The sequence below is a fragment of the Natator depressus genome, chromosome 23 (genome assembly GCF_965152275.1).
Source record: "Natator depressus isolate rNatDep1 chromosome 23, rNatDep2.hap1, whole genome shotgun sequence".
Lineage (NCBI taxonomy): Eukaryota > Metazoa > Chordata > Testudines > Cheloniidae > Natator > Natator depressus.
This window is the reverse complement of record NC_134256.1, coordinates 11,200,670-11,272,758: the sequence shown is the minus strand read 5'-3', so window position 1 is coordinate 11,272,758 and position 72,089 is coordinate 11,200,670. Positions and strand designations below refer to the sequence as shown.

General features: G+C 45.0%; 1 protein-coding gene across 2 annotated transcripts; it reads left to right on the top strand.

Annotated features, from left to right (window-relative positions):
* Window positions 1-20,902: 20,902 nt before the first annotated feature.
* On the top strand, window positions 20,903-51,103 carry LOC141976325 (butyrophilin-like protein 9). 2 transcript variants are annotated; one of them, XM_074937259.1, is made up of 11 exons: window positions 20,903-21,005; window positions 30,953-31,061; window positions 34,410-34,757; window positions 35,989-36,264; window positions 37,782-37,883; window positions 39,298-39,354; window positions 42,085-42,111; window positions 44,465-44,491; window positions 47,307-47,327; window positions 48,942-48,968; window positions 49,653-51,103. In XM_074937259.1, the coding sequence occupies exons 2-11, from the start codon at window positions 30,992-30,994 to the stop codon at window positions 50,774-50,776; spliced, it is 2,079 nt and encodes a 692-aa protein (XP_074793360.1). In that variant the 5' UTR covers window positions 20,903-21,005; window positions 30,953-30,991; the 3' UTR covers window positions 50,777-51,103. The 2 variants fall into 2 exon arrangements, with proteins under 2 accessions (XP_074793360.1, XP_074793361.1); XM_074937260.1 differs by lacking the exon at window positions 20,903-21,005 and having other exon boundaries at window positions 30,902-31,061.
* The last annotated feature ends 20,986 nt before the right edge of the window (window positions 51,104-72,089 follow it).

Genomic DNA, 72,089 nt, shown 5'->3' with positions numbered 1-72,089 from the left:
CTGACATCAAGGGGAATTTCCCCCAAGTCAGGACTGCAGCGTTTGACCTGTAAACTTGTGCCAAGGCAAGCTGGTAACTACCCATTTCACACATTTTATGTCGTTGCAAAGGGGCTCGCAGCCAGCCTAGACACACACTTATTTTCTTTGTCTCGACGTTGCCTTTTGTTATATTGGTACAGAAGAGATAACAGTGAACAACTGCAAACCTGGCCCCCTAGAATCTGTCCTGTACCAAATTCCCTGCCTTCCCAGATGAATTCCATTGGATAGCATTGAGTTCCTGTGTAATCAAAAACAAACAAAAAAAAACCTCCCTCTTACTACCAAATGTGTGCATGTTTTAGGCTTTGTCTACATTAGCACTTTTGTCAGCAAAACTTTTGTCTGTGAGGGTGTGAAAAAACACCCCCTGACTGACACAAGTTTCACCGACAAAAGCACTGGTGTGGACAGCGCTACGTCGGCAGGAAACCCTCTCCCCCCGACATAGCTACCACTGCTCATTGAGGGAGGTTTCATTATGCCGGCTGGAGAGCTCTCTCCCGCGGCATAGAGCGGTGACACAGGAGACCTTACAGCGGCGCAGCTGCAGAGGTACAGCCATGCTGCTCTGAGGTCCATAGTGTAGACATAGCCTTGGGCTCTAGGGTTGTAAGTAGTAGGTAACTGCTGAACTATTTGTAGTGTTCAGATAGTGTCTCTTTCTTTGCTTTTAGAAAACAGAAAAAGGGATGCTGCAAAAGGTAATACAGGGGACAGATTGATGTAAATTTCTGGCAAGTGGTTATATTCCTTGTAACAAATGTAACATATTTGAGTGTAAGTCAATAGTAAATATTTTCATATATAATCAATATTATTTTCTTCATGCCTATTACATCGGGGATTGGGATGGGGAGGTTAACAGGGGAAAGTATTGAGAGCCAGAGGTGGGAGAAATTGATTGGATGAGGAGCTGGGGAGGGCAAAACTGGGACTACCTGGGCAAGGAGACTGGGACAGGGAACCAGTGGGGGCAAGGGAAACAGATCTGATGAGGAGGTGGACTGGGGTGGAGAAGTGCAATTGTGGGTGGATCTAGAGGTTCCGACCCTGCTCGTGACTCAAGTGGGTGTGTATGTGATGCCACACGATGGAATTTCTGGTTTTGGTTTTGTTTGATTTTTCAGAAAATAATAGGAAATTACACACACAAAACCTGCATTAAAAGAACAATAATTTTGTAAAATCAAGCACACAAAATTAGGAACTGAGAGATTTAAATTTGCCTGGTTAAACATAATTTGGCCTTCTTGTGCATAAGCATCAGTATACAGTCTTTAAAAGATCCTATTATTTTCCATGGGACTCTTGCCTCATTTGTTGCCGAGTGCTCAGTGATTCAGGGTTGTGTAGTGAGTAATGCTGTTGTCTGCAGGTCCCAGTCCTCATCTGCTGCAAAAGTTGGAGGGAGATGAGTGAACGAGACAGGGGATGACCGAAAGAGAAAGGATTACAGATTACTGAATACTGCCTAGGATAATTGTATTCTATCCCTGCCTCTGCCACAGAGTTCCTGTGTGATGCTGGGCATACCCACTTTGCACCTGCCCTGCAGGCTGCACCTCTCACCCAAGATACCTAGCTCTTTGCTTCCCTCTTAGGCCTTATGACAGCTCATAGAGAGGAGTAACTCAGGTGCACATTGTGAAAAGGTCTCAGTACATGTTGGGTGCATGCTGGGTGCTGAGCCGCAGGGAACCATGTAGCAGCCCCCTCACTAATTAAGGGTTAAGTTCTGCTGAGCGCCTGTCCTGCTCCTCACCCAACACTGCACTTGGGCTGGACCTGACCTTGGGAATTTTCTAGGGTAAATGCAAACTGTTGACACAGAACAAGTGTTTGTTACTGTAAATGTAGCAGTTCAGGGAAACTTCACCTGTATTCCCCCTCATGGTCCAGCAAAGGACCCACTCTAGGCTCCTAGCTCCCCAGCCATCACCTCTTCCGCAGAGACCCATGTCTCTCTCTCTCTCTCATGACTGGAGTATTTCCAGGCTGCACAGCTCCCTGCCTACATTCTGAATTCCCCAGCAAGTCAGACTGCCTCAGCAGACCTGATTTGCCTTCTGCTCAGAGACTATAAATAGTGTAATTGCCATAGTTAAATTACCACCCAGCTCTTTCTAACCAAGAACATTCATTCATGGGGCATTACAGAGAAAACATTAAAACAATAAAAGAACCTACATGCATGCTAATAAGCTTAACAGACATCACCCCAACTCCAACAAGGTTTCTGGTAGGGGAGCAGTCCTACAAACCCCACCCGGTGGGTTTTTCTGTGGTCACACATTTATAACAGCAGTGAGCTGTGGACAAACCCCCATGAATTTGAGACTTTCCTTTATCCAGTCTTGTGTCTTTGATCTGTGGAGCCCGTGAATGGGTAATCAGCCAGACAATGGGCTTCTCAAGGAGTAGCTTCAAAAAGATGGGTCTGGAGGTGGGTAATTTGCATTCCCCTCCCCCTAGGAAACCCACTCAACTCAAAGTTCAGTCTTGTCTGGCCCAGTGTTTTAAAAGAGTCCTTTGGAGTTCACAACACTCACCAGGCCTTCCATGAGTTCTGTCTCCCCTTTAAAGAAGTTCCAGACCATCCTCCAATAATACATACACATTTGCATTTTTAATACACTGACCTCCTAAAATACTGAAGTTTAGCAGAACTCAGGGCAGGTCGACACTTGGAAATTAAGCTGGTATAACTATGTCGCTCCCCAGTGTGAAAAATCCACACCTGAGTGACTCCATTAAACAGACCTAAACCCTTGTGTAGACAGCGCTATGTCGCCATAGCTACCTCCTCTTGGGGAAGTGGAGTACCTACGCCGATGGGAGAAGTCCTCCTGTCGGCATAGGTAGCATCTTCACTGAAGCGCTCCAGCGCTTTAAGTGTAGACCTGCCCTCAGTGTGGTTTCTGCAGGAAATTACTCTATCTGCCACTGTCCTCAGCAGGTATAAAACAAGGGAGTACTACTGTGTGACTATAGCAGCCCCAGTTCACATCAGCTGAGATGCTGCTCCATATATAATTTCAAAAACATATTTCCTGGAACAATATGAAAGTGCTGCAATGAATATTTGATATGGATTTTCAGTGCTCATTAAATATTCTCACCTTCTCTATGTTGTGTTTTATTTTAAGGGAGACGCGACAGCGGAGAGAAAGGTAGAGATCATGACACTATATTTCAACAGTTTGTTATTTCAAGTAGACATGTAAAAAGCTAAGAAACTGACAGGTTCTACTTTTCTCGTAGCATCGTGCAGAGTCCATGATGCTTTCCTTACATTTCAACAAAGCCAATTCAAAACGTTCCATTTCTCAGCAGTTTAAAACAGGCTGATGTTGTTCATAGTGCGGAACATTTTTAATAGAGACATTGTGTGATGGACACATTCCCCTCTCATTCATGATCACACCGACTCCGCCTCCCCTCCCATTGACGATCGCACAAACCCTGCTTCCCTCCGCTCCCCATAAAGAACTGCATAACAGCTCTGGGGTAGGTTCCACAACTGCTTACGTGGAAGAGTATTTTTGGGAAAGTATTATTCTTAATGCTTTTTCTTTTTATTCTTGTTTTTTGGCTTGTTTTTTCTTTGTTTGTTTGTTTGTTTGGGGGGGGCGGGACCCACTATGTGCTTCTGTTCGTCATTTAATTTCTACTGCCATCTATTCCTCTCTTGGCAGATTTTTTTATATAAGTATCAAAATATCGATCAAAATATTTTTTACAGTGTAGAGAACATTTAATGTATCACTATTTTTTGAAATGGTGCTTTTTTAACTCACATATAGATTGGTTTTAGGAATTCAAACTTCTGATACAGTTTTTAAAATGAATTAATGCCCATCATCTTGCTATGTAAGTGCCAGTATTACCCACAATGAGCCAAACTTAACTCTGCCTCCAGCTGTCCCCAACAGCTGGAAGACAGAATTCACCCAATTGAAAAACTTGATGGCCAAGAATTTTGAAAAAAATGAATGGATTCTTCTTCCATAGCACCCTAAAGCCAGCCAAGCATAGGCTCTGGCAGACCCCTGGGGCTGAAGACCCTCCGCTGATAGTCTTCTGACTAGAGATGGTCAGAATTTTTCCCTCATAATGATTTTGTGATGAAAAATGACATTTTCTCCCAAATCTAGGTTAATAGCCCCAGCTTTAGAGTCCACTGTGATCCATAGAACCCTCACTTGGCTGCCCCCTAATCCTGTTGACACCTAAACTCATGCAGCTCCTGAATTTTCAAAAGTTCTCTCAGCACTGACGTTTCTGCCAAGGGGCATGTGCATAACTGCCTCACCCTAGGTGTTCAGATGCTTGTCTCCCACCGGAGCCCCAGCGCCAGACATTTTTTCAAAGAAGAACTTAAGGACAGAGAGATAAGGCCTACAGTAATTATACATTAGCAGTTACTTCTCAAAGGTTCATACAAAAGGAAGAGCAGTGATGCTAGCTGGACTCATAATAACGACTCATTTGGATTTGTAATAGAGAGATGCTGCTTTTTTTCTTTGTCTGCAGGTAATCCACTCCACTGCTTATCCGACTCTGCAAGTGTCTCAGGAAAGAAAAATCCTGAAAGAGAGGAGAATTTTTAAGATGCTTCCTGTTTTCCTGCCTCATAGAAATGTTCTCGTACCTGTATATGGCATGGAGAGAATAGGGAGATTGCAATGTCCTTAGCTTATTGATTCCTGTTGTTTCCAGCTTTCCTGTTTGCCAAGGTGAAGCCCCTCATCTCAGATTAGATGAGGAGAGGGAACATTTCTGACCTGATCAATTTTCTTCGGGATGGTCTACACTGAAAAGTTACATTTGGATTGCTATCTCTCCCAGGGGTGTGAAATATCCACACCCCTGAGTGACGTAGTTAAGCCGACCTGGTGTAGACAGCGTTAGGTCAATGGAAGAATTCTTCTGTTAGCCTAGCTACTGCTTCTCAAGGAGGTGGATTAACCACAGTGACAGGAGTACCTCAGCAGCTGTGCCGCTGTAGCATTTTAAGTATAAACATAGCCTTAGACACTGCCTGCTGGCCTTAGACACTGCCTGCTGGCTGTTTGTGGATATTTCTGTTTATTCACATCTGTTTCCCCATTGACTCTTGCCTCTGAAAACTCCTCCCCCGATATGTTCACCTAAATAACACATACATTACCATGATGCTTCTGCCTGTTTCTTTTTTTAAAATACCTCTAAAAAACCTTATCAAAGTCTTTTTATTGGCCTGCCTGATCATAGAATCATAGAATCATAGAATATCAGGGTTGGAAGGGACCTCAGGAGGTCATCTAGTCCAACCCCCTGCTCAAAGCAGGACCAATCCCCAATTAAATCATCCCAGACAGGGCTTTGTCAAGCCTGACCTTAAAAACTTCTAAGGAAGGAGATTCTACCACCTCCCTAGGTAACGCATTCCAGTGTTTCACCACCCTCCTAGTGAAAAAGTTTTTCCTAATATCCAACCGAAATCTCCCCCACTGCAACTTGAGACCATTACTCCTTGTTCTGTCATCTTCTACCACTGAGAATAGTCTAGAACCATCCTCTTTGGAACCACCTCTCAGGTAGTTGAAAGCAGCTATCAAATCCCCCCTCATTCTTCTCTTCCGCAGACTAAACAATCCCAGTTCCCTCAGCCTCTCCTCATAAGTCATGTGTTCCAGACCCCTAATCATTTTTGTTGCCCTTCGCTGGACTCTCTCCAGTTTATCCACGTCCTTCTTGTAGTGTGGGGCCCAAAACTGGACACAGTACTCCAGATGAGGCCTCACCAATGTCGAATAGAGGGGAACGATCACGTCCCTCGATCTGCTCGCTATGCCCCTACTTATACATCCCAAAATGCCATTGGTCTTCTTGGCAACAAGGGCACACTGCTGACTCATATCCAGCTTCTCGTCCACTGTAACCCCTAGGTCCTTTTCCGCAGAACTGCTGCCTAGCCATTCAGTCCCTAGTCTGTAGCTGTGCATTGGGTTCTTCCGTCCTAAGTGCAGGACCCTGCATTTATCCTTATTGAACCTCATCAGGTTTCTTTTGGCCCAATCCTCCAATTTGTCCAGGTCCCTCTGTATCCTATCTCTGCCCTCCAACGTATCTACCACTCCTCCCAGTTTAGTATCATCTGCAAATTTGCTAAGAGTGCAATCCACACCATCCTCCAGATCATTTATGAAGATATTGAACAAAACCGGCCCCAGGACCGACCCCTGGGGCACTCCACTTGACACCGGCTGCCAACTGGACATGGAGCCATTGATCACTACCCGTTGAGCCCGACAATCTAGCCAACTTTCTACCCACCTTATAGTCCATTCATCCAGCCCATACTTCTTTAACTTGCTGACAAGAATACTGTGGGAGACAGTGTCAAAAGCTTTGCTAAAGTCAAGAAACAATACATCCACTGCTTTCCCTTCATCCACAGAATCAGTAATCTCATCATAGAAGGCGATTAGATTAGTCAGGCATGACCTTCCCTTGGTGAATCCATGCTGACTGTTCCTGATCACTTTACTCTCGTCTAAGTGCTTCAGGATTGATTCCTTGAGGACCTGCTCCATGATTTTTCCGGGGACTGAGGTGAGGCTGACCGGCCTGTAGTTCCCAGGATCCTCCTTCTTCCCTTTTTTAAAGATTGACATTACATTAGCCTTTTTCCAGTCATCTGGGACTTCCCCCGTTCGCCACGAGTTTTCAAAGATAATGGCCAATGGCTCTGCAATCACATCCGCCAATTCCTTTAGCACTCTCGGATGCAACTCGTCCGGCCCCATGGACTTGTGCACGTCCAGCTTTTCTAAATAGTCCCTAACCACCTCTTTCTCCACAGAGGGCTGGCCATCTACTCCCCATGTTGCGATGCCCAGCGCAGCAGTCTGGGAGCTGTCCTTGTTAGTGAAGACAGAGGCAAAAAAAGCATTGAGCACATTAGCTTTTTCCACATCCTCTGTCACTAGGTTGCCTCCCTCATTCAGTAAGGGGCCCACACTTTCCTTGGCTTTCTTCTTGTTGCCAACATACCTGAAGAAACCCTTCTTGTTACTCTTGACATCTCTTGCTAGCTGCAGCTCCAGGTGCGATTTGGCCCTCCTGATTTCATTCCTACATGCCCGAGCAATATTTTTATACTCTTCCCTGGTCATATGTCCAACCTTCCACTTCTTGTAAGCTTCTTTTTTATGTTTAAGATCCGCTAGGATTTCACCATTAAGGCAAGCTGGTCGCCTGCCATATTTACTATTCTTTCGACTCATCGGGATGGTTTGTCCCTGTAACCTCAACAGGGATTCCTTGAAATACAGCCAGCTCTCCTGGACTCCTTTCCCCTTCATGTTAGTCCCCCAGGGGATCTTACCCATCTGCTCCCTGAGGGAGTCAAAGTCTGCTTTCCTGAAGTCCAGGGTCCGTATCCTGCTGCTTACCTTTCTTCCCTGTGTCAGGATCCTGAACTCGACCATCTCATGGTCACTGCCTCCCAGATTCCCATCCACTTTTGCTTCCCCCACTACTTCTTCCCTGTTTGTGAGCAGGAGGTCAAGAAAAACTCCCCCCCAGTTGGCTCGTCTAGCACTTGCACCAGGAAATTGTCCCCTACGCTTTCCAAAAACTTCCTGGATTGTCTATGCACCGCTGTATTGCTCTCCCAGCAAATAGGAAAATTGAAGTCACCCATGAGAACCAGGGCGTGCGATCTAGTAACTTCTGCGAGTTGCCGGAAGAAAGCCTCATCCACCTCATCCCCCTGATCCGGTGGTCTATAGCAGACTCCCACCACTACATCACTCTTGTTGCTCACACTTCTAAACTTAATCCAGAGACACTCAGGTTTTTCTGCAGTTTCGTACCGGAGCTCTGAGCAGTCATACTGCTCCCTTACATACAGTGCTACTCCCCCACCTTTTCTGCCCTGCCTGTCCTTCCTGAACAGTTTATAACCATCCATGACAGTACTCCAGTCATGTGAGTTATCCCACCAAGTCTCTGTTATTCCAATCACGTCATAATTCCCTGACATCACCAGGACCTCCAGTTCTCCCTGCTTGTTTCCAAGGCTTTGTGCATTCGTATATAAGCACTTAAGAGAACCTGCTGATCACCCCTCGTTCTCAGTATGAGGCAGGAGCCCTCCCCTCACAGACGTTCCTGCCTGTGCTTCCTCCCGGTACCCCGTTTTCCCACTTACCTCAGGGCTTTGGTCTCCTTCCCCCAAATGTGCCCCAGCGTAGCCTCCTCCACTGAAGCGGTGTTGTCAGTTCCTTCACCACTTGGAGTTGGCTAGATCTTCACTCACAGCTAAATGGCTCTGAGGTCACCTTAATGGGACAGTTTTTTAGGGTGACCATATGTCCCGTTTTGGTTGGGACAGTCCCCTTTTTGAGCTCTGTCCTCGCCGTCCCTACTCTTTTGAGAATGAGTTTTTTCCCATTTGCTTTTGCTAACTAATCAGTTGGCAAGAGCAAACGAACAAATGCCCAGTTTACAAAATAAGCTGGGTGTGCCCCCCTAGCAGGGTGCGGAGGAGCATTGGGGGGGCAGCAATGCCAGGTACTGGGAAGCACGGCTTGGGGGGTCAGATTCAGCCCCGGGTGGCGTACAGCTCGGGTGGGGGGAGGGGTCAGCCCCAGCCATGGGCAGCACGGGGCTTGGGCTCTCAGCCCCAGTCCCAGCTGTGAGCAGCACAGGGCAAGGAGCTGGGGGGGGTCAGCCCTGGGCAGTGGTGGCTCTGGTAAGCCTGCAGGTGTGGGGAGGCGGCTCAGGGGAGCCCCTGGTTGTCCCGTTTTTACTTTAGCAAATATGGTAACCCTACAGTTTTGCCAATTTCCGGCCATCCCTGGCCTCCCGTGGTCTTTCTTGTCTTCTGTGGCTGTGGATGGTCCATCAGGAAGATGCTTCCAAAGAGCCAATATCCTTCACACCAGTTTAAGTCCATTGATGTCAGGGGAGTTAATTCTCATTTACACCACTGTGTATGAAAGGGGAATCAGGAGGACTGTATTGTTGCTCCTTTGGCCCACACAGGTTAGCCAATATTAAAAGCTGTGGGATCTGCTGCAGAGCAAGGCCTGCAGTCATGGCATTGATGTGTCAGGAAGAGAAGAAAGAGGGCGATAAAGCCAGTAGTAACTGAGGGAACAGGGAAGCAGGGGCATTGTCCTGGCAGCGTCACACATGGGGAAGTCCAGGTAGCCAGGGACATGTGTGGATCACAAGCAGCTGCAGGGAGGCAGAGTCCAATGCTTGCTTGTTTTGTTCTGGCCCTGCCAAGAGTTGGGGTCAAGAGGCTTTGCTGGTATTTGGATTTGTGGGACTTTGTCATTACGTTTTATGGCATACAAGCAGGGAAGTTAGATAAGAAACATACAAACTCCTGCTGGAAGGTTGCAACATAACACAACTTTATTTCTTACAATCCAGAATCTTAACATGCAGTAACCAAACACAGAGAGAGATAAAGCAGGCTGCTCCCTAAGGCAGAGAGACCCAGCTCACCCCACCTGCTCTAGGATGGCTTTTCCCAGAATGACTCTGATTACATACTGGCCAACAGAGCCACATAGCTTCCATGCAGGACCAAGATCCACCCGCTTCCTCCTCAGCTCTGAAAGTCATAGCTCGCAATTTCAACACAGTCCTCAATACATAGGCTTGTCAGAATTCAAATTTTATTTTTTTATAGTTTTGACAGATAATATCGATGTTCCTTTTGAAGCATTTTTTAAAATTGATTTAAATTTTCACAGTTGCAGGCAAATATTTAATGATAGTAGATGGTGAGATTCAAAAAGGTACAGTTTTGTAAACACTACAACACAAATTGTTAACATCACTTGTCAAAACCTACCAAGTAAATATCCTTAAATCAAACTCTAATAAAATTTCAAGCAGCATTTTTCTTACTTTGCCAATCTGTCAGTTGGGATTATGATCAATGAAATCTATATTGTCATTGCCTGTGCATGGTGAAACTGATGTTTACTGACAGTTACTGGTGAAAATCTGATCCTACATTTCAAAAACTGGGTTTTAATAACCTTTTCAGTAAGAATTTGCATTAAAATTGTATAAAACAGATCACAAGAAATATAATAAAAAACCCCAAAATGGTCTATTTTGCGCCTTGCAAAATGGAAACTTGGAAATGTCAAATTGTTTAACTTTCTATACATATAGTGCTCCTCTTCCCTTGAAGTACATGAAGGTTTACTTAAAATATGTCCATGCTCACTATGAGAGTCAATTTGCTTTAGAGATGTAGCCAATAATTCTCCCCTCTGTTGTTCAGCACTGTTGTTAGCAAAGGGCGGAATTATTGGCTATGTCCCTGTCATAAATATAAAGGGAAGGGTAAACACCCTTAAAATCCCTCCTGGCCAGAGGAAAAACCCTTTCACCTGTAAAGGGTTAAGAAGCTAGGATAACCTCGCTGGCACCTGACCAAAATGACCAATGAAGAGACAAGATACTTTCAAATCTGGAAGGGGGGAGAAACAAAGGCTTCTCTCTGTCTGTGTGATGCTTTTGCCGGGAACAGAAAAGGAATGGAGTCTTAGAACTTAGTAAGTAATCTAGCTAGACATGTGTTAGATTCTGTTTTGGTTAAATGGCTGATAAAATAAATTGTGCTGAATGGAATGTATATCCCTGTTTTTGTGTCTTTTTGTAACTTAAGGTTTTGCCTAGAGGGATTCTCTGTGTTTTGAATCCGATTACCCTGTAAGGTATTCACCATCCTGATTTTACAGAGGTGATTCTTTTACTTTTTTCTTCAATTAAAATTCTCCTTTTAAGAACCTGATTGCTTTTTCCTTGTTCTTAAGATCCAAGGGTTTGGGTCTGTGTTCACCTATGCAAATTGGTGAGGATTTTTATCAAGCCTTCCCCAGGAAAGGGGGTGTAGGGTTTGGGAGGATTTTGGGGGGAAAGACATTTCAAAGCGGGCTCTTTCCCTGTTATATATTTGTTAGATGCTTGGTGGTGGCAGCAATAAAGTCCAAGGGCAAAAGGTAAAATAGTTTGTACCTTGGGGAAGTTTTAAACGAAACTGGTAAAAATAAGCTTAGGGGGTTTTCATGAAGGTCCCCACATCTGTACCCTAGAGTTCAGAGTGGGGAAGGAACCTTGACAGTCCCTATTGAAGCTTGTCTCTCAGTGTGGGCATGGGAATTATTTTAAGTAAGAACTCATGTGTTTCAAGGGAAGGGGAGCACTATTTGGAAGAAATATATACTGTTTAAGTGTTCTACCCACACTCACTACATTTGCTATTGGGGCAAAAGTAGGGATGCGGCCCCACTTCCACATGAACCAGCAGAGCAGGGCTAGTTCTGGGAGAGCCGCCAGGGCTGGAGATGGGTGAGGGAGCCAGGTGCAAGCTGTGCCACTGCAATGGGTGTCACACCTTCTATTCTGGGGTGCTCGCCTCGAGACTTGCTGGAGACAGTCGCCAGACTGGGGTGTCTCCACACCTTTTTCCCAGGACCCCCTATGCTTGTAAGAGAGAGGATAGCAGCCATGCTGAGAGTATGGGCAATAGGCCATAGTCTGTTCCATAAACCAGGGAGTATTTAGTTACACAGGGGCACTGTCTTCTGAAAATCTTGATGGCACAAACAAAATCAATGTCTGAGCTGTAAAAAATTCAACTGAAATCACTAAATTGTATAGACTGTAAGATGTTTGGGGCGCGGACAGTCTCTTACCGTGTGTTTGCACAGTGCCCAGCACAATGGGGTGCTGACCTGCTTGGGATTATTAAGTACTTAATAATGATAAATAATAACAGTTAATAGCACAAGAAATGTCATATATGAATTACCATGTCACATTATCTGTCTCTCTGTCATGTATTGTAACTCCACACTATCATTGTGAAACCACAATCGGCTGGCAAAGAATAAGCTGTGTCTGCTTTTTCTTGCAAGAGTTAATAATAAAATCAATAATTATAAAATCAATAATAATAATCAATCATAATAATAATAATCATTCATAATAATAATAATCAATAATAATAATAAAATCAAAATCATAAAGACTTCAAGAATAATTAATAATAATCTTCAATAATATCAATAATAATAATATCAATAATAATAATAATCAATCATAATAATAATAATCAATAACAATAATAAATATCAATAAATATCAATAATAATAATATCAATAATAATAATCAATCATAATAATAATAATCAATAATAATAATAAATATCAATAAATATCAATAATAATAATATCAATAATAATAATCAATCATAATAATAATAATCAATCATAATAATAAAATCAAAATCATAAAGACTTCAAGAGATGGACAATCCACCAGTTCCCTGGGCAGTTTGTTCCAATAATCCCTCTCCCTGTAATTATTATTTTTTTCCCTAATTTCTAATTAGAATTTGTCTGGCTTCTGCTTCTACACATTAGTTCTTGCTGGGATAGAAATGGTTACAAACAAACAAACTTATAAATATGCTTCTAAGACTAAAACCGAACTGAACAAACAAGAATATTTTGTTCAAGAATGTTTTGTTATTTCTCACTACAGACCTTCTTCCAGCACGGCTGGCTAGTCCTCAGCCAGGGTCCAACACAGAACCAATTGCACTTGGTATCTTTGACTCCTCCAGGGAAGGATAACCATGGGGTTCTCTCCCCTTCTTTTTATAGTCCAGTAAACCTTTACAATGTAGTCTTTGAAAAGTAGCCCAGAAAAAGTTTCTCTCGCCTGCTGGGGTGTAGATGCCATTCTGTCTACTCCCCCACTTGATAGTTTGATAGCTTTATTCACGTTATTTGCATCTTGAAAGTCTCTGTCTGGTAACCCAGCTGGTCAGAAGCACAAATACCCATTCCTTTGTCTATGGCAGACTGGGTTGATGCATTGCTTGCCAAACACATTTCAAGAACGCAATTCCAGCCCATATTCATATGTATGTACCCCATACACACACTGTGCAATGATTCTTGGGATCAGCATGTAACCAGTTTGTATATGGCACCTTCCATCACACCTTTTAGACACAGATTATGACAACAGTGAGTTGGGGTTCGCTAAGCTGGTCAGGCCAGCTGAGGTGCCCTGCTAGATACTGGGGAGCCCCTTGCTCTCTGTCATTGACTTGTTTTAGCATCACAGTGATTTCATTGCCTAGAGCCAGATTCTGCCCAGTCATTACACAGATGTGCAGTGGAAGGGAGGAAATACTGGGCTGAATTAGAACCAGTTTGGATTCCAGCCCTGTCTCCCTAGCTTGCTTTCCCTCCCTCCCTGGAAGTGAGGTGCAATACAAAGACATGGGGAGTGGCTGGCATGGCCCTGTCTCAAACCTCACATTGAGAACTGGCCAGTGGAGTTGTCTGGCTGCCCTGGGGTTTCTGAGATGGACCTAGCAGCCTGGGTGCATCTTGGGGCTGTGAGCTTCCTGGGGGCATGGTATAATAGGCTGAGGGAGGTTAAACTTCCCCTAAACCAAGCCCTGGCCCCACTCATGCTCCGCACTCTCCCCATGCTGGTGTCCAAGCCAGCGGGAGCTCAGCTCTGCTGCCAGCCTGAGGTCAGCGGGCTGGCGCTGGGGGCGGGTGTTGGGCTGGCGGCCGGTGCTGGGGTGGCCCAGTGGCTCAGTGCTGGTGCCAGCCAGGGGCGCTGGGCGGTTCGGCCAGGGCTTCTCTTGCCGTGTGAGTGTGGGGGGGTGGGCACTCAGGGCTGAGGCGGACGGGGAGGTAGGGGGCAGGGCTGCATGGGTAGTCTCCCCTAGGGGGCACTCACATGCCGCCCATGCCTGGGGTCATGGGTAACTCTGGCTCATCACTTATGGTGTGTCTATACAACAAGAGCTACAGCGGCAAAGCTGTAGTGTAGACACTTGCTACAATGACGGAGGGGTTCTTCCATCGTAGCAGATCCACCTCTCTGAGAGGTGACAGCTAGGTCCATGGAAGAGTTCTTCCATCAACCTAGCAGTGTCTACACTGGGGCTTATGGTTGCTTAACTACATTGCACAGGGGTGTGAATTTTTCACACCGCTGAGTAACGAAGTTAGGTCAATCTACATTTTTGGTGTAGACCAGAACTTACTTAGGGCTGGGCTCACAAGGCGCAGCTTTGCCTTACCGGAGCATGTGAGAAATAGTGCTGGGCCTGTTTCCCCAGCATGGCACCGTATATTGGTGCATCGGTAAGACTCGGGTCTCACTGTGAGTGTTTTCTTTGCAAGCACAGCCATTATGATCATCTAGTCTCAACACCTGCCTTACACAAGCCCGAGGGTTTCACCCACTGATTCCTGCACTGAGCCCAAGAACTTGTAGCTGAACTAGAACCAATCTGTCTGAAAGAAGTCCAGTCCTGCTTTAAAGACTCCGGAGGAGGGAGAATTTACCATATCCTCGGGGAAGTTGTTCCAATGGTTAATTACTCTCGTTTTTTAAAATTTGCACTTTATTTCCAGGTTGAATTTTGCTAACTTCAATTTCTCATAATTGGATCTTGTTCTGCCTTTATCTGCAAGGTGAAAGGGCCCCCATACAAATATCTTCTCCATGTGTAGGTATTTACAGACTACAATCAAGATGAGCCTATTTCTTTCCTGTTTGCTTTGACCAGCAGTGAAATAGTTAACAATGATGACATTTAAATGACTGTCACTAGGTTTCAGAGATAACAACGCACTGAGGTGAATGGGGACAGTTTGCCCCCATCAAATCTCATTTCAAGCTGTCCACATACATCACTCGCATCACTGCATCTGTTACACTCAGCTCACAATTTGAATTGTGTTGTCAGCTGGTGTGCATATGTGTTCTCTCTATATGCTATCCCAGTCCTGCACAGAGAGTTGGTTCAGCAAACCTCAACAGTGCTACCCAGAAAGACCACAGGCTTGGCTCGGTGGCAAAAAGGCTCGGCCAGCTTTACTATCTAAAAAGCACTTTATCAGCGTTCCATACACTGCATGGGCATCCTGCATGTATGCTCGTGAATGTACCAGCACATTCAGTGTAAAGTCATCCCCTAAGCCAGTACAAAGAATCGAAATTTCTGGGGTGAAACAAACAACTTACATGCCTCATGACATCTCTTTGTTATCTCCCCTTGTACCTTGTTCATGATGTTTCGGACAAAACATCCCTATTCGTTATTCTGTCAAACCATCGTATCTTGTGCAAGGTTGGGGTGTATCTGTGCTAGCCTCCTGAAACATATTTATGTTAATATCTAGTGACTAGCACTTCTTACGAGTGCCTGTGTTTTAGCAATGCTAATAGTAGCTTTGCCAAGTTCATATAGCGGACAGTGAACTTGTCAGCAAGCGACTGCTCTATGATAGGGCCTGGTCTTTGCTCATAGCATGGCCTGGCGTTGCTGACTGTGGTTCAAGCCGCAGGTCTTGCACCAGGCCCCAGGCTCTCTCTCTATTACATTCCCCTACTTTTTGTCTTTTTTTATGGGGAGGAGATTTACCCATTATCCCAGAACAGCATCATGCATGGACTGAACATGACCCAGTGGGCTAACCACTGTTCTATGGCCACCTTGTGTTATCCACACATTCATGCCCCAGCTGTCCTTTGGTCTGCACATTCCCTCGTACAACCTGTGCACAGTTTCCTTCCATCAATAGTTTTAGTCCCATATACTGGGCCTGGCAATGTTAGGTCTGGGACTTTAGTTGAGAGGTGTAGTCTTAGAATTGCTCTGAAATACTGGGATAGGCATTATGAGTGTGTCCCACAGTGCTATGCATATGAGGAGTATAACAGAAATTTGGAGTAGTGACATCACAAATGAGGTCTTCATATATAAATTTCTTGTAATTAGTTACCACACAGCACTGTCCATCCATGTTATAAGTTATCCTTTCTGCTGATTGTTACCATCTGGTAAGTTTCACTGGGCAGGAGACAGGAGCGGCTAGCTTCGCTATTCCATTGGATTGGCCTGAATCATTGTGGACACACAATAAGTTGCAGAGTCAACAACAGTTCTGGCAGAACGAGCCATGGTGTGATGCTCTTTCGGTTTGCATTGCTCCATAATACCCCAGTAGTTGATGTAGATCCAGTCGTTTTTTGTAGATGTGTCTTCCAGGTGATCTACTGAATGGACAGGAACAAATTTATCAACTATTTCTACGTCAAAATTCAATATTGGTAACCAGACGCTGAACAAGACTGTTTTGAACAACATGTGCCTTAGTTAGGGTGCAGTGTTACTGACCCCAAAATTATGACTAGTACTAACGGGGAATTCGTCTATACAATATTCATATATATTTCATATATATACTTTGTGTAATGACCCATCCACTCCCAGTCTCTATTCAAGCCTAAGTTAATTGTATCCAATTTGCAAATTAATTCCAATTCAGCAGTCTCTCCTTGGAGTCTGTTTTCGAAGTTTTTTTGTTGAAGAACAGTCACTTTTAGATCAGAAATCGAGTGACCAGAGAGGCTGAAGTGTTCTCCAACTGGTTTTTGAATGTTATAATTCTTGACGTCTGATTTGTGTCCATTTATTCTTTTATGTAGAGACTGTCCAGTTTGTCTCTACATAAAAGAATAAATGGACACAAATCAGACTGGGAGTGGATGGGTCATTACACAAAGTAAAACTATTTCCCCAGGTTTATCCCCCCTCCCCCACGTGCCACTGTTCCTCAGATGTTCTTGTCAACTGCTGGAAATGGCCCACCTTGATTATCACTACAAAAGGTTCCCCCCGACCCCACCCCGGCTGTTAATAGCTCACCTTAAGTGATCACTCTGGTTACAGTGTGTATGATAACACCCATTGTTTCATGTTCTCTATGTATATAAATCTCCCCACTGTATTTTCCACTGAATGCATCCGATGAAGTGAGCTGTAGCTCACAAATGCTTATGCTCAAATAAATTTGTTAGTCTCTAAGGTGCCACAAGTCCTCCTTTTCTTCTAATGAGTTGGTTATTGTAGTTATTATGTAACTCTCATAAGTGGTACAACTAATTTATTTACCAGTTTGTTTTCTTCTTGCCTTCATATTGTTTGCTGCAATTACTTTGTTAATTTTGACTTGTATTTGGTTAAACACTTTAGCAATGTCATGCACTTTGTAAATGGTGTACTGGTTCTTCAGTAGCCAGACCCCTAATACCGTGAATTACAGGTTCAGAGACAGTTTTCACCACCTGGTGGTCAAAATATTTAATGTTTTGTTACATTTATATACATATATTTTCCATATTACCCTGTTCCAAATAGGTCTCCAGATTCAGATAATCTTGCAATATACCCAGAAATTTCATCTAGAGTTTGGAGTCTCCTATTTTGAGAGATACCAGACTACGGAATAGTCTTTTGCCCAGCCCTTGAGTCTTGTGCACATTCCTGATAAAATGCTAGTGTATTAAATAACAAAGATGTGTACAGCAATAGGAAAGTTGCTTTTACACAGTAGCCAAATTCATTAATATTTCAGTGACAAAGACGTCAAACCACAGGCACATGAATTTACTTTGCTCAATAATTTACAGTTTAAGTAACAGTTAGACCCTGGCACAGCTAATGGTTTCTATAATGTCTTTGTAGATGATTGAATACTCAGTGGTCTATGTATGGTAGACTGAGGTGTAAATGACCAGGGTGTTATATATAAAGCACTTCATTTTTCTTTTCCGGATGCCCAGGGGTTCCTTCACTGTGTGTTGATATCTATTGGTGTCTTTGGTCTGTGGGATGCACCCCCTATGCAGCTGAAGTTAGTTAACATAATTGAATTGTTTGTTTTATATTTCTCTTGTTTTAAAGTAACCCAAATTTAATACACAGGTTAACTTAATTTTTTTACAATGTAATAGGGACCAAGTTTTCTATAACACAAGCTATGCTTTTGTTCTGATTTTCCCAATTCTTTAGCACATATATACCTGCTTCAAATGCTTTTGCAGTTTTTGCTCCCTTAACATGTGCATTACTTATTTTTTTATACTAAATATAGTGACTTACTGCGAAAATAGATGTCCACAGTCTTCTCTGACAAGGTATATTTCTTTCCCCTGCTGAGCACTCTGTTTTAGCAAAAGAGGTAGTAATAAAAATGTTACCCAAGCTTTTTAGAGTTAATTTGTTAACTATTTGGAAGTACCAACTTTAATAACTACGACTTCCCTTTAACCTAACATAAAGTCTATGCAAACTCTTTGAGGGTATTAAACTTTCATGACACTTGGTTGTGTTTGGGAGACAAAGGTGGAAACCTGTTGAAATTGTTTAGCATTAACATTTTTCAGCATAACCATAGTACATATTGTTATATTTTTAACATTTTTGCTATAACATACTTATTACTATATTTTAATATTTTATAAAGGGGAAAACAAGTTTATAAAAACCCAAACAAGAAATTGACATTTTGTTAATATTACTTTTTCATTAATGTTGAGGATCCCCTTACATTTTTTTCCTTTGAATAAAAAAACTTTGATTAATAAAAGAGAATTATTTTTGTTTGCAATTGCATTATTCGTTGGGGCAAAAATATATGTACACATATTTATAACTTCGGCTTTTGCAAAAAAATTGGTTATTAATAATATTATGATTACACCTCAACCATAACATTGAAATAGTGTTACCACTTATATTTTTAAAAAAAGGATAAAATTGACTTTTCTTGCAACAAAATTTAAGAAAAAGGTAGTCACGTGAAACACACAATATATGACACAAGACAACATACAGGACATACAGGACAAACTTTCAATTAAAGATGAATGGTACCAGAATTGTATACAAGATAAGGCATTAAGAGCTAAGTTATTAAAGTTAGAAAACAGGCAGGTAAACAAAAGAGTTAAATATTTAAATAAGTGAGTTATTACCTTTTTATTTAAAACTTTTTATAAGAATTGATACAAATTCATCTTAAGTTATCTGCCCACTTTGTTGTATTAATTTAGTTAACTTAAGGCAGTTTCCATCACTTTATATTACTTTTATTTTAAAAATGCCACTATATGAAAATAAAAAATACCCATGTTTCATATATTAATTAATGGCTAGATGAGAAGAAGACTTAATATCTCTATTGCTTGTCAACTATATCTTCAAGAAAGTTAGGAGTATTTCTAGCTGTTCCAAGTCCATAATTAATTACCTGGACTTATTTAAACTAAAGCTTTTACCTGGCTTTCTCTTTGCTTGTTTGCTGTTGCTTTGTCTTTTTCTGCGATGGAGATTTGTGTAACAAGTATAACTTTTAACTTTTGAAACAAAGAGAGGGCAGAAGTGAAGAGAGGTGTGTGTAGGGAGAAAGCAACATAGAAAGGGAGGGAGACCTGAGTCAAGAGATTAATTAACTCTGTCAGGCCATCTGAAGCTATAGGCAGCAGCAGCCAGTTAGCAAATTGAGAGAGGATATAAAGGAAAACTTAAGCAGTATGTAAAAACGTTTGAAAAAGATTTCATTATTAGCTCTGAGTTAGGCGTGGGGCTTCATGGGTTAAAGCAGGAGATTGGGAACCCACACCTGTGGTATTTATCCTGGCTCTGAGAGGAGAGTGGAAGTTGTTACCTGCTCTTGCAAAACATGAATTTGTTCCCCCAGTGTCCCTTGCTTTTGTCTGCATGCCAAATGGATTGCGGGAGTGCCCTTTACTGCTGCAGTTAACCATTTCTGAGCAACTCCATGAGTTAATGCATCAATTCTGGGTGTTAACCTGCTCATTCTTCGCTTTTGACATTGAAATTCTTTTTTATCCACTCCCCTGCAATCAAGTCACACCTCCTGCCTGCTAATATGCTCTAACTGCTCCATTTTCTCCTTAATCTGATTTACCAATCTAGTGAAAAGATTGTTTGCTACTTCTCCCTCCTGTGCACTTATTTCTCCCATTCTGCCAGGCACCAGCCTAGGTCTCGGTTTAGGTTTTACCAGAACCTGGCTCCCATCATACAGTGATGGTGGCAGTATGGCACCCCCTGCCAATGGATTGCTTGGTGGCTCTTGGTCTGGGTCATTCCCAATGTCCCCATTCCAGCAACCATTCCAATCATTCCATGTTCCATCTTTTAATTTTGATCAGGCCACATTTTTCCATTTCGGTCCTCATTCTTCAGGCACCGTACAATTACCCGAAGTCTGCTGTTGCCAGACAAGATTTATAGTGGGGGATGGCACTTCTCTTTTTTGTGGCTCCTCATTTTCTATTCTGTCCCTGTGCTTTCCAGTGCTCTATTTCTTCTTCTAATTGTTTTGTGTCTTCTATGAATTGCCCTGCCAATTTCATGGCATACTGTCTAAGCCAACTCACTGCCATATCCATTCATTTCAATATTCTACCCTTATTGCCCTCTGCTATTGCTTTCCATATTCCAGTCCATGTTTCCCCACTATACTTTTTGAACTTATATGGACCTTCTTTGCTGGCTATCCAGAGTGTCCAGACCTCATCAAACTCTGTGGAGATTCTTAGGGAGGGGAGGAGGAGATTATCTCCCTCTAATTTATTGATCTGTTTTTGATAGAGATGGGGTGAATTTCAATTCTCTTCAGTATTGCCCAGTCTGGTATTTCCACATCTGTATGTAACCTCCAGTATCGAGGATGTTTTAATGTGGTTTGTGAAATATGTGTTTGCTAGAGACACAAAATTCATCCCCATCTAAGCACTGATATAGCTTTAGGGTTCTGGGCCACCTTTCCTGGAAAAGACACATACACTTCAGGTAGAACAACAGGAGAGTTAATATTTAACCTACTCTTTTTGCTTTCACTTTCCTTGGTCAGAGTTCAGTCCCTTTGTTCAGTGTATTCAAAGTGTGCAATCTATTCCTCGCAGGCACGTTGTCAAATCCCATTTTAAAGCCTTGGTTTTATTAACACTGGAGCCCCCGCATCTGGCACTGAGGGATGGAGAACCTTCCAGACTGTGGTGCAGTTTAATTTTCTGAAAAAAGGTAAGAGCCTCTGTTTTAATTCCAAATCCTCCGCTTGTATTGATGGGTGGGGCTGCATTAACGTAAGGGGAGTTCTGACCATTCACACTCATTGGCTTGGGGAGCACATTGAGGAAAACGGTGGCTGGAATCTATAGCTGAGTTCGTAGTGGGAAGAATGGAAGATAAATTATGATTCTTTGAACAAATGTGTCACCTCTTCTTCTTGACATTTTCCTTTTTTACTTGGTTGGTTGATCTGTCTGAGGGTTTACTAGCAGATAGAACAGGAGGCTAGAGTATAGGATGCAGAGGCAGTGGTGGATTACCACATGGGCCCTGGACAATTTGGGGGCCCCGCAAGAGCACCAGAACTCTGGCCCCGCCCTCTGGTCCTCCTCCCCGCCACTCCCTATGTCCTGTTCCTCCTCTTCCCCATGAGGGCCTGTCCCTTGGCCCTGCCAGAAGATGGAGCCTGTGGTAGGGTGAGCCTATTCCCCTTGCCCCCATGCAGAGCTGGCAGAGCTGCTTGCCTGAGCCCCTCTCCCTTACCCCTCACATGACGCAGAGTGGGCTCAAGCCCCACCCCCCTCCCCGCACTGAGCAGAGTTGGCCCGAGGGTCCCCCTCCCCCATGTGACATGGAGCTGGCTAGGGTTGCCAATTTTGGCTGGATGTATTCCTGGAGATTTTATCATGTGACATAATCTTTAATTAATGTTTAATCTTTAATTCCTGGAGACTCCAGGCCAATCCTGGAGGGTGGGCAACAAAAGAGCTGGCCAGAGCCCCATGCCCTTCCTCCCACCTGGAGTCGGCCCAAGCTCCCCCCCAGTGCAGAGATGGCCCCCGCCATGCCCCTGAATGTTTCTTTGTGTCTCCCAGGGGGGCATGCCCCACAGTTTGGGGACCACTGCCGTAGGCTGTGGTAAGAGTCACCCAGAGAACCTGCATAGCTGTGGGGAGACCCTGACCCTCCACCTGCCCTGGGTGGGAGTTTGGGAGGCCCAAGAGAAGCTCCTGGCATATGTCCCTGCCGCCAGGGCGCACTTCTCAGAGCAGGTGGGGGGTCCAGGGCTCCTCACAGTGGCCCGGGCTCTCTGGGCAGCTCTTACCACAGCCCAGCTTCCGGCCAGGCCAGGTGGCAAGGCCTTGGGGGAAAAAGAAGGAGCAGGGGGTGGAGCCCCATGGCAGGGGAGGATGTGGGGGGCCCAAATGTTCTTTGTGCCCAGGGCCTCAAATATGTTCATCCACCTCTGTGCAGAGGTTATAGTCCATCTCTTCTGATGATTCATTTATTGACTTCAGGCAAGTCACATATTAACAGTTTCAGCCTTTATTGCCACCAGATGGAAAATAAGAATGATAAAATGTATCCACCATTTTAAAGTGCTTGAAATCTTCCGCTGGTTGGTGTTCTATTAAATCAAATCTTTGTTGTTTTTATTTAATTTATTTATTTTATTATTGTTATTATTATTACTAATTACTGGTCTCTGTCTGATTGTCTCGAAAAGATTGTGTTGTAATAATATGTAGCGGTCCAATATTTAAAATAAAAAATCTTCCTAAATATTTCTGTGGATAAAAGCACTGTGCTCAGTTTGCTGTCACTCATGGGATTATGTTATTTGTTAGGACAGCGTCCAGATATTCCTGAGAGTGTTCACAGATCTCAAAAGTTATATTTTAGAACAAATCATTATTTAGCTGAAAAGTCATATCCAAAATTCACTATTTTCATCATCGTGAGAACATTGGAGCCCTCATCATATTATTTATTATTCTTCATAGAATATCAGGCTCGGAAGGGACCTCAGGAGGTCATCTAGTCCAACCCCCTGCTCAAAGCAGGACCAATCCCCAATTTTTGCTCCAGATCCCTAAATGGCCCCCTTAAGGATTGAGCTCAAAACCCTGGGTTTAGCAGGCCAATGCTCAAACCACTGAGCTATCCCTCCAGCAGAAATTCTTCTGTTTAAAAACTTTCTGTCACCCAACCAGAAATCAGAAACAATACCAACTGATGACCAATCATACACCATGAATAATGAGTAGTCACAGACAGGTCATAGGCTAAAACAGGTTAATCTTATTTATTTGGTAAATACTTAAGAAATAATAAATACATTCACAGATTAATGAAATATATTTGTAAAATCAGGATCAGTTCATTAATAATTGGTTGGGATTTTCAAAAACATCTATTTGAGCTGGGAGATCAAGTCCCATTAAATAATCAAGGAAACATGCTTCTAAGTCATTCAGATCATGTCTACACTAGGAAAAAGGTGTCTAACACATGTTAATTAACAAGCAGTAGAATCCTAAGCATAGACATGGCAGTTGTAGTATTAGCCAGTCAAGATAAACCCAACCGCCTTGTCTACTCTCGCGTTTTAAAATGTTAGTTAACTGCACTATAACATGCCTTTTCCCAAGCGAAGACAAGGCCATAGACACATTAAAATCCCCCCTTCACCTTCCACCTCAAGTCTCAGAAGCATTGAAGCTTACACATCCTGTATAGTTTCATATTTTGTCATGTCATAATTATTAGCTGGGTAGCAGCTCCATACAGATCTTCATATAGATAGAGCTTATCCAACTACTTGGTGAAAATAATATTTATGAGGAACTTTGGATAAAATCACTGAAATGCTTTTGAAAATTTTACCCACAATCTCTTGACCAGCCAAAGACGAAAGAAGGCATTTCTGGTCACTGCTGTCACCTGGGAAACAAGGTATAGAGACTGGTTGTAATATGGACGCTGTGGGCCAAAATCTGCCTTCATTTAAAACTATCCAAACCCACTGACTTTGCTTAAGTTGAACAGTTGTAGCTAAAGGGGGAATATGGCCTTGTACCTTTTACTGCTTCATGGCCTGATTCTAACTCTCATTTACCAGGAGAAACTCCATCACCAATGTTGTTAGGCTGGTGTAAAAACAGTGTGAGTGGAAAATGCTTTGCTTCTTAAAAATAATAGACTTTGAAATATTTTGGGAAAAATTAACACATAGGTTGGATGTTAACAAAACTAAATTTCAAAGGCACTCCAGAATAAACAACCGATACAGATAAACTCAGCAAATGTGCTATCTGCTCTTCCATACTAACTGTTTGAGTTACAGAGAAGTGATGTCATGGTGTTATTCAGAAATGAGTGAGGCCAGACTTGGGGCTAAATTATGTTTGTTTGTTTTGTCTGACTAAGAAAGAAACAGTGCATATTGTTATGGTGAAAGATGCAAATGGCTAGTACTTTACAGTCATTGATGGATAACCCCCAACACAAAATTCCCCTTAGAAGATATCACATAGTAACCTCCCCCAGTGGGCTATTATGGTTCTGTGTGGTCAGAGCGCTCTTCTTTGGCTTGCACATATACAGACACTCAGGGAAACTATTCTGAACTAACTAACGGGGTGAAGGAAGGTGAATTAGTTAAACTGTATTAAACTCAGATGTGGATGCTCTCATTCAGAATTAATGTGGCCCAAATTAAGGTAACATTAAAGCCATTTGAATTCTGAATAAGAGCATCTACATTGGGATTTAATGTGAGTTAACTATTCCACTTAAAAAATTCAGTCAGATTATTTTTCCCAAGTGTCTCTATGTCGACATGACTTTGTGTTTCTGGCTTGGTCTACATTTAAAATTTAGGTTGATATGGCAACTGTGCTCAGGGATGTGAAAAATCCAGAGAGAGAAAGACAAGTTTTTCATCTTACCCAGAGGTCTTCTTCAGGTCTAGGAAATTTACTCAGACTGTCACAGCTAAATCCACACCCCTAAGTGCCGTAGCTATGCCAACCTAACCCTCAGTCTATATGAAGCTAGGTCAATGGAAGAATGCTTCTGTTGACCTAGCTACCGTTGCTCAGAGAGGTGGTGCTCTGACAGCGACGGAAATACCCCTTCTGTCCCTGTAGGCTGCATCTCAGGGTTATGCTGACATAGCTACAGCGCCATAGCTATGCCGCTATAGTCCCCGTAGAGTAGATATGGCCTCAGCATGGTAGCACAAAAGGAGGGTGGATGTTCAGGCTCATCCTGCCAGGTGAGCAGCCCTGGACTAGGTGTCAAGGCTGATTTCCCACTCTGGCACTTCGAATGCAGAAGTGGGGCCCGCAAGGATTCTAAAAATTAATACTGGCCACTCCAGGTTTGTATTAAACTCCCAGGGTTACAGCTTTTCTCTGACCTTGGATTGGTAGATGCTGCCACCACCCAAGTGCAGAAGCCCTTTGAGAGCCCAGGAAGGTGCACTTGGGAATTCCTTCCTGTGGGGTACCCTCAAGCCCTTTCACCCCCACTCCGGGGAAGAGCTGAGAAAGGGGAAAAAAAGGAAATCAGCTGTTGCCACCAGCTAATTAAACAACATGTGCACAAACCTCTTAAGACACAAAAATCCAATTCTGTTCTTAAAAAAGGTAAATTTTATTAATACAAAAAAAGAAAGAAAATACATCTGGGAACTCAGACTATTGCTAGATTTTCAAAAGAGCAACTACAAGGATTAAGCACCAAGAATAGCTTTCTTGAGGTCCAGCTTAAAGGTTACAAGCAAAACAAAAGCACCTGGGTTAGCACAGAGGAATCCACAAGCCATAACAAAATAAAAGGGATAAACCTAATCGCATCTTCCTGAACGTTTCCTGATCTACTTACATGTCTGGGGTTTTAAATGAGTAGTTTCTAGGTATGATACTAATGATTTTTTCATATCTGGCCCAAACTTTTTACAGCATAGCTGCTGCCCTGTCCGCCTCTCCCTGGGAGAACAACAACAGACAGACAAAAGGGGAGTCTTTTTTATTCAATTTTAAAAAGTTCTAACCTTACCATTGGCTCTTTTGGCCAGGTGCCCACTCACTTCCTTTTACCTATGCATAGCAGTGAGACTTTTTAACCCTTTACAGGTAGAGCAATTAGAGAACAGCTACTAAGAGGTATTTTATAGCTACTGGCTGGCTGGTTGTCCATAAAAGGGAGCTACCCCCACCCCACTTGATTTATCACACTACAGCTTTCCCACAGCAAAAAACTTGGGCTGGGGCAGAAAGAGGAGTCTATGAAGCAGTGTGGCTGGAGAGAGAGAAACAGAGGCCCAAGACAGCTGCCAGTCAATACAGGGCAGGAGTGCCTGGGCAGAGATTTCTGCAGAAGGGAGGTGTCTGTATATGTTTGTTACCACGTGGTTCAAAGGAACAGGACTCATGTACATTTAGTAAATAAACAGGTTTCAGAGTAGCAGCCATGTTAGTCTGTATTCGCAAAAAGAAAAGGAGTACTTGTGGCACCCTAGAGACTAACCAATTTATTTGAGGATAAGCTTTCGTGAGCTGTAACCCTTCTGCCCATCAGAGTTGGCAGCAACAAGGGCCGGGTTCAGTATCTAGGGGTTCCATTCCAATAACACAATGCAAAACCGGCTCGAGCCCCAACCCAGTGACCTGGGACAAATATATACCACCCCCGCTGGGCGCCTCCAAGAGGCAATACTTCCCCTCTCGCAAGCACAGAGTCTGAGTGTAGCAAAAAGCCTTTTAATAACAGAGAGAAACAATGTGGCATTTTGTTGGGGAAACACCACCAACAGGATTCATGACACAACCCATGAGCAAAAAAAAAACCCACCCCAAGTAAATTGGGGCGTGTCCTTTGCCTTTGGTTCTTGAGTCCAGCAACCCAAAATCACCCCAAAGTCCCAGAAGTCCAACAACCCAAAAGTCTCTGTCCCTGGTCAGGGCAGCCCGCAGAGTGCGAAAGTTCATCTGCAGAGTTTTACCTCCCAACGTGGGTGGAGGTGGGGGGGAAGAGGTAAGGGGCACCTTACATGATCTGAAGCTGACTGCCCCACAGCTCCATAGGGCTTCACTCCGATCTGCTCCATGAGCCACTCCGCTCCTCTGCACCCGCCGCTCCACAAACTGCTCGGCTCCCCACAAGCAGCTCCCGCCGTCCCATGAGCTGCTCCACCAGCTGGTCCACAAGCCGCTCCAGCCGTCCCGCAAACTGCTCCACCATATATCTTCAGGCTCCCCCACTACTTAACACAACACTCAGTGATTTCAGCTCTTAGTCAGTTTAGCTCTTTTGTGATTTCAGCTTGTAGTAGGGGAGCCTCAGTGCCGGTGCACCATTAGCCCAAAGTGAATTTAGCTCAGCAGCCTGTAACTAGACTCCTAATGGAATAAAATTAGCTCTGATATTCCACAGTGGAGAGAGGAGGAAGTACAATTAGCATGTAAGGCCCTCACCAGGGGGCCCATGCTACCAAGTATTAATACCTGTCCCCAGCTGTAGCTCACAAAAGCTTATGCTCAAATAAATTGGTTAGTCTCTAAGGTGCCACAAGTACTCCTTTTCTTTTAGTAAATAAACAGTATCACTGATTTGTCCTGTAATTGGGGAACTGTCCTGCCAGGCCCTGAATTCTGCTACTGCTTTGTAAAGGGACAAGTTTTTGTTTGTTTGTTTTGTTTTGTTTTAAATTTAGCTTTAAATTAAAATAAGAACATAGGAACATAAGAATGGCCATACTGGGTCAGACCAAAGGTTCATCTAGCCCAGTATCCTGTCTTCCTGCCCATCCTGGCCAATAGCCATTAAGGGACCTATCCTTCATGAATTTATCTTGTCCTTTTTTAACCCTGTTATAGTCTTGGCCTTCACAACATCCTCTGGCAAAGAGTTCCACAGGTTGACTGTGCGTTGTGTGAAGAAATACTTCCTTTTGCTTGTTTTAAACTTGCTGCCTATTAATTTCATTTGGTAACACCTAGTTCTTGTGTTATGAGAAGGAGTAAACAACACTTCCTTATCTACTTTCTCTACACCAGTCATGATTTTATAGACCTCTATCATATCCCCCCTTAGTCGTCTCTTTTCCAAGCTGAAAAGTTCCAGTCTTATTAATCTTTCCTCATATCAAAGCTGTTCCATGCCCCTAATAATTTTTGTTGCCCTTTTCCAATTCCAATATATCATTTTTGAGGCGGGGCGACCACATCTGCACACAATAGTCAAGATCTGGGCGTACCATAGATTTATATAGAGGCAATATGATATTTTCTGTCTTATTATCTATCCCTTTTTTAATGATTCCCAACATTCTGTAGCTTTTTTGACTGCTGCTGTACATTGAGTGGATGTTTTCAGAGAACCATCCACAATGACTCCAAGATCTCTTTTTTGAGAGGTAACAGCTAATTTAGACCCCATCATTTTATATGTATAGTTGGGATTATGTTTTCCATGTTTTCCAATAAAATAAAATAAAATAAACATGTGCCTAGCCAAAGATATGAGAGCCAATGTGGGTGAAGAAACATCTTGTATTAGACCAACTTCTCTTGGTGAGAGATAAACACTTTCGAGCTTACACAGAGCTCTTCATCAGATCTGGAAAACGTAATGAATGGCACAAATTAATACAAAATGGAACAGACTGTTTAGCATAAGTAATTTCAAGGGACCAAAATAAAATAAAATAAAAATAAATAAAACTGGTGCCTATCCAAGGATCTCAGCATCCTGGCCATAAATTACAAAAAAAAAAAAAAAAGTACAATTACACAGCCAGCGGAACATAAAGCTCCCATCTAAGAACTCTGATTCCCCTCAAAAGCCCCTCTCTGCAGCACATTGCAGTGAAATGGACTGAAAGCTTTCACATATTATTTCAAATGGAAACTGCTTCACTTGAAGAACTGTCAAGTTCACATCATATATACCAGGAGCCAGATAAAACATATATACCAGGAGCCAGATAAAAACATACATACTTTTTTTCTGGAAGGTTGCAGCATACATGACTTTATTGCTTAGAATTCCGAAGGATAACACACAAGAACCAAAAACAGAGAGCGAGAAAGCAGGCTGCTCTCTTAAAAAACAGAGAGGCACAACTCACCCAACCTTAGCCGAGGCTGGCTGGTTGCACACTGACTCTGATCCCATGCTTCCATACAGAACCCGCTGCCTGCAAGCAGGACCAGGAAAACCCTGAGAATTCTTTTAATACAGTTTTCAGTGCATGATAAGAACCTCACTGTATTTTGCTTTCTGCCTTTCTCTCCTGACTAGGGTGATGGCGTGAAGAGCCATGTGCCTTTACAATGACTCCAATTCAGCAAACCATCATTTTTCAGAAAAGCACATGCTGAACTTAAAAAGGACTTCTGTGGGTACTTTGCTGAACTGGTGCCTATAACAGGTGCTCTCACATTTTCAGTATATCATTATGTTGACTCAGAAAAATAATTCTGTTTATGAGGAAGCGCTCTACCAGTACTCTCCCTAGCCAAGAGCTTCAAAATGGACTAGTCATGTTGGGTGCCCAATTTGAGAGACCTTGAAGGGCCTGAATTTCAGAAAGAGCTGAGGAGCCCCACTCTGAATATCAGGCCTTCTTAAGGTCTCTCAAGCTGGACACCCAAAATCAACACTCAGTTTAGAAACTCTTGGCCACTGAGTTCAATAGGACTGTTCACAGTGTAGGGTACCAACCCACATGAGTCAAGCCCACAGTGTCCATGGAAAAAGAAGGCTGAGCTCAGCAGTACGATCTTCCTCAGACAGCCACACACAGCCCCCATGTAGACAAGCCCTTTTGGGCTGATGGGTTATGTAGATTTTTTTTTTTTTAGTGACTTGTGTCTTTAAGGGTATGTCTATATTACAATAAAAAACCTGCAGCATCATGTCTCAGAGCCTGGGTCAACTAACTTGGGATCGCTGGGCTCTGCCTGCGGGGCTAAAAATTGCAGTGTGGACATTCAGGCTCAGGTTGGAGCCTGGGGGTCTGAAAACCACCCCCTTCGCGGGGTTTCAGAGCCTGGGCTCCAGCCTGATCCCAAACGTCTACACTGAAATCTATAACCCCACAACCCAACCCCAGCCATCACCGTGCTGCAGGGCTTTTTATTGCAGTGTAGACATACCCTAAGGCACAGCCCATGGTAACAGAAACCCTGCAGACTCTGATGAATGAAAAGGGGCAGGAAAACTGCTGGATATCCCTAGCTGAGAATTTCCTCTCTGTAGGGAAGTAAATCCTCTGGCTTAGAGCTTGTGTTGCTGGCCTGCATGCCACCCCAGCTCCTGCACTGTATGGCATAGGGGCATGAACTGCCATGTCTTGAGCATGACAGAACTCCGGTTAAACTGATCTGATGTAATGGCCCTTTGGGGCCATAGCTAGGAGCAGCCCCAGAGCTGGCATAGAACTGGTCCCAGAATTAGGGAGTTGCAACTGACCCCTTTGTTCTCCCAACTGCCACATCACCAGAGTACGTCCAGTCGGAACAGGGTGCAGCTAAGCGTATGGCTATGTGCAGTCACTGGCTGTGACTGCAGCTCGAGGGGACAGGCCTGAGCTAGCTTTAATCTCACTAGCACAGGCCCTGGAGCAGCGAAGCTACGGCAGCACCGGTTGGGAGTAATTATCCGGGGTTCTGGGCTCCTTGGTTTGTACAGCCTGGATTGAAGCTTGTGCTGCTGCAGCTTCACTGCTCGAGGACTCGAACTAGCGAGATTAAAGAGCTCACAGGCAATGCCTGCAGCCTAGACACGCCCTGCGTCTCTGGCCCATTGTGCCTCAGGGAGAGTCAGTGCCTCCAGCAGCCCTGGAGAGGGCAGGCGCTGTGCCACACTTGGACAGCAGTGGTGCTGGAATCACATGGCCTTGCCCTCCCGGAGCACTAGGACTATGACAGTGAGTGCCCCTTCCACCACAGCAAAGGTTCTCATGTGATCTACCCCCCCCCCCACTCACTCCCACACTGGCTGTACGTAGTGACACCCTCACATATTGTTCAGCTTTCCCTGCAACGTACCGTGACACAGGGGAAGGGAAGGAACAGCCTGGTGTATTTCAAGGGGGAATAACGAGAAATCAGGTGTCTTGTATTTCTGAGCATCTGTGTCTATTTTGATTGCTGCTCTCATTTCAGATCAGCTCCGTGACTCTTCCCGCATGAGCTACCAGAGGCATGGAGCTACGGGGACAGCTCTCCAGCTGCTTGTTCTGTGCCACACTCCTAGCAGCGATTCCCTTTTCAGGTAATAGCATTGTCGGTAAAACACTTCGCAGCACAAAATCCCTGGAGAGAGAGACCCTAAAACTGCATGAAACCCCTGCTGGTATCTGTGTTTCAGCAGAGAAAATGTTTCTGTTTGTGTTACTGAGACACAAACAGGCGATTCAGGAGGCATTTGGGGATCTGGTCCTGGAAGCATCTGGGTGCTCTCAGCTCCTACTGAGCTTGGCATCTCACAGCAGGTTCTCAGCACATTGCCAGTTTCAGACTCTTTGTTAGCCCCGGTGTCATAAATATAAAGGGAAGGATAAACACCTTTAAATCCCTCCTGGCCAGAGGAAAAACCCTCTCACCTGTAAAGGGTTAAGAAGCTAAGACAACCTCACTGGCACCTGACCAAAATGACCAATGAAGAGAAAAGATACTTTCAAAGCTGGAGCGGGGAGAAACAAAGGGTTCTCTCTGTCTGTGTGTTGTTTTTGCCAGGACCAGAGCAGGAATGCAGGTCAGAACTCCTGTAAAGGGTTAATAAGCAATCTAGCTAGATATGTGTTAGATTCTGTTTTGTTTAAATGGCTGACAAAATAAGTTGTGCTGAATGGAATGTACATTCCCGTTTTTGTGTCTTTTTGTAACTTATGGTTTTGCCTAGAGGGATTCTCTATGTTCTGAATCTGATTACCCTGTAAGGTATTTACCATCCTGACTTTACAGAGGTGATTCTTTTACTTTTTCTTCAATTAAAGTTCTTCTTTTAAGAACCTGATTGCTTTTTCCTTGTTCTTAAGATCCAAGGGTTTGGTCTGTGTTCACCTATGCAAATTGGTGAGGATTTTTATCAAGCCTTCCCCAGAAAAGGGGGTGTAGGGCTTGTGGGGATTTTGGGGGGAAAGATGTTTCCAAGTGGGCTCTTTCCCGGTTATATTTTGTTAGACGCTTGGTGGTGGCAGCAATAAAGTCCAGGGGCAAAAGGTAAAATAGTTTATACCTTGGGGAAGTTTTAACCTAAGCTTGTAAAAATAAGCTTAGGGTTTTTTTCATGCAGGTCCCCACATCTGTACCCTAGAGTTCAGAGTGGGGAAGGAACCTTGACACCCGGTTTCTCCAGTGAGATGCTCAGTTCATTATGGACCTGCAGTCAGTACAAGGTGGAGATGTATGATTGGTCTGCTCTGGGGATCTGCTCCAATTCTAGCCATCGGGGAAAGATGACCAGTGCAAAACCCTTGTATAGACAAAAACACCCCCACCCCCGCCACACACACAATATGGCTTGGTTGAGCTTATCCCAGTTTTAAACTGGATATACAGCACTAATGGAAATGACATCATGCTCTGTCTATATTTAGACATTTGTGCTGGTGGCTGATGGCTGGAATAGGGCAAACACAGGGTTGAAATTTTGATTTGAAACTTTTGTTTCAATAGAAAAATGTCCTTTTCCCAAAAATAAATTTACGTTTTTTCAACAGACCTCCTTCCCCATCAGATTATCAGTTTGGGATTTTTTCCCCTCCTTTTTCTTTTCTTTTCTTTTTTTTTTTTTTTTTTTGCCTTTCTTCATTCTCTCCCCTCTTTTCCAATTTTACCACTGAAAAAGGAGAAAAGTGAGAAAAAAGCAGACAGCACTCCTCCCCCCCCACACAAAAAAGAAAAGAAAATATATTTTATTAGACCATTGGGAAAAAATGGGGAAAAAAGCTCTCATAGAGCAGCCCTAAGATCTCCCAGGGAGGCTCTAATTCAGTGATTCTTAACCTTTACTGCAGCCTGCACCCCTTTGGTTCTCAAAATATGTTCTCGCACCCCTTATCAAAAATCATTGAAATAGGTCAGTTCTTTAAATCTGTTTGTATATTACTGTAATCGTTAAAAAATGTGTAATGTTAATAAATACATAGGATTGATGAAACAAAGTAGTTGTACTTACGTGCCTGTGCTTAATTTGTGTTTTCAATTATTTACCTTCTAAAAAAATCTGGCATGTCTCACACACCCAGAAAGGTCATCTCGCAACCCCAGGGGGTGTGTGCATCCCAGGTTAAGAGCCACTGCTCTAATTATTTGGTATGTTTTATCTGTTATACAATGTCTTGTACACTGATGGTGCAATAACAAAATGTATCTTCATTCTTCTTCTTTGATTCCCATCTGTCAGCTCAGCAGCTGTGATTAGGGGTGGGTGATGTCTTTCCACCACTTTCTGTCTTGAACCAGCTTCATGGCTTCCTTTCTCTTTTTGTTCTATGTCATTGTATCTACCCAATGCATTCTCAGTCTTCCTCTATTTCTAGTTCCTTGCACTCTGGTATGTATTGACAATATGGTATCCTTTTCAGGTCCATTCCTGACACATGTCCAAACCATCGCAGTTATCCTTCTTCAATCTTCTGTAACAGGGTTGTTTCTTGTCCTAGACATTTTCTTCTCATTTCATTTTTTAAAATTTTCTGCAGTCTTGAAACTCTCAGTATACCCCTCAGCCAGTTCATTTCTGCAGGCAATGTCTTCTGTTTGTTAGCTTTCCTCATACTCCAGCGTTCCAATCTGCAGCACAGTATCGGCATGAGAGTTTCTTTGTTATTGAAATGTATTGAGGCTTCCAGATGTTGCAGTTTTCCAAATGCAGTAACAGCTAGTCCAATTTTTCTTTTTACGTCATCTTCACAATTCCCATGCTTTGATACTAGTCCTCATTTTTTCTCACTTGTTCTAGTTCTTTGTCTCCACCTTTGATCTTTATCTGTTCCTCTTGTCTTCCAATTGCCATATTTTTTTGTCTTCCCTGTGTTGATGTTCAGTCTGAATTTTCTCCTTTCCCAGTCTAGCTGGTCAGTAATTCTTTGTAATTCCTCCTTGGTCAATGCTATGAGTCAATATAACCTGCAAAACTCAGGTTCTTAACAATAAGAATGATCTTAGATCCTTAATAAACAATAACAAAAGCATTCAATTGCATATTTGCAGAGTATTTCCACTCTTAAATTTATGAAGATAAATTCCTGTCCCACTGCTTAGAATTCATGTCTATTACAGACACCCTCAGTTTTGTTCTAGACAAACCCTCAGGGTACGATTACACTGCAGTCGGAAGACTGATTAAGCTCAGGTAGGAAGCTTGAATCTAGCTAGCTTGGTTAAAAATACCATTGAAGACACAGTTGCATGAACCCCTGTGTGAGTTAGGAATGTGAATATGTACCCAGAGTTCAGGGTGGGTTTATACATCCAAATCCCATGCCACCATGTGTTCATTGCTCTTTTTACCCATGCTAACTCGATTCAAGCTAGCACTGGAATGCCAACTGAGCTGCAATCCCTCCTCCAGTTGCAGTGTGGACTCTCCCTCATTTAGGTTTGCTTCTTTCAGAGAGTTTTGAAGTCAGCTCATCCCCAACTGTCACTGGCATCGTCGGCCAGGATGTGGTCTTACCCTGCCAGATCTCCACTGGGACACAGCCAAACAATATGGAAGTGCAGTGGAAGAAAATCATCCAGGCACTTATAGAGACTGTCCATGAATACAGAGCCCAGCCAGGCCAGGATGTGCCAGGGCCGAACTACCAGGGCCGGACCATGCTGTTGAAGGATGGATTCACCTCTGGGACTGTGTCTTTAAAGCTGAAGAACGTCCGACCAGCCGATGGGGGAACTTACAGCTGCATTGTGAAGTCTAATGAGTGGAGCGCTGATGCTGCAACCGAGCTTAAAATTGCAGGTTGGTGATTTCATTGGGCAGGATCAGATTTTGCCTGTCCACGATGCAGATGTGCAGTGAGGAGAGGGCACAAGGAGCCTTGTCCCGCTCTGTGAAGTGTATAAAGGCCAGGCAGAACTCCAGTCCCTGTCCCTCCCAGTGCCCTGAGGGTGCTGAGCAGGAGGCAGACCGACCTCAGCCCCACATGAACCAGCCCGTGGAACTGCTCAGCTCTGCAAGGGGCTGCAAGCTGCATGTAGCAGGCTGTGTACACCTAGGAGCTCTGGGGTAGGACAACTCCCCACCAGCCCCTTACTCTAAACTGTGCCTGTACGGAGCAACTGAACCCCAAACACACGGAATATGAAACACTGGACCTGATTTTCAGTCACACCAAGGACTTCTTATGCTGCACTGTCAGTGTAAAGGGGTCTTAAAATGGGCAGAAATGGCCCCTTGAGAATAGGCCCTGGGCAGGTCTCTGGCTGGCTTAATGGCTTTGCACCCACTCAGCACCCAGCCTCCAACAGAAGGGCAGATTGGGATGTGTTAGGCACCTGGGCAGCGCACAATGCACCATGGATGTGCTCTGCTTACCAGGGCCCATGGGGACAAGCTGCTCTAACGTACACCAGGGGGCTGGGCAGGCCTTACCTGGCCCCAGAATACAGAGAGAGTGAAGGTGGCTTAAAGCCCTTTCTCTCTTCCATCCTTGCCCCAAGTGCAGGGACCAGGGAGCGGAGAAACAGGCCCAGCCCTCTGAGATCCCTGTCTAAGGGATTGTCTGTGCTTCAGTGTAGACTCACACTACAGCAACAGGAGGGGTTCTCCCATCACTATAGTGAATCCATCTCCCCGAGAGGAGATAGCTAGGTTGACAGAAGAATTTTTGCATCAACCTAGTGCTGTCTATACTGGGGTTAAAGCAGTTTAACTGCACAACTCAAGGGTGTGGATTTTTCATCCCCCCAAGCAATGAAGCTGGGTCAACCTAACTTTTGAGGGTAGACCTGGCCTGAGAATTGGCATTGGCATGTGACATTTTGGAGGCCAGGCAGCCATACAACTTGCTATTTATTGTGGAGACTCGTCATGATCTGGAATTCCCAGGAGGAGCAGGTGAAGAATTTATTTGAACTCCAGTAACAAAAACACAGAAACTGGGACAGTGTCCTAAAATAAATCCATAACAAAGGGACAATGCTGTTTCCCTGAGGATAGTCCCTTCCTAATCTTTCTCATCTTGTTTTAGCTGTTGCTTCCGTGTCCATCGACGTGCTGGGTCCCCAGGACCAGGGGATTGAACTAGCCTGCAGGTCAACAGGGTGGTTCCCTAGCCCTGAACTCCACTGGGTTACAAAGAATGGGCAGGATCTGCAGCCTGTGACCAAAACAGAGCAGGATCATGAACTTCTGTTCAGTATTCTGAGTCACGTCACCGTCCTGGGAGAGGAAACTGGAGAAATCAGCTGTGTTATCCAGAACAGCCTACTGAAAACAGAACAGAAATCTGTCATTCTCCTCTCAGGTGAGCCCTGTGCATCACGCTTTAACCTTGGAGCTGCTTCTCTGCCCAGAGTCATGTCCCATCAGGCTCTAGTGTCCGTATTATCGATATAAGAATGTGGCAGAACACAGCTTCTCACATAACTCAAAAGGATACTGCCCTAATACTGTTAGAAGGGCCCCATTGTGTTAGATGCTGTACAAATAACTAAACTAGACAGTCTCTGCCCCAGAGAGCTCACAGGGTAGGATTAGAACAGGAAGAAACATATAAAAGGGTAAACTGGGTGGAAAAGGCAACAGGAAAAGAGGTAGATTTTGGCTGCTGTGTGACTTTGTGGACAAAGCACTGGACTGGGACTAAAGAGAGGTGGGTTCTGTTCCCAGCTTCGCCACTGGCCTGCAGGGATGCCTTGGGCAAGTCACTTCCCCTCCCTATACCTCAGTTTCCCCATTTGTAAAATGGGGATAATGATATTGCTCTCTTTTGAGATCCACTAATAAAATACACTATATAAGAGCTAGAGATGATTATTACTAATTATCAGTTGTCTCAACTCACCATCTGTCTCACTGTTCTGATGACTCATTAGAACTTGGATAAATTAATCAGTTGTTTAGCAGCAGTCAGAGACCAACTTCTAATTTTTATTCCCCCAAGTCATCTCTCTCTCTAAATCTGATACCCACTCATTTGTGTGCACTATACCAGCAATGGAGATTGGACAGCTTCAGACTCCAAACTGGTGTGAAATAACAGCCAGTCCAATATGTCAGAAATCACTACACTGAGGAACAATTCCCCCAGTGCAGAAGGCTGAAACAAGGTTTATGAACTACATTAGTCCTATGTAAGTCCAAGAGGTCTTGAACTGTCCACGTATCCTGGGATTAATGTTACCTCTGAAGAATGTGCCGGGATGTTCATTGATCATTCAGGGCAGTGTCTGAAAGTGATTTTCTTGATCTTGGCATGTAAAATCTAGAATCAGTGGGCCAAATCCTCTGATGGTGTAAATGGCAGTAGTTCTACTGCCTTCAGTAAAGCTCTGCTCATTACACTAGCTGAGGATCTGGCCCATTGACTCCAATGGAGCAGGACCAATTTACATCAGCTGGAAATTTGGTCCAGTGTCTTTATCATTGCCCAAAATTGCTAAGGACCCAGGAACACATTATGGTGATCTCACTGACACTGAATAGCACATTGATCTGAAATTAGTCCCATTGGTTTGAAAGGGTAAGATACAGTTCACGGTGAGGAAGGTGTGAGAAGATGGTCTACAGAAAACAAGCAGTATAAGAGCAGGAATGAACTTGGGATATTCAATCTGGCTCTTCCTTACTCAAGAGCTAGATTATCAGATGGTGTAAATCAATGACAATTTACACCAGTTGCAGATCTAGCTGATACTCTGTACTGCAAAACCAGTCAACTCCTGTACTTCACACCTCCATGGAGCCTAACTCATTGTTCCTAAGTATGGGGAAGAGATGGCATGGTTCCAGGGTGACCTTTTTTATATATTGTTTTCAAAGGTGATATTTTCCCTCATGTTTCTCCATGGCTGGCTGCATTCTGGGTGTTATTTACTTTCAATCTTCTTGCGATTGGTGCCTGTGCCTTTTTCGGATATAAAGGTAAGTGCATGTTTAAAGTCCATCCACAAAGGGGGAAATAATAATAATAAAATTATAATCAACTGAAACACAAACATCAAACTAAACTGAACTACAATGTTTATTGGTGCTCAAAAAGACTTCAGGGTTGGGTTGGCTTTTTTTATGTTTGTTCATCTCTGATTAACATCTAATTCCAGAAGAAGAATTTTTTTAAAATGCTCTGTTCTAGTATTTTGAATAGGAGTAGGAAGTTATTTTACCTATATTTTTGGAACTGGTGCGAGTGCTGCTGGAATCCTACACTGTGTTCAGTTCTGGTGCCCTCAGTTCAAGAAGGATGTTGGTAAACTGGAAACAATGTTGGAAGTGCCACAAGAATAATTAGAGGATTAGAAAATATTCTATAGATTGATAGACTCCAGGAGCTCAACCTGTTTAGTTTACCAAAGAGAAGGTGAAGCGGTGACGTGATCACACATTTTATAACTTACGTGGGGAACAAATATTTGATAACAGGCTCTTCAGTCTAGCAGATAAAGGCACAACAAAACTGAACAACTGGATGTTCAAGATACACAATTTCAGACTGGAAATACAGCATACATTTTTTAACAGCCAAGTCCATCCACTTTTTAACATGAGCATAGTTTGGGGGGCAGGGGGCACTGTTGCCTCCCCAAACTGCAAGCCTTGAGCAGGCACGGGGCAGCGCAGACAAGGGCTGCACTTCACAGTCCCTGTCTGCAGTGCCAGGGTCTTCCCAGTGCCGGCCCCTCTCAGTGGCTACACCTCTGCTCCTCCTCTTCCCCCACCATGAGTCCCTGTCCCCTATCCAGAGCAGAAGCCAGAACCAGGCTGCTGTGGGGAGCCCCAGAAACCTCCATCTGCCCTAGCTGGTGTGCCCTGGTGGGTGCAGACACAGGCCAGGGACTGCTCTTGGGCCCCCTAGTTCCCCATCCAGGGTAAGTGGAGGGTCCGGGGCTCTCCACAGTGGCCTGGGTTCCTTGCGCGGCTCTTACCATGGTCCAGCTCTGGCTCCAGCCTGGCCAGGGGTCAGGGCCTCAGGGGAAAGAGGAGGAACGGAGGTGGGGCGACAGGGGTGGGGCCTCGTGCCCCCTCCCCCACTTCTATTTCTCACACTGGTTCAATAAAATTAGAATATACATAAGTGATGCCTATTTCCACAAGTCTCAAATTGTTCATGAAGCATTTTATGTTTCTTGTTCCTTCCCTTCTCTTTAACCCTTCAGCTTCCTCTGTATTTAAATTCTTCCTTCTGCAACCATAAATAGTATATCAAATGTGCACTGTACTAATCGTATTTTCTACTTGAATAACACAAGCACTTTGGTGAATATTTGTTTTATTGTATCTCTTTGGCACCACTACAATTTACTCAGCACACCAAAAACTTTGATTCTTAATCTTATAGTCAAGCAGAAGAGGTCTAAGAAAAAAACATCAAAAGAAGAGACTTTATTCCTAATGGGTAATGTATTTCTCTTTCTTAAGTTATCCTCGATGTGTTTATACTCAGTTTTGACATCTCTGTTTTAACTGTAATGAATTTTTCTTGCATGATTTTTACATGTATGACACTTGCTCTCCTATCATAACTTAAAACATTTAATAAAGTTATTAAACAAGATAATTTATTTTTAATATCTATTTCGCTCATCAGTGGAATCTAATGACTATTTCTTCTTGAGAAATCTGTCTCCCTTGCTGATTACATGTTATAGGGTAAGATCTGTACAGCCTGACAGCTTACCTTAAATGTCTTACGGCATCAAATAAATGTCACTAAGCCAGAAGACAGCATGTCAGTCATTGCACTGATCTCAAGGAGCATGTGTAAAATAAGCTCATCTCACACTCTTTAAATGGTATTTCCTCCTCTTTCCGTATCCCCACCTATTTTCACACCTTGCTTTGTTAAATCTATTTCAGGGGCCGATCCTGTAAAGCTTTATTTGCCGTAGTGCACCACCCCAAATATGAAATCAGAGAGGTGTGAGCATGCTCTGGGTCCTTGAGCAGTATCCCCAGAGGTACAAAGGGGCAGGATAATGAATCCCACCCCTGGGAAAGGGACATAGTTCAGTGGACATATATGGTGTAATCTTGGCCCCATTGAGTTTGGTGGTACTTTTGACACTGACCTCAATGAGCGAGAATGTCACCCACAGTCAGTACATAATAATCGCTGCTTCCCCTGAGGCAGTCTGGTGCAGTGTGGTGTAAGACATGAGCAACTGCAATTCTGTTCTTATCTGTGCCACTGGTTTAATGACTGACCTTGGGCACGTCACAGCGCTGCTCGGTGCCTCAGTTTCCCCAAGTGTAAAATCGGGACAATGACACTCCCCTCCCTTGTAAAGTGATTTGGGATCAAAAGATGAAACACACTAGATAAGAGCTAGGTATTATTATTATTACCCTTCAGGATCCAGCTGTGCTCCCTAGCCACAGGGTCAGGCTAGGCCACAGAGCTCAGCTTTTCCCACCATCGGCCCAGGGTTTAGCCCTAAATGTGGAACAAAGAGCCAAAATGAGGGGTATAGTTTGGAAGCAGGAAGCTTGAGATAGATTTAAATGGACTGAAAGAGACAAGGATGCCACAGTTACAGGTTAGCTGCTCCTCTGGTCCCTCTAGAACAGAGATGGGCAAACTAAGGCCCGCGGGCCACTTCCGGCCCATGGGACTGTCCTGCCCAGCCCCTGAACTCCTGGCCCGGGATGCTAGCCCTCGGCACCTGCCCTGCTGTTCCCCCTCCCCCACAGCCTCAGCTCACAGTGCCGCAGGTGCACTGCTCTGGGCAGCAGGGCTGCGAGGTCTTGCCTGACCCGGTGCTCTGTGCTGCGCGGTGGCGTGGCTGGCTCCAGCACCAGGTGGTCCAGGCAGTGAGGTAAGGGGGCAGGGAGCAGGGGGGTTGGATAGAGGGCAGGGGAGTTCGGGGTGGTGTTCAGGGGGCGGGTGTATGGATAGGGGTTGGGGCGGCCAGAGGGTGGGGAACAGGGGGGTTGAATGAGGGCAGGGGTCCTGGGCAGTCAGGAAGGAGAGGGGGGTTTGAATGGGGCGGCGGGGGGCGGTCAGGGGACAGGGAGAAGGGGTGGTTGGATGGGGCAGGGGTCCCGGGGGGGCTGTTAAGGGACAGGGAACAGAGGTGGTTGGATGGGGCAGGAGTCCCAGGGGGGCCATCAGGGGGTGAGAAGCGGAGGGGGGGGTCGGATAAGGGGCGGGGGCTGGGCCACACCTGGATGTTTCGGAAACCTGATGTGGCCCTCAGGCCAAAATGTTTGCCTGCCCTTGCTCTAGAACAGGGGTCTCAAACACGCGGCCTGCGGAGCTATTTGCTGCAGCCCGCCAAGCTCCCCGTGCCCCCCCCCGCCCCAGTTATTTTCTGCAGCCTCCAAGCTCCCCTCCCCCACCACCCTCCCAGCACGCCATGTCCCCGCTCCTCTGCCTACCTCCAGGTGCTTCCTGCCACCAAACAGCTGTTTGGCGGCGCTTAGTTCTTTCCAGGAGGGGGTGGGGAGGAGCAGGGAGCCATGTGCTCTGGGGAGGAGGGGGAGAAGAGGCAGGGCTGGGGTGAGGATTTGGGGAAGGGGTTGGAATAGGGGCGTGGAAGGGGTGGGAAGAGGTGGGACCTCATGGAAGGGGTGGAGTGGGGATGGGGCCAGAGTCAGCGGGGAGGGGTGTGTCAGTGATGCAGCCCTCAGACCAATGAACTAGTCCTCATATGGCCCTCGTGGTAATCTGAGTTTGAGATCACTGCTCTAGAAGCTCTCTTGGCTTTACCTTTTCAAATGACAGGCCTGGTGCCTTCACTCCTCTCAGGGTGGACTCCCGTGATTCTCCCACTCACAGACAAAGTCCTCAGGCCACAGCACCCCTGTTTACAATTTGTGTTTCCTTAGTGGGCCCAACTCTAAGGACAGATCACTCTAAGGAGAGTGATCACTTTAGATAAGCTATTACCAGCAGGAGAGTGGGGTGGGAGGAGGTATTGTTTCATGGTCTCTGTGTATATAATGTCTTCTGCAGTTTCCACAGTATGCATCCGATGAAGTGAGCTGTAGCTCACGAAAGCTTATGCTCAAATAAATTGGTTAGTCTCTAAGGTGCCACAAGTACTCCTTTTCTTTTTGCGAATACAGACTAACACGGCTGTTACTCTGAAACCTGTATATTAACATGTCATTCTCTCCCATACAGACACTGAGAGGAAGGCATTGGAATCAGGTACAGTAAAAATTACTGTCAGGGCCGAAAATGTCAGATATGGATTTTCATACTATGATTAATTAGAAACTGTGAGACATAAATACTGTGACATGTATCACAGACAGGGCAACATAGCACATGGGGCTCTGGAGTAGATGCCGGGAGAGCCAGGGCTGTAATCCTGCCTCTCCTATTAACTTCCTGTGTGACCTTACACAAGTCACTTACCCTTCCTGCCTCAGCTTCCCCATCTCCCCATCCCCCATCTTGACACTAAACTGGGAGGAGCGGTAGATACACTGGAGGGTAGGGATAGGATACAGAGGGCCCTAGACAAATTAGAGGATTGGGCCAAAAGAAATCTGATAAGTTTCAACAAGGACAAGTGCAGAGTCCTGCACTTAGGACGGAAGAATCCCATGCACCGCTACAGACTAGGGACCGAATGGCTCGGCAGCAGATCTGCAGAAAAGGACCTAGGGGTTACAGTGGACGAGAAGCTCGATATGAGTCAACAGTGTGCCCTTGTTGCCAAGAAGGCCAATGGCATTTTGGGATGTATATGTAGGGGCATTGCCAGTAGATCGAGGGACATGATTGTTCCCCTCCATTCGACATTGGTGAGGCCTCATCTGGAGTACTGTGTCCAGTTTTGGGCTCCACACTACAAGAAGGATGTGGCAAAATTGGAAAGAGTCCAGCGGAGGGCAACAAAAATGATTAGGGGACTGGAACACATGACTTATGAGGAGAGGCTGAGGGAACTGGGGATGTTTAGTCTGCGGAAGAGAAGAATGAGGGGGGATTTGATAGCTGTTTTCAACTACCTGAAAGGGGGTTCCAAAGAGGATGGATCTAGACTGTTCTCAATGGTAACAGATGACAGAACAAGGAGTAATGGTCTCAAGTTGCAGTGGGGGAGATTTAGGTTGGATATTAGGAAAAACTTTTTCACTAGGAGGGTGCTGAAACACTGGAATGCGTTACCTAGGGAGGTGGTGGAATCTCCTTCCTTAGAAGTTTTTAAGGTCAGGCTTGACAAAGCCCTGGCTGGGATGATTTAGTTGGAATTGGTCCTGCTTCGAGCAGGGGGTTGGACTAGATGACCTCCTGAGGTCCCTTCCAACCCTGATATTCTATGATCTCTAAATAGCGATAATACTACTCATCTGCTTCCAAGGAGTTTTGTGAGGATTTGTTTATAAAGCCAGACGGGTGAAGTTCGTTCCCTCCTATGCGGAGAGCCAACGCAAGACCTACATGACACTCAAAATAGGACTTAAGTGGAACTTAAGTGACTTAAGTGGTGTATAGGCATTATGTGGGCCCTCTACACTGGGTTGATTTCACATAGATAAGTATCATTAGTGTAAAAAGCCACCTGCAGTTTGGAAGAGCAAAGAAAAGCACATGACAGGGGAGACCAAACATCTAACACTATTCATTATTATTATTATTACTACTGTGTTTTAACTGTAGTCTCTTAAAATCTCCTCCACACTATCAGAGATTAATTGAAAATCTTTCTTTTCAACTAAATCCACTTTGCCTTTCCTATCACAGACTAGTTCATCTGGGAAGTCAGCGCTACAAATACATTCCACTTTGGTGGGCGGTGGGGGGAGGGGGGGAGGAAACAAACAATTCCCTAAGTGAAAGAATTAGGCAGTGTTCAAACTTTTAAATGTAAACAGGTCATGGCCTTATCTGCATTAGAAAAAATTTTGCCAGTATAGCAATCTGGTGGCTAGGTGTCTGATATTTTTATGGGATAGCTATGTTAGTGTAGATGCAGTTATATTGGCAAAAAAGTGCTTTTGCCGGTATAACTTATTTTACTTGCTGAACCAGTATAAGCTACATTTTTTTTGCTATAATAACTGGGACTTTTGCTGTCTTAATAATGCAAACATATCACTCTCCTCATTGATATTGCTATACCAGCAAATCCCTCCAGTGCAGATCTGCCCCATATAAAGCTACATCTACACTAGAAATGCTACAGCAGCGGAATGGATTCTTCCACTGCTGTAGTAAATCCGCCTCTCCAAAAGGCAGCAGCTAGGTCAATGGAAGAATGCTTCTGTCAGCCTAGTGCTGTCTACACTGAGGCTTAAGTCAGCTTAACTCTGTCTGTCAGGGATGTGAATTTTTCATATACCTGAGTGACATAGCAGGATCGACCTAACTCTGTAGCATAGACCAGCACTTAGATGTAAAAATTCATTGTTTACCACATTTACAGAGAACATTAGTCTTCCCTTTTTCTATCCACAGATTCACAGTGTATGTATTTCTCAGCATGAGCTGAAATTTCTGTTTTAAAATATTAAATTGGTAATCAATTTTTTTTTCGTTTTCCTTTTTACAGAGTGTCAGGAGCTGAAGGAACGACTTGGTAGGGCTCATTTTATGGTACAGAATAAATAAGCAGCTGTAATTGTACAATGTAGACTGAATTATGGATAATTTGGAAACACCGGTATATAAAGGAATTCTAGGGATATTATATGAAACAGTGAGTAATACATAGTATCAACAGATAAGTTTATTCAGTATGCTTGCTAACAGTCTATCTTCTAGGGGATATCCTTACTCTCCATGTTTGATCTAAAAACTAATAGAAAAGTTTCAGCTTGGTGATTGTAAATAATCATAACATTAAACCTACTGAACTGAGTTTCTTCAGACTTGGTTTAGTAACCCCTCAACATCAAGCTATGTTTAAAGATTATATTCACTGTTGTGGCAAGGCACCTCCTTCACCTCACCGGACTGAGCGCATACCCTCTGGTAGTTGTGGGAGAGGTGGCTGGAATAAATCAGCCCCACTCCACAGGGATTTTTTGGGGGGGGTTATTTCTCACTATCTTCCAGGTAGGCCTCAGGGAAGGCCCAAGGAGTGCTCCTCCACCAAACAAAAGAAATTCGCAACACAATACAAAGGAGAATGCCTTTCCCTACTCCCTCACTGGTGGGGGAGAAAGGGGGCCTTGTTATTGGTCCTTGGTACCACTCTTTCCCATAAACAGGCAATCAGGTAGATAGCTTCCCCTGTGGGGAGAAGAGCAGCCTCCCACCCTGGAGAAGCCTTTCTCCTCATTGCCCTTAGCCCTGCAGCAACTTAGAATCACAGAATCATAGAATATCAGGGTTGGAAGGGACTTCAGGAGGTCATCTAGTCCAACCCCCTGCTCAAAGCAGGACCAATCCCCAACTAACTCATCCCAGCCAGGGCTTTGTCAAGCCTGACCTTAAAAACTTCTAAGGAAGGAGATTCCACCACCTCCCTGGGTAACGCATTCCAGTGTTTCACCACCCTCCTAGTGAAAAAGTTTTTCCTAATATCCAACCTAAACCTCCCCCACTGCAACTTGAGACCATTACTCCTTGTTCTGTCATCTGCTACCACTGAGAACAGTCTAGATCCATCCTCTTTGGAACCCCCTTTCAGGTAGTTGAAAGCAGCTATCAAATCCCCCCTCGTTCTTCTCTTCTGCAGACTAAATAATCCCAGTCCCCTCAGCCTCTTCTCATAAGTCATGTGTTCCAGTCCCCTAATCATTTTTGTTGCCCTCTGCTGGACTGTCTCCAATTTGTCCACATCCTTCTTGTAGTGTGGGGCCCAAAACGGGACACAGTACTCCAGATGAGGCCTCACCAATGTCGAATAGAGGGGAATGATCACGTCCCTCGATCTGCTGGCAATGCTACTTATACGGCCCAAAATGCCATTAGCCTTCTTGGCAACAAGGGCACACTGTTGACTCATATCCAGCTTCTCGTCCACTGTAACCCCTAGGTCCTTTTCTGCCTAGCCACTCGGTCCCTGGTCTGTAGCAGTGCATGTGATTCTTCCATCCTAAGTGCAGGACTCTGCACTTGTCCTTGTTGAACCTCTTCAGATTTCTTTTGGCCCAATCCCTCTGTATCCTATCCCTACCCTTCAGCATATCTTCCACTCCTCCCAGTTTAGTATCATCTGCAAACTTGCTGAGGGTGCAATCCACGCCATCCTCCAGATCATTAATGAATATATTGAATAAAACTGGCCCCAGGACCGATCCTTGGGGCACTCCACTTGATAACAGCTGCCAACTAGACATGGAGCCATTGATCACTGCCCGTTGAGCCCAACGATCTAGCCAGCTTTCTATCCACCTTACAGTCCATTCATCCAGCCCATACTTCTTTAACTTGCTGGCAAGAATACTGTGGGAGACCGTATCAAAAGCTTTGCTAAAGTCAAGGAATAACACATCCACTGCTTTCCCCTCATCGACAGAGCCAATTATCTCATCATAGAAGGCAAACAGGTTAGTCAGGTATGACTTGCCCTTGGTGAATCCATGCTGACTCAAAAGCATTGAGTACATTAGCTTTTTCCACATCCTCTGTCACTAGGTTGCCTTCCCCATTCAGTAAGAGGCCCACACTTTCCTTGACCTTCTTCTTGTTGCTAACATACATTTTTTACATTTTACATTTTCTGAGCTGAAGGCATTGCTTTTACCACTATTACCCCGGGGGATTTGTCTAAACTTCGTAGATTCTCCCCAGTTCACCTAGTGGAGGAAGGTCCCTCTCTCTTAACAGAAAAATAATCTGGGAAATAGCCCAGCTCCCAGCACAGCCACCAAAAATTCAGGGAAAGATGTCACTTTCCTCCTCCCCTTGGAGAGGAGCAGAATTTAGGGGAGACTGTCAGACTCCAGAGGTTCAAATGGGAAAACAAAAAGCAGTGTTGCTCTTCTGAGCTCCAGCCACTTTGGGGAAACTAATGATTTGTTTAATAACAGATAAAGCTGTAAAACCCAGTGAATAAACTGCATTTATTTTGGAAATCTGGGTCCCTCACCTGTGCTCTTACCAATAACCCATCTCTCCTTGGACCACGTCTATGATACCAAGACTCTGAGCAGCCAGTGGAGATGAGCTACAGCAAGGACTGAAACATTAACTATATAAATAAAGCTATCATAGCTTTTCCTTTTGTTTTGCCCTGTAACGTGTTTCAATCAGACTTTGCCCCTTGCCCACTCCTATGATATTTTCCATGGGCAGGGACAATCTATCCCTCAGTTCAAAAATCTCTATATGTGCTGTATGAAAACTGAATTATGTTAGTATTTTTCCTACACTTATGGAATCATCCAGTAAACTCAGCCCTTTGCTCTAATAAAAGTAAATAATACCAGATCTTTCCATTGCAGGCAGAGCAGTCACAGAACTAGGTAAGTCAAGACATTTTTTGCTTCATGTCTTTTTATATATAACTTTGACGCCCAGGGGGTCAGCAGCACCAGGATTTGATCCTGGAGTTTCATGCAACAGCCTCTGCTGCCCAAGCTTAACGACCTAGCTCCTTAACCAAACCTGTCACAGGCTTATCAAGTTCTAGGTGCTTAGCCAGCACTAGAGTGAGACAGAGTGACATACTGAGTGGGCATGGCTTACGTAGACAAATATCCTACTCTGAGCAGAAGCAATATGTTCTCTCAGTCCTGAAGTGCTATCAACAGAGTGACCCAGGAAACAGGGCTCTTAGAGAGTCACGAGTCTGTCTCTAGCTTCCCGAGGGGCTTTTAGGAAGCCACTCACGGTTTCTGGGTTTCAGATTCCCCATTGGGAAACACAGACGATGACATTGGCTGAGTGGACATTCAGGGCCTTGTGGGGTGGTTCTGCTACATAAGAGATCAGTGACCCAGAGTCTAGGTAATGCCTGGTGTAAGCCATTTAATTACAGAAATATACAAAAGTCCTGCTGTTGCTCTGAACAGGAGTGTGAACACAGAGCATGAAGGCCTTTTCCAAAATCCCAAGCCCGGCACTCCAGCTAGTCCTGTACCCAAGAAACCGCTATCCCTCAGCCTCTGCTTCCTCACCTGGGTCACACACAACTGCTGCTGCTTATTCACTGCAGCTGCTTAAACACACAGCCTTCTGATAGGCCTCAGCCTCTGTGTTTCCATCTGAGGAGACACCATTTGTTCCACACTCACCCCCTGGCCACATGGCCTGTCAGTTCTATTCAATGTTAGTCTCCTTTGTGTCCAGCTGTTTTGCACTACTGAAGAGTTGTTCCTACTGTTAGACACAAAGATTTTAGCCCCCTGCCCCCACATTTATTCCAACAAGCTCCATGGTTGTCTTGTCTCCAAGCAAGGGTGAAAGTGAGCCAGTATAGGCTAGTATCGCATACTGGTAAGAAGCTGGTACCGGCCCGTACGCAACCCACGTTAAAGCGCTGCCGCGGCAGAGCTTTAATGTCATTGCCTCTTTTGCCCCCCCGGGCCACCGATGAGGAAGGGGGGGAAAGGGCAGTTGCCCCGCGGTCTGCAATTTAAAAGGGGCCGAGGCTCCCAGCTGCTGCTACTGCGGCAGTGGCCGGAGCCTCGGGCCTTTTTAAATTGCTGCTGGAGCCCCAGGAAGCCGGGGCCAGGCAGCGTGGATGGGCTGGCTGGGGGAGGCTGACCCGCAGCCCCACCCCTTCTGCCCGAGGCCCCGCCCCTTCTGCCTGAGGCCCCGCTCCTTCTGGGGGCCGGAGCCAGCCCCCGTACCAGTTAGAAATTAATATTACTTTCACCCCTGCCTCCAAGACTCCAGTGGCACACGGTAACAATATTCACTTTCCTTTATACAGCACTTTGAGATCTACAGATGAAAAGTGTAGTATGAGAGCTAAAGTACTAGTCTAATCATATGCTGGTTCTGAAGCCCTTCACCTTTGCAAGTATTGTCACTGGAGTCAATGGGACTTTTCCTGAGTAAGGACTGAAAAAACTGGCCAAATATGAATTCTCACTGTCTTGAGGTCCATTAACTTGGTAATACTTCTTTTGCAGATTTCAGGAGGGCTCGGAGCTACATGGGTGAGTTGAACTCTGTAATTAGACTGTGTCACCTTATTAGGGCTATTTTTCCAGACCTTGGGAGAGCAGGAGATGGCAATAATGAATGAAGAATTGACAGACTTAAGGTCTGGATATGAAGGCAGGATCTATGCTAATAGCAGATACTAACATTTGGAGGGAGTCTCTTTCTTTCTTTCTTTCTTACATATTTGGCTCATACAGTCAAAAAGCCGGTATTTGTATATCAATCAAATATGAGTTGTACATTTATGTTCTTTTTTAATCAGATGAGTGGGATCTATTTATAACTGTGCAGCTCCTTCAGCCCAGATCTAGTGTTTTTCATACACTAAAATAAAGAGAATATATTTCAAGTATATCCCTAATGTGGGGATGCCACTATCTTGATTCAGGCAGCAAAGGCTGGAATCTAGTTTCCTATCACAAGTAAAACAGGGAAAATTGTTACCTAAATATTTGCTTTCATATTAGAAGCTATTCCTTTTCTCCTCAGGATTTCCTCTGATACTGAGATCTGACACACTTGTGGCTAATGGGGCTATTCTGTTCCCTCTGCTATGGGATTGGGGGGGTCCCTGACTGACCTGTAGCTAATGGGGTTGGTCTGGTGCCTCACCTGTGGGATCAGGGCTTCCCTGAGCAACACGTGGCTAATGAGGTTATCTTGCTCTCTCGTCCCAGTTCCTGTCACCCTGGATACACATTGCAAACATCCTGAACTCACCGTGTCTGAAGATGGCAGAAGAGTCCAGCATGACCCCCCATCCCCAGGGCTGGCTGCCCCCTCTGGGTCCCTGCTTGCTGTGGGGAGGGAGGGGTTTGTGGCCAGGAGAGATCGTGGTGGGGAGGGCAAGGTTTGCAGGTGGTACTGGGAGGTGGAGGTTGGGGACAGCCTGGACTGGGAGCTGGGGGTGCTGAGTGAGTCTGTGAGGGACACAGTGAGACAGGAGAGGCTGGAGAGACCCCCTGAGGGGGAGTGCTGGGTTCTGGGGAGATCTGAGGGGCAGTATCACCCCAGGGAGGCAGACACTGTGATCCAGGACTGGGGTGTGAAGCCAAAAGTGGTTGGAGTGTATCTGAATCTAGAAGTGGGGAGTCTCTCGTTTTATAGTGTCAGTGGAATGGCCTTTATCCTGGAGATTCCTGTTGAATGTTCTCAGAGATTGTTCCCATTCCTCAGCCCTGGTTACTCTTCAGGGAGGGACAAGGGGGAATCCCTCAGCATCTGCCCCCCCAGCGACTGGGATTTATTGCAGAAATTAGGGAATAGTCAGGGAGACACCACAGCCCCTGCACAGTCTCCTGCCCCCAAAGATGGGGAAGGAGCTGGAAACAATACACGTTCATCTGCATCAGGAGAAACATCCCCAGCCTCTGGAGATTCCCCTGCCCCTGGAGATGGGGATGAGAAAGAAATCAGCACTGTGTCACTTGTGAGAGAAAATACTCCAAAGCTCCAGCCCATCAATCAGTTCCCAAAGAGGAAAGAAGATAAAACAGATCAAGAATATACACATCTAGAAACACACTCAAAAGCAGAAGGGGGGAAAGAAAAGCCAAAAGCCAGAGGTCGAAAATTCCACCTGAAAGATATTTTCCGAGTGGGCAAAGACAATCATAAAGAGAAGAATGCTCAGAACTTGAATCCAGAGGTGATCTGTGTCACTGACTCACTTGTTCCAGGGATTCCAGGACCAGGAAATATGATGGGGGAATCAGACCCAACCACTGACACCTTGGGAAGAACTTTGCCTGAAAGAAAAAGTGGGGAAATGGAGACACTTAAGGACTTTTCTCCCCCCTGAACTCAAATGGAAACTACAATTAGTGCTGTTTTAAAACTCAAACAAGAATGTTGTAATTGGAGGGAACTACATCAATGCTACTGTTAACTTTCAGAATTTAAATACACGGAAGTTAGGGAAGGGAAGTTTTTTCCATTAACATTAACATATTGCAGACATACACACTCTGATCCTGCCTGTGTTAGTGGATCGCAGAATGAGGCACTCTGTATATAGGACCAAATTTTGATACCCTTACTCATGTGGAGTAACCTCTTAGTTCCATTAACTTCAGTGAGACTAATCCTAGGGTAAGGTACCATGCAGCATGAACAGAGGCATCAGACTCAGGCCAGTAATAAATAGTGTGTGCAGTGTGGATGAGTTACTGTTACTCAGAGAACTTTACCTTTTGCACTTCCTGACTTTTGGTCTATTTACATACTCAGTAAATAGGGCCAATATTTTTCAGAGAGGGAGAAAAGGTGCAAGGACCACTGCTGCACATGCTGTTGAGGTGAGCCAATGCTTGTTTGGTTACTTAGACACCTTAAATAGGTAAATGTATGTGCAAATGGCTAATTTACACTTGCAGTTGTGGTAACTGTATCTGCAAATGTTAGTGTACAAAGGCACATCCATATTTTACAGGGAAAGTGGGCCTCTACATTGGGACTCTTAGGCCATGTCTACACTACTGGCTAAATCAGCACTGCTGCGATCGATGCAGCAGTGTCGATTTAGCAGGTCTGGTGAAGACACACTAAGTCAATAGGAGAGCACTCTCCCATCGGCGTCTGTACTCCACTTCCCAGAGAGGTGGAAGTTAGCGTCTCCAGTCAACATAGTGTGGTATAGACATCCCGTAAGTCAACTTAAGTTATGTCGACTTCAGTTACAGAACTCTGAGTAACAGTAACTCATCTGGACTGCACACACTGTTTATTACTGGCTTGAGTCTGATGCTGAATGGTACCTTACCCCAAAGTTACATAAATGAAGTAGTGTAACTTAGATTGACTTACAGCGTGAGTGCAGACCAGCCCTCAGTGTTAGCACACCCAACTTTTAAGTACCTAGAAAATCACTGGGAGTCACAAAGCCTGAATTTGGTGCCCAGGTTCCCTGTACAATGCATGGGATGAGATAAGCACCTAAGAAAGGAATGAACAAAAGCCAGCACACTAGGCAGGAAGCCTCCTGAATTAGGTAATTGGCGTAAGGTTGCCATACATCCAGGTTTTCCCAGATGTTGACTCTTTTTTGAGCCTTTATCCTGTGTCTGGGCGGATTTTTCAAATAACAAGCAATGTCCGGGATTTTTGCAGAGCAGTCGTTGCAGCTCAGAAAGAGTAGTGATTGGTCCACTTCCTGATTGGTCCCTCCCCTGCATCTGCAGCTGATTGGTCCATTTCCCAGCAAGCCACAGCTACCAGATCCCACCCACCCAGGCCCCCAGTCCCAGCCCTGGGGAAGGGGTCCCACAGGGAGGTGCTGACTGATGGATGGAGCTGCATCCTGGCCTTGTGCCAGCTCCCCTGCCACCATGACAGGGAGCAACACTGCCCTCCAACTCCAGTAAATACCCCTGCCACAGGTACCTCCTCCAGCTCCCACAACTGTACCCCCCCTTTGGCTCTCCCTTCCCCCTCTCAGTGTCCTCTTTTTGGGAACCTGAAATATGGTAACCTTAAATTGAAGATGCTGAGCTGAGGGTTGTATGCTAAGCTTCCCCCTCCCCTTCAGGCAGTTCCGCACCTATGTCTGGCCTGGAAGGAGGCCTGAGCTCTGCTTGCCATTCTCAGGTGAGAATCCTCTCCTGGAATTAGGCACCTAAGGCATTTCTTCTTTGTGCTGGAGGAGGCCTTCCCTCATAACTGTTAGCCTAGTGGTTAGGGTACTCACCTGGGATGTGGCAGACCCAAGTTCAGTTCCCGCAGTCCCTGATGACGAGAAGGGCTTTGAACAAGTATGCCCTTATCACTGAGCTACAGGATATTCTCAGTGGCTTGCTCCTCAGCCTCTCCTACTGAAGTTGTTCCAGTGAGAGTGCAAGCATGAGAATGACTCTCTAACCTGGTGGTTAGAGCACTCACCTGGCAAACCAAGGATCTTGTTCCAATGACTCCTTAATGATTTAGTTGGAACAGCTTCAACAGGAAAGATTAAAAGAAAACAGAAAGTCTTATAGTCCACTGACTAGGGCACGCACCTGACAAGGGGTAGAGTCCAGTTCAAATCCTTTTTTCTTATCAGGCAGAGGGGGGACTTAAACCAGGTGTCTCCCACACCCAAAGTCAGTATCCAAACCACTGGGCTAAGAATTACAAGGGAGTGGCTCCTTCTCCTCTCCCTTATACTTTGTGTGGAGTTAGGTGGCCTCAGAGCATACCCACTGGATCAGGCCCACAAGCAAGTTAGGTGGAGGAAAGTCTGTCTTTTCCTGATTTGTACATCACGCTGGGGCTTGGGCGTCCACGTGCCCAGAGGCAGGAACATAGGCACTGAGGCAACATTTACTTCAAAAATGTAGGTGCTGTGTGAGTTTAGGCACCTATATGGTTTGGGGACAGCTGAACGGGGGCTTTTGTAAATCCCAGTGGGACCTGATTCTGGGATTTAGATGCCTAAAGTGTCAGTTAAGTATCTAACTTTGTGAATATAGCCCTAGGGGAGTTAGGAGCCATTTCCAAAAGGTGCCCTAGGCACAAAAGGCCATATTTTAAAAGATATTCAGACACCTAAAGACACAGGTACATGGGATTTTCAAAGGTACCTGACACTCATTGATTTCAGTGAGAGTTCTGCACCCATAGCACTTCTCAAAATCCTACTAGGTGCCTGTAACAGACTCACCATGCTGGAGGTGCCTCCTTGCCACAGTAAAATCCAGCATTGCAGTAACTCCCCCTGCCACCTCCCAAGGGCTCTGGTGGGCTGGTGTGGTAACTTAGTCCTCCAGCTGAGATACACTCAGTTTTATCCCCTCTTCCAGAGCAACCCAATTCCAAACCCAAAAATGTCCCACAAATCAAAAGCAATAAATACCAGATCTGCCACCCAATAGAGAATCCTTCCGTGCTCTCCCCCCACGAACTGCTGCCTCCCAGGCCTTTCTCCCTGGAGGCCCGGTTCCATTCAAGCCACTGACCCTCAGGGCAAATTCCCTGGATTCCTCCCCCTTATTTGTTCCCAGGCTAGATCCTTACCCCCATCTGTCTAGGTACAGATTTGCTTTTTCCAGCTCCTCCTTCTTTCCAGGGTACCTCCATCGCAGGCATGGCTCAACCCATCTACCTTTAAAGGGCCAGCCAGCCTGTTATTGTGCCTATCTGCATTTCCAGACGCCTAGATATCTTTTAAAATCTGTCCCTTAGTTCCTAAGGTACTTGAGAAACAAGAACTGCAGCTCCCAAGTCTCTTAAGTGCTTCTGAAAATTTTACCTGGTGTCTTTATGTTTTAAGAGTTGAGCAGCTGTTTTGTAGAGAGTTGTGGTAGCCAATAAGAGAAAACACACACACACATTGTGTCATCTGTAGACCTTATTTTTGTTCTTTCTTCCTTTGTTTTCCTGAATCTCAAATAAAAGCTCATTTTACACTGACAATGCTAGTGCGTGTGTTGCACTTTGTGTATGGAAACATAACACAAACTCTGAGAGTGAGGCTGGGAATGTAAAGCACTAAGAGGAACTCAGATAAAGTGAGGACACCATGAAAAAGTGTCCTTTTTTATTTTGATTTTGATTGTATTTTCATTACATGTTATCAAAGACAGTGGCAAGAACAAGTACTTTGTAACTAATACTCATTGCAAAAGTGACCTTTCCAGCACTTAAATATTTATATTTCCTACAGGAACCTAGTACTCTCACACATGTTTAAAAAGAACTATGTTCCAAAACCAAACAACTTCTAGGTGGAAAAGGAAATAAATGGAATAAGAATTAATGAATAATTTAAAGAGAAAACAAAGGCAAATGGTGAGGGGGAGATGATGATGCCTTTATTGTACGGTGCTATTGTAATCAAAAGGGTAAGTTTAATATGGTGGTTTTATTATTTCTATAGCAAATATGAAGAATAAGCCTTTGTTTTGTAAAGTTTTCCTTTTTTATTTTCATTGTTCTAATAAAAATATAATTCTCATGGTCAGGTTATAGTTTCATGCTATTTTAAAACCAAAACTGAGGTACAAAATCTATATATGTTTCAAACAAAAATTAAATTCAAACTTACTTTCAAAAAAATTCCCCACTCTAGCTTTGACTTCACTAGGCTATAAGGTGTACGGTTTTTAAACCCTGTTAGCTAACACATGTTAAAACCCCAGTACAGACAGGGCAATTTATATTCTAACATGTTAGTTGGTAGGGGTTGACCCTAGGGGGAAGCCCAGGCTTTATCTTGACTGGTTTAACACATTTTAAAGGCACACAGCCTTGTCTAGACTAGAATTTTAGAATAGGTTAGTGCTGGGTCTTTGCTGTCTACACAAGGCAGAAATCACAGGGACTTAGATGGGTTCCATAAACCTACCTACCTATGTCCACTGCTGTCCTGACAGGTTTCTGGTGGTGACAGCAAAAGAAGACATGGATATTACCCAATTCCTATAGACCACATATTCATTTAGCATGAAAGGCCATACAAAAAATTAGAAATGTATTGCTATCAAAACTATGATTAGTAATATACAACATGTTGCTCATTAAGTCGGAGAGGTGGTTTATGACTTCTCTCCGGATAACATCTCGTGGGTATCACAGCAGGATCTGGGACAAGTCTGCACTTTCTAGAGTAGCTGTGTCTGCAACAACTCCCTGCACTGTGGCCTGAGGGTCACTTGTATTAGGAAAAGGGCCATGAGGCTCCCATCTGCTATCACCAGCCACTGTCTGTGATGTACTGTAGGCTTGTTGTTTTCAACGGCGATCACTGGTGTAGAACTGCCATAGGTAACCACCTCAGCCTGAGTTCTCAATGCAATGCTGTGAGAGAAAGAGACAATGGAACCCATGGATGTATATAAAGGGGAATATCAAACAGAAGTAGGTATTTTGCCTTGGTACACAGCCTTGAAAATACTGCTGCTAGAATGCAGTGTCCAGTTCTGGTGCCCATACTTCAGGAAGGATGTGGAAATACTCGAGAGAGGTCAAGGGAGGGGGCCATAAAAATCCAGGAAAACAAGACTTACTATGTGAGTCTCAAAGAGCTCATCCTATTCTGCTTATCGAAGAGAAGGTTGAGAAATGACTTGGCCACTATGTCTAGGTCATAGAATCATAGAATCATAGAATATCAGGGTTGGAAGGGACCCCAGAAGGTCATCTAGTCCAACCCCCTGCTCGAAGCAGGACCAATTCCCAGTTAAATCATCCCAGCCAGGGCTTTGTCAAGCCTGACCTTAAAAACCTCTAAGGAAGGAGATTCTACCACCTCCCTAGGTAACGCATTCCAGTGTTTCACCACCCTCTTAGTGAAAAAGTTTTTCCTAATATCCAATCTAAACCTCCCCCATTGCAACTTGAGACCATTACTCCTCGTTCTGTCATCTGCTACCATTGAGAACAGTCTAGAGCCATCCTCTTTGGAACCCCCTTTCAGGTAGTTGAAAGCAGCTATCAAATCCCCCCTCATTCTTCTCTTCTGCAGACTAAACAATCCCAGCTCCCTCAGCCTCTCCTCATAAGTCATGTGCTCTAGACCCCTAATCATTTTTGTTGCCCTTCGCTGGACTCTCTCCAATTTATCCACATCCTTCTTGTAGTGTGGGGCCCAAAACTGGACACAGTACTCCAGATGAGGCCTCACCAGTGTCGAATAGAGGGGAACGATCACATCCCTCGATCTGCTGGCTATGCCCCTACTTATACATCCCAAAATGCCATTGGCCTTCTTGGCAACAAGGGCACACTGTTGACTCATATCCAGCTTCTCGTCCACTGTCACCCCTAGGTCCTTTTCCGCAGAACTGCTGCCTAGCCATTCGGTCCCTAGTCTGTAGCGGTGCATTGGATTCTTCCATCCTAAGTGCAGGACCCTGCACTTATCCTTATTGAACCTCATCAGATTTCTTTTGGCCCAATCCTCCAATTTGTCTAGGTCCTTCTGTATCCTATCCCTCCCCTCCAGCGTATCTACCACTCCTCCCAGTTTAGTATCATCCGCAAATTTGCTGAGAGTGCAATCCACACCATCCTCCAGATCATTTATGAAGATATTGAACAAAACCGGCCCCAGGACCGACCCCTGGGGCACTCCACTTGACACCGGCTGCCAACTAGACATGGAGCCATTTATCACTACCCGTTGAGCCCGACAATCTAGCCAGCTTTCTACCCACCTTATAGTGCATTCATCCAGCCCATACTTCTTTAACTTGCTGACAAGAATACTGTGGGAGACAGTGTCAAAAGCTTTGCTAAAGTCAAGAAACAATACATCCACTGCTTTCCCTTCATCCACAGAACCAGTAATCTCATCATAAAAGGCGATTAGATTAGTCAGGCATGACCTTCCCTTGGTGAATCCATGCTGACTGTTCCTGATCACTTTCCTCTCATGTAAGTGCTTCAGGATTGATTCTTTGAGGACCTGCTCCATGATTTTTCCAGGGACTGAGGTGAGGCTGACCGGCCTGTAGTTCCCAGGATCCTCCTTCTTCCCTTTTTTAAAGATTGGCACTACATTAGCCTTTTTTCAGTCATCCGGGACTTCCCCCGTTCGCCACGAGTTTTCAAAGATAATGGCCAAGGGCTCTGCAATCACAGCCGCCAATTCCTTCAGCACTCTCGGATGTAACTCGTCCGGCCCCATGGACTTGTGCACGTCCAGCTTTTCTAAATAGTCCCTAACCACCTCTATCTCCACAGAGGGCTGGCCATCTCTTCCCCATTCTGTGATGCCCAGCGCAGCAGTCTGGGAGCTGACCTTGTTAGTGAAAACAAGGTCCTGACACATGGAAAAAAGATCTGAGAGTGGGGAGCTTTTCAACCCTGCTGATAACTGCAGACCACAATCCCATGGCTGGAAGTTGAAGCTAGAAACTCAGCCATCAAATAAGATGCAATTTACTAGCTCTAGGTGTGATTAAACATTGGAACAGCTTCCTGGGGAGGTGGATTCACCATCGCTTGGAGTCTTTCTAAAATATGTACCGAAAATATACATTGTAATCCTGCTTCTGAGAGAAGTTATTCTGCAGCCTCTGTATGTAGCATGGTCGTCGTGGTTCCATCTGGTCTTGGAATTCATCGCTTTCTGTCATGGGGAGAACAGGAAGCTCTGCAGTGCCTTCAACATACTCAAAACACTGCAGCTCTCATTATGAGAATTACTATTATCTAATTTCAGGCTTCAAGGCTTCAGACAATCACCTGCAGGGGTCAGGAAGGATTTTTTTCCCTAGTGCACAATTGGTCAGAGTGTTCTGGATTTTTGTTTTATTGGGGAAATTTTTTGTTTGCTTGTTTTTTTCTTCCTCTCAAGCATCAGAGATTGGCCACTACTGCAGATGGGACACTGGACTGGTCCTCTTTCTAGACACGTGGTTGGTATGTCTTTTTCACATGCTCAGGGTCACCAGATTTGGGGTCAAGAAGGAATTCCCCCCCAGGTCAGACTGGGGGGATTTCACCTTCCTCTGCTGCATGTGGCATGGGTCTCTTGCCGGTATTATCTGTACATATCTCACCTAATCAATTCCCCGCCACTGCAGAGGTCTTTGGGCATCTCTCCTCTTCTCTGCCCGTGGAACTCAACAGTTTACTCTCATGAGGACTGAAAGGCTAAAGGATTAGCTAAAGTCTTTTGGCTCAGTACAGAGGTCTCTGGGTCAAATTTAAAGACCTGTGATGTACAGGAGGTCAGTTTAGATGGATTAATGGTCCTTCTGGCCTTAAAGTCTATGAAACTGAAACTTCTTGCTGAACTTGGGCACAAAAGCTGGTCTATGTGTCTTCTCCAATCTCCATGATGTGTTTGGTGCTACGTCCGCCCGATAAGGCAGAGGGGCCTGTCTGTGTCATAATCACCTCAGCGGTCCTTGAATTATCTTGATAATTTTTTACTAAGATATTTTCTCCTATAGTAAAAACTATACAGTTGGCTGTGACTGGCTGTGGCCATGTGAGCACACTGTTGCTTTCAAACATCAGTCAGTAGATCAGTCATTAATGAGTTCAGGTGAGCATTATATCACACCTCATCAATAACATTGCGTAGATTGTATTCCTATATGCCAACAGACGATTTCCAGTTTTCTATAAACTGCCTTTAGCCAGAACCATGGCAGAAATCACTTGCTTGATCACCTGGATAAACCTTTCCCCAGATCAATTTCTGACAGGGTGGGAAGGAGCTGATGTGACATGTTTGATACTATTTGTTTTGACAAATATTTTGTACTCTTCAGATGTGAATGGAAAGTCACTTTTGCAATGTGTTCAGGGACTCCCATCCTTGAAATCAAGAACCCTAACACCTCCACTGTCTGCACTGAACTAGTCAAATCCACACAGAATGCTTCTGACAATTTAGAATGGACATCTCCTGTAAACAACAACAAACATACATCCCATAAAGAGTTCTGCATAGTCTATTTGGATTAACTGCCATGGGGTAGTTGGACACTGCCAAAGATGTAACAGAGCTTTTGGGGGCATGGGTTACATTTGCTGACCATCTTGACATTGTTTGCCATTTCCTCTGTTTATGCACCAATCCCTGGCCACCACAGACAGCTCCTGGCAAGGACTTTCGTCTTGCATAATACACACTAATTAGTGACTGTTACTCACTGTAAAAGGCCCCCTAGCACCGCTCTGGGCACTGGGGTCTGACTGCGAGAGCAGTGTGTCTCTTACTGAGCCACTGCCGTGTTCTGTGCAGCACAGACCGCTAGCGAGGCACTGGGCATTGCAGATAACATTGCATTGCAGATAAAGTTTGCAGATGACACAAAAATGAGGGGAGTGGAAAATAATGAAGAAGACATGTCACTGATTGAGAATGATCTGGATCTCTTGATAAGCTGGACAGAAGAAAACAATATGTGTTTTAATATGGCTAAATGCAAATATGTCCATTTAGGAACAAAGAATGCAGCCCATACATACAGTACATGGAACTCTTTCTTGGGAAGAAGCGACTCTGAAAAAGGTTTGGGGGTCATAGTGGATAATCAGCTGAATATGAGCTCGCAGTGTGATGCTGTGGCCAGAAGAGCTAATGCAATCTTGGGATGCATGAACAGGAGAACCTTGAGTAGGAGCAGAGAGGATATTTTACCTCTGTATTTGGCACTGTGTGACCACTGCTGGAATCCTGTGTCCCATTCTGGTCCCCACAATTCAAGAAGGATGTTGACAAATTGGAGAGGGGGTCATAGAAGTGCCACAAGAATGAGAAAAGGATTAGAAAACCTGCCTTTTAGTGATAGACTGAAGGAGCTTAATCTATTTAGATTAACAAAGAGAAATTTAAGGGATGATTTGATTACTATCTAAAGTTCCTACATGGGGAACAAATATTTAATAACAGATCTCCCTGACCCGACGGAAGTTTCTGTCTGTGCTGTCTGCTCCAAAAGTGGACACAGTCGTGTGGACATGTGCAGTGCCTGCAGCCACCCCAATGACAGGCATTATCTTCCCTAAGAGTGGGGAGAGGGTTTCTGTCCAGACAAAGAAAAACAAATTTACACGTCACTTACACCAAATCGCATGAGGTGGTGGTCCCCGGCATTTTTCTGCCAGTAGCAGCATAGGGACAAAATAACTAGAAGAAAAATCTCTCCCAAGTGCCCCCTATATCTGCGGCTATGTCTACACTGCGAGCCAGGGGTGCGATTCCCAAACTCGCACACACATAATCGCGCTACTCTGTGAAAGGCAGCGTGAGAATAAATAGTAACATAGCTGCAGTTGCAAGAGCAGCAACTATGGCTGCCAAGAAGCTACCCTCTGATGTCAGAAGTGATTGTATTCGGTACAGCTAAGCCATGCTGCCGCGGCCTGCTCTACCACAACTACATTGCTGTCACTACGCAGGCCAGCTCTCACGGAGCTGCTATGAGTAAGTGTACAGAAGTTGGGGAATACCCCTAGTTTGTAGTGTAGACAGAGCCTGAACTGGCAGGTAAGCAGAGCAGCTTAGCCTCAAGGGGTTAGGGAACAGGGACTGTATAACACAAATGAGTGAATATTTCTGTTCACTCCACGTCTAGAAGTTTAATGCTGTAAATATGGAAAAGAAAACATAATCTTACATTGGACCTGCGCCTGAATTCAATGAACGAAGTAAAACAGCAAAACTCGCATTCACTTCAATGTCTGTAGGATCAGAGGACCATTAAAGTTGAGCCGATTAGGGTCAAAATAATGGGGTTCATGCTCGTGCCCTTTTTTGTTCCATTATGGGCTATAGGACTAATTGAAAATTATCCATCAAAACAGTTTTTCAACAGAAGATTAGATTTTCAACTAAATGAAATTCTACGCAAAAAGTATCTGCACCATGGTTAGTGATGCCAGGTTGCATAGCTTATCCTCAAACAGGAGGGACCATGATGCATTATAATAGATGTAGTCCAGCCCACAAAGAAGAATGGGGACACAAAGAGCAAACTCCTGAGAGTCACTGCATCTTCTCCCCTTCCCCCCCCCCCGCCTTTTTTTGGGGGGGGGGGAGGGATGTCAGCCAAAACCTTTTAGTTTCAAATTTTCACTAAAAATTCTAATTTTTGCCATAGAAATTTTCAGCAAGTTTTTTTTTCATTTTAATTGTATTTTAATTCTGCAGAAAAAAATTTTCTTTGACTACATATAATAGTGTATGAAAGGTTTGTTTGTTTACATTAAGGAAAAACAATGAGGAGTCCTGTGGCACCTTAGAGACTAACAAATTTATTTGGGCATAAACTTTCTGATACAGACTAACATGGCTACCCCTCTGAAACCTATTTACATTAAGGGGTTTTTTTTTCTGGCTTTTTACCCTAGAAATATCAGGAATTGCCAGATCTTGATTTCCCTGTATTTGCTGGATTGGGAGCTTTTTACATGAGTGTGAAATCTTTAACAGAGACCTGCTCTTTCAAAGTGTTTGCCAGGCATTTGTGTTACGTAAACAGGTGTTTGCAAAAGTGAACAGAGCACCCTACTGCACTCTGGATTCATGCTGATGTCAATCTGGAGTAGCTCCATGGAAGTTAATGGAGTCATGCTGGCCCCATAGCCGTCTAAATGCAGAATTTGGCCTTAGTGTGTGACAGAAATACAAAGATTCAAAGCAGGAAGAAGATGAGAAACAGAAAGAAAATGTGATACCAGAGGCATGAGAAGGCTGCAGTGATTGCTAGGACTGGTGAGCTGTGTCCAGCCTGCAGCTGCAGTTGAGATGCCCTCTGCTGGCTCAGCCAGGAGTTTGCAGGAATCACTGTATGTGCTCAAATAAATTTGTTAGTCTCTAAGGTGCCACAAGTCCTCGTTTTCTTTTTGTGGATACAGACTAACACGGCTGCTACTTTGAAACCTGTATGTTCTCTAGTTTGCATTTCAATCCCACTCTACTGCCGCCCCCTTCTTTCCCCAGGGCGGGAGGTGAGCAGCATCCACCCACAGGTTACAGGGTTTCACTCTTTGTACTGTACATTCCCCACCACTCTCAGCCCCATGGAGCCTGTGCAAACCCCTCACCCTGTTCCCTCCCATGGCCCAGGGCTCGCTCTGTCTGTCGGAGTCTGAATTCTCTGCTGCATCCTGGTCCTGCTGCTCTTGGTGTTTGCACAGATTATCTGCAGCTGGGAAAAAGGAGCCACCGCTCTGCCTAAGTCAGACTGGAGGGGACTGGGGGAGGAGGACTGGCAGGGAGGGGTGGGGAGGACGGGGCCAGGGACCCTGAGGGGAATTGCAATGGCAGTGAGTGAAAGCCTCCTCATGTTTGGATTCAGGTCTCAGAACCTAATTAGACTGGCTGCCTTAGTTCAGCGTACAGAAGGGGAAAGGGAGAGCTGCTGGCGGAGTGGCAGTGGTGGATGCACATGTACTGGAATAAGAAGTCACAGGACACAGAATTGGCAGGGACCTCCAGAGTCATTGAGTCCACTCCCCTGCCAAGGCAGGTAACCCTGTCACACCATCACACTCAAAAACTTACCACGCTCCATTTTAAAACTGTTTAGATTGTTTGCCCCCGACATGCATCCGTTGGATCTGTGCTATTCCCTGGCTTTTGAACAGCCCCTTGGAGGAACCCCTTTCATGTGGCATACCCCCAAGGGGTCCCACTGTTCCTTCAGGGTAGGCTGCATGCCCTCAGTGCTTCCGAGACTGAGCCTCTGCCTCTGCCTCTAGCCCTCCTGCTTCACACCTTGAGCTCTGCTCAGTGAGTCCAAAGGAGCCAGACTCCTGTCTAGAGACTTTTACACTCTTCAGGGATCAATGCACCCCAGGCAGCATTTGCAGTGACACCAGGCAGCACTGACAAAACAGAGCAGGGTTCATTAGCCGACCGGATTATGCATGGGTTAGGTGAGCACAGAGAAGCAGAGTCTAAGACAGAGTCAGACTGGCCAGTGCCAGGGCTCCACCCAGAGAGTCCTTTTTGGCTCTTTCTCTTTGTCTTTCCACCCCGGGGGAGCTCATGTGTCTCAGTCAGGCCAGTTCTTAACACAGACCCTGTCACCTTCCAGTCCACTGTTCTCCTTCTGCAGAGCCCTGCTGAGCTCACCTGGGATGTCAATTGTTCAGTGTTGGGGTTCCCATTGTCTTTCTGGACCCTCCATTGATACGGGTCAGTTTCAGGCAGTCCCCAGTGACCCATTCATACCACCCTAGACAGCTACGTGACACACACACCTCATGTCTCCTGCTCTGCCCCAGGAGCAGCATGTTAACTCTTCGGTACCCACTAGGTGTCAATCCCATGGTGACAGGTACAGAGTCATACAGATCACTTATAAAAACAGTACAGACAACTCCCACATTTGTCACATGCCCCACACCTCCTATTGAACATCCTCCAGCTGCAGTCCCACAATGCAGTGACCTGTCAGCGGTGACCTGGCTGGTAACACCTTGGGACTTCACTGCCCGGGGGTCACAAGTGCTGGAAAGCTGAGTTTTTAAATACCCAGCATGTTCTTTGCCGCTATGTCCGTTCTGTTCCCTGACACCTGTTCCCAAGCACTGACAGACCAGCTGCAACGTGGTCTCCTGCCGTGTGGCCCAAGAGGGAGGTGCTCAATCCCCTGAGGCTGTGGGGTGAGGGGCGTGTGCAAGCCCAGCTGTAGTGACCCCGCAGGGACAGAGATAGATGTGACGAGGGCCAATGCCAGGCAATGGGGAAGGAGCTGAGGCAGTGCTAGCACGAGGTTATGAAGAACATCATGATGTCTGGAGCCACCCACATGTCCTGTGTACTGAGCTGGATGCTATGTTCATGCTATGCCCCCCCCCACACACACACACCTCTCCTACAACATTAGGGGTACTTCAGGCCCTGGAGAGGAGGAGGAAGCTGCAGCAGTGGATGAAGATGAGCTGTGTGGCATTGGCCAGGAAGGGGCTGACGAGGCAGGGTACAGCAAGGCAGCTGAAAGCCAGGAGCTGTCTGACAGACAGACACACAGACCTGGTGTGAAACAGCAGCACTTGTCTCATCCCTGGAGGACGGGCACTCAGGTAGGTGCAATGGATTGTTAACTTCCTGTTGAAGAAACAATTTAGGCTAACTCTTGGCAAATGCCTGCCTGCCCTGCCTGCATGTCTACGTTGCCTGGAAAGAGGCCATGTGTGTCCAAATATCCTTTTCTCTGGGTGGGCTTGCAAACACTGTCTGTGGTCTAGTTTAAACTTAAAAGTTAGGACAACGTAGCTATGGCACTCAGGTGTGAGCGCCATATCTATGGCAACTATGGTAAGGGGACAAATAAACTTTTCAAAGCTCCTGAGAACAAGATTTCTCGAGCAACAGTGTTAACAAAAATGTTATAAATGTGACCTTTGTTACAGATGACAATTCTGATGTATATTCCCATGGCATGATAAGCAATTATACACTGTGCTTTGAAAGCAGCACAAGACCCTGGAAGTCTGACACATTATGCAGCAATGATTTCCTGCTTAATTATGTTTTATTTATGAAATTCTAATAAATGATTATTTCAATTATGATAGGGCCTTAAGATCCCAGCTGCGATCAGAGCCCCTAGACACTTGTAAAGGAAAATCTAGTAGGCCTAAACTTCTAGGCCTAAAACTTTGGTCAAGCTAACTGTGTATATGGAGCATAAGAAGAGAGTGTGGAAAATCCCATTGAGGGTCGATTGCAAACAGCACGTCTTAAGAAATGTAACCATAACCACTAGAAGTTAGAAAAAATGTTAACCACAAAGAAAACACCTGTCAATAACAGGAAAAGTTTGTATTTGCTAAATTCCAAATAAGGCAAAGCTACTGTTGAAGTTTGCACTATATGCCAAATAAGGAAAATGCTGTTGAAGGAAGTGGGTTTGACAAACTGTGGTTTTCAGCAATATAAGCTCCTGTATTTCTGTTTACGGCAGAGCAGCTCCTGTATGCACATGCTTGAATAAATCTGGCTTTCAGGCTTGTTCTGAACGAAACACAATGCTTGGTGATTTTTCCATGACAATTCTTGGTGCCGTGACCCGGATAGATGGTGACCCCCGAGAGCCGGAGGACCGCGAGCTGTTCCCCACCAGACACCAGGTCCATCCGAAAAGGTAAGAGACCTTTTGAAATCTCTATATTGGGTTTCTGGTGGAGGACCACCTGTAGGCTCTGGTCTGGGGGTGAGTTGTACGCTTTGTCCAGACTTTTGCTGCCAGACACGCCTGACACCCTTGGGGTGGGTTAGAGTCCCATCCAGGTTTGGTTTCCCCGGGAAGAGCGACTGAGTGTGGCTGGGCAGGTCATGAATAGACCTGGGCAGGTCGTGGATAGACCTGGTTCCATGTGCCAGTGTGAAAGTGAAGGTCGGTAGGCCGGTGTGAGTGTGAGTCACAGGAAGACGCCCAGAGTGCCCTGCGAAGTCAGAGGTGCCTCTAAAGCAAGCCCTGTGACCCCATCTAGTGGGCATTGCGATAAATGCCCTGACCTCAGCAGTTTCCCTCTGCATGGCATGACCAGCGAGGGGCCTGTCTGGGTCTAGGAGTGTGTGATCCCATCCCTTCCATCCTTGGATGGTTTGTTTCCATACCCTCTTTCCTCCCCTACCTCTGGTTATGAGCCACTGACTGGTCTGATCACCTAGCCTGAAGCGACAGAGTATGTGGTGCCAGCTGACGCTCTTTGCTGAAGGGAGGCTGTAAGACAGTCGTGGAGGCCCTAAACAAAACCTTCCCTGTGTGAGTGTGACGAGTGAAAGATGCGTAGGGATTCTGGGAGCCAGGAGGTCCAAAAGGGGATTCCCACACTCGCCAGCTAAAATGGGGGCCGGTGAGTCAAAAAGGATCACTGTCCCTCCAAAAGGCACACCGGCATACTACATGTACGCAAATTATAGTCCCTTCACTTGCAAGTTTCTAAAGAAATGGAATTGGTATACCAGGGATGATCTGAAATTACAGTTTCCCTTAGAGGGAAGTTTCAACCTTGACAAGATTGTGCACCTCAGAGGCGCACTTCTTGTCAACAATGTCGGACAAGGTCAGTTTGATGCATATTTCGATTGGTATGGGGAAACAGAAAAACAGCACCGTGAATCTCAAATGAGGAGTCTCAAGGACTCCCAGGAGAAATTTAAAAAGCAATTAAAAGAGGCAAAGGAGAAATTAACTCTTCCCCAAACCCCAGCTGGCCAGCAGATATCCCTTTATCCTTTAAGGCCTCTCCAAAAAAAACCCTCGGCCCCATCAGTAGATCTTATAGATTTGTACTTAGAATGTAGGCAACTGGCTGCCCCTACATCACCTAGACAGTCGGGTGCAGGATCGTCCACCCAGGGTGAACCGGATAGGGAGATCGTTAGCGCAGGTCCATCCACTCAGGGCAGAACAAATAGAGGGGCCAGTAGACCCCGCACGCCTCCACCAGGCTACAGTCTGGAGGCTGACTCCGCTACCCAGGGACCCCTACCCCAAGTAGTAACACCGATATCGGCATCTACTTCACCCCCTTCCCCTGAGTCACCCTTAGGTCCCACAGACTCGATCCGATACCTATTTAACTGATTAGACGGACTGCCGGAAAATTCATCTGGACCACCGGCAAAGAATACTAGACTACAGAAGTTACTATCCCAGGGGCCCCCATGTTCAGCCCTCTGTCTCTGTCTCCCCATCATGAGACAACATTTCCCTTGTGCCAACTTCCAGGTCCAGGTTTAAATGAGTCAGGCCAGGCGACCCTGGTGGCTTTACATGCCCCTTGGTCTCCCACAGATTTGTATAATTTGGTTGAAAGATTCCCAAAAATAAAGAAGACCCTGTCAAATTCCAAGAAGAATTAAGAACAGTCATAAACTGTTACAACCCTAACTGGGCAGATTTAAATCAACTCCTGAGAGCAGTCCTGTCCAGGGAAACATTAAATCGCTTCTTGTGTGAGGCAAATTGGCCCATTGACAACCAAGGCCATAATTGGGACTTAAACTCAGACAGAAACAATCTGTTGGATGCGGTCCTAAAAATCTGCCCAAAAAAGGCAGATTGAACTAAAATTAATGCTTGTAAACAAATTAAAGGAGAAAACCCTGCCGATTATATGCAGCGCCTTAAGCAGGTTTTCGAGAGATCTTCTGGCATAGATAATGCAGAGCAAGATGCTAAACAAGCCGTTGTGGCTGCCTTTGTCCAAGGACTCAACCCACGATTAGAAGACCAATTAAAAATTGGTACCGTGGATTGGGAAGGAAAAAACCCAGACAAAATTCTAGCAGCCAACCAGCATTATTACCGTCAGTTAGAAAAGAAAAAGGATGACATCGAAACTAAATTAATGACCCTCCAGATCCAGAATATACAGAAACCCCACAGCAACTGCCCATTAAGAGGAAGAGAAGGGAGACCCAACAGAGGACCCCACTGTCTCTCTGCCCAGAGGCTAAAGTAATGACTCCTGTTACAATTGTGGACAGGTGGGCCATTGGAAAAACAATTGTCCCAATTGCACTGACCGGTCAATTGACCCTGCCCTTTCATTGCAATATTCTTCCCCTGTTCTCTTATGCCCTCAAAGCCATTAGGATAGCCAGGAGACGGGTGACATCATTGCTTCTCTTGTTCCTTTGAACCAAACAGGACCATATGTAAACTGTATAATAAATGGCACCCCTACCTCTTGCCTGCTATATACCGGTTTCTTGAGGTCTACTGTACGCACGGGCGATTTCCCTTCCCTCCCAGTAACCTCAGAAATAGTAAATGCAGTGGGAGTGAGCAACACTCCTAGTCCCCATCCCGTCTCCTCACCTCTGACTGTTTCTATTGGTCCTCTGTCTAAGCACAATGCTTTCCTCCTCAGCCCTTGCTCACCTGTTAACATTCTGGGAAGAGACTTGCTGTGTAAATTAAACTGTACAATTTATTGCACCCCAGACGGTGTGTATTTGGATGTCCCTGACCCCAGTCAAAACGAGGTCCTGGCAGTCCTGCAGTTAGGCACCCCAGAAAAGGAGACCAACCCCAGCCCTTTGTTGTTGCAACAGGAATTGCTGGCCAAGGTTCCTCCCTGTTTGTGGGCCGAACATACCAACCAGGTAGGGTGCCAACCAGTTCAAAGTTGCCTAGATCCGACAAAGCCCCTTCCTAGAGTTCAGCAATACCCTCTCTCAAGGGAGGCCGAGGAGGGAATCCGCGAAGTAGTTACCTCCCTAATTTGACAAGGAGTTATTATTCCTACAGTCAATGAATGTAACACCACCATTTTACCTGTAAGGAAACCTGGCAAGCAGACTTGGCGCTTTGTCCAGGATCTCCGTGCTGTCAATGCTGCTGTTCTCCCTACCTACCCAGTTATCCCGAACCCTGCTATTATTCTCTCCTATATTCCTCCCTCTGCCATTTATTTCATGGTTGTCGACCTCTGCTGGGCTTTCTTCTCTATCCCTGTACACAAAGATAGTCAATATCTGTTCGCTTTCACCTACCAAGGGCGTCAATACACTTGGACCAGGTTACCCCAGGGTTACACCAAATTGCCCACCTTGGTCTCACAGATCCTCAAAAGGGATCTGGATGATGTTGAATTCAAAATGGGGTCCACTCTGGTCCAGTATGTAGACGGCCTGCTATTGGCATGACAGTCTCTAAAGGCCTCTAAAACTGATTCCCTTACGCTATTACACGCTCAAGCCGAGAAAGGTCATAATGCCTCCAAGTCTAAACTGCAGTTCTGTCTGCCCAAAGTCCATTATTTTGGACATGCTATTTCATCTGGAGAGAGATGCTTGTCCTCTGCGCGAATATGAGCCAGCCTCCAAGTTCCTAAACGAACCACTAAGAAACAAATGCACGGCTTCCTAGGTATGGCCAGTCAAGTGTAAGGGACTCCTCAGCTGCATTCATGCCTCCCACTGCAAGAAAACAATGCCACCTCTGGACCCAGATGCTGGGGATTTCCAACCGGCAGATCCAGTTCCCGAAAACAACCAGTGTGACCATGACAACAATCCCACTTCAAGCTCCAAAAGGGAACCTAGATACAACCTCAGGAAAAGAAAGTGACACCTCCAGTGATTCGCCTTTATAGCCAGCTGAGGCGTCGGCCTGCTGGTAAGAGGGACACCGGAGACCAAAGGCCAGAATTAAGCCTTTAGAAGTCCAGTGGAGAGCCTAGCGCCCGCTGGCCCTCGGCTGCCATGACCAACCCCGCGGTCAGAATAAAAGAATCAGCCATGGTGCAAAGATGGCTGATGCAATCTATTTGGTTTGTATGTGTAACTATGTTCTTGCTACTATTCCTGAATTTTCATGATACTGTTATATTCTTTTGGATGGACAAAGCCACAGCAATTCGTCAACAAAAAACCCCTTTGAAAGACCGGATACAGTGCCAGTCACCCTTCCCTTGTATGATGTTAAACCATGGACTTTCCAAGAAAGGAAGAGGAACACCCGCTCTGCTGGAGCCAAGGTACAAGAATTCCTAACCACAAAAGACATTGAGAACTGGCCCTGGTGGAAGAAACGGAGTATTGTATACTGGCAAGGAAGGAGTTGTGTATTCTTTGCTTGGGAATGTAGCAATACTTGGTATTTAGGGTTTCTCCCGGGGGCAGCAGAATGTGCCATTGGGCAAGTACCCTGCGGATGTACTACTCTTCCTAATTGGTTCCCAGACAATGAATATCCAAAAAGCCTTGCTATCACAACCATCAACCCCACCATCCCTCCCTCCATTAACCTCACCCCCCCCCCCACAACCTACCCAACTATAGATGGTACCGTATATTCAAATGAAACCCAATGGCCAAAACCTTCACATTTAAGTGATTTATGGAAATTTTGCTCAGAGAAATTATTCTTTAAGGTTCAGGACCGTTCATATGAGCGAATGATTGAGTGGAGAACAGATGGGTTGGTGGAAATAGAAATATATGATATCACTGCAACTGAGGCCCAAAAGTCAGAAATTGAAATTGATGGGGCCCATAGTGGGACAGATATGATGGCCATTCCCGGAATTTGTAGCATGATAGATAAAAAAGACCCTTATTGTTATTTGGTCACCCAACAGGTAAATAATCAAACAAATACCCAAAAAGTTTGTTCTGCTGCTGAAAAAATTACCTGTACTGAAAATGTCCCAATAACTAATAATTTAAACTGTACCATATTGCAGCACACCCCATCCTATGCTATTGATGCTGAGGCCTCTCAAGAGTATACAAGGGTGTTCAGCCATCAAATGTGGTATAATACTTCATCAAAGAGAGATGGGTTGGAGTTTTGATGGACTGTAATTAATGCTACACTATGGACTATTAAATTTACACTACCCTTATCTAGTTTTCAGATTACCTCTATATATCCTAATTGTTCAAAAGGAGCTGCCATTCGGTTGGCAGAGCAACGGACCTGGGTTTCCACTAGAAAGAAGAGGGAGTTGGCTGGACACCTATGGGATGGGGCAAATAGCGTAGCTGCAATCTGGAATATCCATAAAGGTCAGCAACATGAGGAAAAATTCGGACAGTTGGAAAAAGCCACAGGCCTTATTACTGAAGCACAGCTAGCCCAGGTTCAGGCTGGTGTTGGTGAATTATATATTATCTCCGCCCTTAGTTCAATGACCCAAAAGCTGTTAACAGAGATGGTACTGGGTATCACCAATGCTGGAAAGGCATTGCAGTGGGAACAGGCTTGTTCAGAGGTTAAGGATTTTCTGAATGACCAGCTCACAGCCATTCAGAGGGATCTTGAACATCAGGCATGGCCCTCTGCCCTTACAGTCACCTCAGGAGTACCGTCTGATCTGTGGCCGTGAAGACATACTTGGAGATTTTCTAAGTGGAAATGCAGATGTTCTCAGTGCTCCTTCCAAGCACACGCGCCAGTCGGAGGGGTATGGGCTCCCACCTACTGAATCCTGCCAGGTCCGTGGGGAGGATGCATGTGGGATTGGATAATTCACTGAGACATTTAGGAACTTGAACTACCTGGTATGCCCAACCGATTTGTAGTCAGTGCTCCTGGAATAACGCCCAACATTTGGGTAGGGATTGGAAGCCAATGGACACACTGGCCATTAGAACCCCCTCAACTTCAGTGTGTACTTAAACTAAAACCAGGAGAGGTTGTCACTGTTCATGACAACATTTGTTGGGAGGGTATGGGACACGGGACTACCCTGACAGGACACCTACTTTTCCAAGCTAATAATAGCTGTGTGCATGTTGAGACCACTACCTTGAATGATGTACACTTCAATCTCACTACAGCCGCAGGCAATCATATCATTCATTGGCCTGAGGATAAAATTCTACAATTAGCCCTTAGGTTCCAAATACCCTTTAACTGGACTACTTTAGTACCTGACAGATTCCAAAATTTGCTTTCAATCCTACCAGAGGTTCAGAAAATTTCCGAATTACAGAGACAAATTCACATGCTCCAAAATATATATCAAGCCGAAAAGAATGCCTCTTATACTGCCTATAGAATGTCTACTTTGTGTACCCAGACTGATGTATTGTGTTTTGTGACTAAAGCTATACAACAATCCCAGCCGCATCATATTATCACCATGGGAATGTTGTTGCTTTTACTGCTGTTAAGCATAGGGATATGTTATTGTTGCTGTAATAAATATACTTATCATTGCCTATCCAGCCCTAGATGTGCCAATCTCGGTTCAAGAAAGCA

Bases quoted from the DNA above. Each gene is read 5' to 3' on its own strand.
- LOC141976325 (XM_074937259.1), top strand. From the start codon at position 30,992: ATGGAGCTACGGGGACAGCTCTCCAGCTGCTTGTTCTGTGCCACACTC. The intron at 39,355-42,084 runs GTAATGTATTTC...TCTCCCATACAG, and splicing joins AGAGACTTTATTCCTAATGG to ACACTGAGAGGAAGGCATTG. The intron at 44,492-47,306 runs GTAGGGCTCATT...TTTCCATTGCAG, and splicing joins GGAGCTGAAGGAACGACTTG to GCAGAGCAGTCACAGAACTA.